This window comes from Ambystoma mexicanum, chromosome 11, assembly GCF_040938575.1.
Source record: "Ambystoma mexicanum isolate Mex_15411 chromosome 11, UKY_AmexF1_1, whole genome shotgun sequence".
Classification (NCBI taxonomy): domain Eukaryota; kingdom Metazoa; phylum Chordata; class Amphibia; order Caudata; family Ambystomatidae; genus Ambystoma; species Ambystoma mexicanum.
The window spans coordinates 492119573-492191661 of NC_090934.1; positions in this window are offsets into that span (position 1 = coordinate 492119573).

The window sequence follows — 72089 nt, forward strand, 5'->3', positions numbered from 1 at the left end:
TTGCTGCAACCTCCTGGGCCTTTGAATTGTCCGGTGAAGCCCTCCTGCTGTGCTGAGCTACGTTTACACCTCGACAGAGAAGCTCTGGATGGAACAACTTCTCCCCTTGGGTTAGTGGGTCCAACTGCTCTACTGCACCATCATCCCCGACTTGCTGTGCATCTCCATTACTGCGGTAGCCCAATGCCCAGGGTCGAGTGTCCATAGGCAAATGCAACGTCTTCTGCAGAATGACTCCAACTAGAAGCTCCAGGAGCTTCCTAAGGGCCCTCCAGAAGCAGGATTTCCAGATCCAGAGTCGCCTCACCAGAGTGCAGAACCGAGTGAGTGAAGGAAGTCCAACCGGTGTCCATTGTGAAACTGCGAAGTACCGCTGAACCTAAAAGAAACGTAGCTGCCGGAGATCTCCCGAGAACTGCCACAGGACATCTCCCTCTTGTCCCCATGATTGAGGCTCAGGGACCAGGGTCTGCATCTCTGTAGCAAGGCAGAATCCATCTGGACCACTCTTTTTCAAACTAGAGGTACTGTTTAGGTGTGGGTGCTTGCCTTATTGCCTTTAGCCATGCTTTTCTCATTTGGGAATTGCATTGGCTTACAGTTTTCAAGTTGATTTCAATTCCCTTCTCACAGGCTTAACAGCTTGTGGCCCTAAATGTGATTTTACTGTACTGTCAAAATTTGTGCAAGACTTTCTATCAAAGAAGTTCATCAGATTCATAGTCTATGTTCCAAATGACTTTGGCTGTCCTGGCTCCCTAAAGGCACTTCTAAATCCATTGACTTTGATTTGGTTTATCCCTCATAGGTGGTAGCTTGTTGTATACTGTTACGGCTGGGAAAGGCTTATCTAGACTTCATTGCAGAATTCAGTTGTCCCCACATATTCCGGAAACTGTTCTAACCTTTTTTACTTCCCTAACCTTTCCTTTCTGCAACTCTGAATCTGAAAAGTATGCTGTTGTGATATATAAATGAAAATACTATCCGGGTATTGGATGAAAGGTGTATAAAGCAAATGCAAAGATTATTCACTGGTTTCTTTGATTCTAAAAAGTAATTTCAAAGTGTATTTGTATTGTTATTGTTAAATGCTTATTTATAACTGACATTAAATAAGTAATTAACTATTTATAACTTACACCTTGAGTTTAAGTGTTGTATTTACAGATTCCAATTGTACAGCTCTACAGCTCACATATACACCTCTTGAGATGGCTGCTCAGTAACACTACCAATTTTTGTAGAATATACTGCACCAATACTTAGCAAACAATAGCACAACACAATACTGCATGCAAAGGATAAACCTCGTCTGTGCACTTGATTTTGGCAACTCATACCCGCAAGAACCAAACACTGTTCTTGTCTGCGCCAAACTAACTCATCACCTCTATGTACACAATGGGCACGCACAACCTCAAACAATGAACACAACTCACAATTGCACACAAGGCCACAACGTATGCACACACACAATTAACCCAGTAGAATGGTATAATACATATCAACTGTTCACTCATAGCAAACACAACACCTTTTTCACATTGAACATGACAAGGAACAAAGAATCATTCACATGGTGAGCACAGTATTTCTAACATGATCAACACACCTTGCCTCATATGATGAGTACAGCATCTCTGAAATGGTATCACAATACATTTCACACTATGAGCAGGGCTTGTCGCACATGCTGTGGATTGCATCTCTTGGACAGTGAATCCAACATCCCGCGCAGGATAAACAAAGATTTATTGTGTGAGGAACAAAACATCTCTCAGGCAATCATCATAGCATCTCTTACAAATTTAGCACAGCTTCTGCTAGGCTTTGAACACAGCATCTCTGATGAGATGAACAGGGCATCTCCCATACAATGAACATGTCATTCAGGTCATGATGAACAAGCCATTTCCACGCAAACAACAAAGTCTTAGAACAGTTTTTCTAAAGTTCACACAAGGGGCTTTATAAAACTATACCTTTGGCAATACAGAAACTCTGACTCTAACTATAAACCTGCACTACTTAATTTGGTAGCATGGACAGAGCAGTCAGCCTTATTTTAGAAGTTAGAGAGGGCTGTAGGAAGGTACAATGAACTTGTAGAGAACTTGTAGCATACATTTGGTCCAATGAAATGTGGACACACTGATGTATTGTCAAAATAGAAGTGTATTGTATATACACAGGCAAAGGTAGGCGCTATCATAAATCATAAACACAATATAAAAACAAACACAATACTTATGGTAAGTGTGGGGGCAAACTGCTAATGACCTCAGCCCAAGCAGGCCCACCACCTAAAGAACAAGTGCATGTTTTATACGTAAAGCATGTTTATTGTACAATTGTCTGTGGAGCAGTTAGATGATAGCGCGGGACCTGACTAAGCCAACTCTCAACGACCACATCAGCTGATACATTTTATACAATTTTGCAACAGTTAAAACACTCCATGATACTGTATTACAATCCACCCCCACATGTGATTCGACAAAAAACACTTTAAAGAAATCCCGTCTTTCTCCAATTCCTATGATCTCATTGGTAGCTGTCCTAAACACCATCTTCAGCTCGTGTAGAACACACCTCCTTTTAGGATTTGTATGTGGTGGTCATGACATAATCAACCAGTTAAACATTTGTACACAAACATAATTCATTACTAGCAATAAGTTCCCTAAGCCCTTTTAACCTTAAAATCTTAACTGCACATGGCTCGCACAAATGCTTTAAGTGATATGAAGAAGGCAGAGAAACCAGTTCTTCTTTGAACTAGTGATAACTATCTCATCCCCAGGTTCCCCATTGGAACATTCTAATCTAAATAACTGCCATTTCATCTCATAGAGCACATCTGAAAATACAATTGATACTCAATTACTTTAGCACCAAGCATTGACTTATCCCATGTTTTACTGCTTGTCAAATACACATAGCAAAAACCCTCTGTCAAGCTCCCTTGCATTCTGGTGATTACAACTGCTATCTGTGACACTTATCAGATCATAAAAACTATGGGAAGCTCCTTCAGCTGAGTTGACCAGCGCTAAGGTCGTAGGTACTTATTCACCCGCTGTCATGGCCATAGCCCCTGGCCCTGGTACTTGGGACCTCTGGGCTGCACCACAGTGTCCCTCAATGGTCTCGAGGGCCCAATCATGCCCCCCAAGACTCTCCTGGAGTCAGTTCTGGTGCCTTTGAAACGAGGCTCATATGGCAGAAGAAGGAGCTGGAGCTCTCAATGGAAATGGAACAGTATTGCTGCCCCCACATGGTTCAGTTCAGAACTGAACCATGCGGTCTAGCATCTAGGGTGTGGTCAAGCCTGAAGGCACCTGGGATACCTGAAGACTATTTAAGCCACGCCCGAGCTGCAGCACACACCTTGCGTTGCTCTGCACACGCAGTGTGACGTTCACCGTGATCTGTCCTCGGCTTTTGAAGCAGCACCTGCAAAAGAAAAGAAGAAGAGCACCATTAGCCATCCTTGCCTGCTTATAAATCCAGCTCCTGTCGAACGCTCCAGTGTCACCTCGGAAGCATGTCCTCACTTGAAAGCCGCAACTTGGAGGAGGAAAAAGAAAGACAATATTCGAAAGCATTTGCATCCCTCATTCAAGCATCATTCGGAAGCACGCTTACCTGAACGGAACTCGCTGTTGGTCTATCCCATGCCGGCCTCCATCAACCTGCAAGAGAAAGGCAAAGCGGTAGCTCTCATACTTATTTGATGGCTGTCCGGACAACATCTGCTCACCGCTCCGCATCCTCCCGGTCGCTCACCATCCAGAACATCACGGCAGCCTGCAAGAGAAGAATAACACAGGTTAGCAAACAGCAAAAGCGCACATAGCGCCACGCACCGCACATTCTCAACCAGCTCAACGTCTTCATCATCTCTTCTGCACCTAAGAGAGAAGGAGGAAATTGATAAGGGCAATTACAATTACGGACAAATTATTAAGCACAATAGACTTACCTGAAGAACTGATTCGCAGCAGGTCTGGACTCTCGGGCCCGCGTCAGTGAAGCAACTTGGCAACGAAGTGCCCCATCCATGATGCACCCCTGCACAGAACTGCAGGACGGAAAGCGCATCTTATCGAAATCCAAGGTGAGGAAAACTCTAAGGGGGTCTTTGGGGTTCACAAGGGAGGTGGGCCCAGAGAGGAAGAGATTGTGGGCTAAACCAGAACTCCTGTATTCCAGACTAGATCCTCGGCAGAACGAGAACCCGGGGGAGGTGAATCAGGTCGGGAGAAGTCCAACCAGGTCAGGTGGCATCCCTGTGGATACCAGGTGAGCGTTACACCCATTCTCTGCCCTATGAAACTCAGCAGAACCAGTTTCTGAAAGTCAACCCCTGACTGTTGTGTTTTAGTCTGTTTATAAATAGCCCACTGCATGTAGATTCATGAATTCCCTTTTATATTTTCTCAGTGTCCATGCATGTTTGATAAATGCCATCTTTCCTTTACAGTGGATTCTTGCATGATCAGTCCCATTTCTCGCATGCACATTTATACAAATTCCTCATTGCCTGCTTCTGGGCACTCCATAGTACATTACGTCTGAATCGCATTCATATTTTATTTTGCGCTTTTAGCATTTGTTTTTATATGCACGTACAAAGCTAATATGTATCAGTTCCAACAAAGAAGGAACACGAAAAGAAACATATCCCATCTATAATGAAATACACTCACAGGGGCATGGCCTGAGCCCATGGTGTAGGTTGTGCCTAGCTGCAGCTCCTTTCGAGATCCTGTTATCGATCCTGGTGCCCAGGAATAAACAGCGAGTCCCAAGGTACAGATTCACCCACACCCGGGTGAGGTGATCCCCAAAGCCCCCAAGTCATCCCCAACGAAAATAGCACCAGTATTGCTGAGATGCCAGCCTGGGAATGGATGCAGGGGGTAGACAAGATGGCAGGCGCTGCCTCGGCCCTGCTCTGACGAGGAGGAAACTGGAAACTGCAGCAGTGAGGTGTACCGTCCCAGGGCCGAAACGAGAAGACTGCACATCGGAGCCCGGAGTGAGGGACATCAAACACTGATTCGGGGACTCCCCAAGATAGACAGAAGAGTCTTGCCAGCCGAGATAGCAACCAAGGGACCCATGGTGTGGCATACCCAACAGTGGGTCTGAAGCAGCAGAGGCGGCGCACTATGCGGATTCAGCCCCCCGTGTCCGTACCTGGGAGAGAAGGACACAGAGCAACTCTCTGGCTCGTGCAGGATGGAGACTGCAGCCAGATATGAAATATGGACATCACGGACCACAAACAGTACGCAAAACCCGGTGAGGGTGGCAGGGCTGCTCGGGAGAGGGCCGGACAAAGCCCAGGGCTGCGAGACACCCTGCGGTGCATACACTGCTTAACCAGATAAGGGTCCCTGATCTTGGGACTCTTCACCGGAAGACTGGCAAACAGAAGTAAAACAGACCTGCTAGGGCCCCGGGCCAGACTCAAGCATAATTCAAGCGAATAAGAGGACAAGGGGAGGTGAGAACTCCCTCGTCTGGGTGGCGGGCTCCGGGGGGCAGATGTTGGGAGGCCCAGCCGAGACAGATATAACCACTGGTAGCATGAGGAAGAATTGAGTCACACTAGTTGCCCCTCTACCCCACCACGTGTCCAAGAAGCGCACCTTGGGGAGAAAGGGCCAGACAAAGTGGGCTCACAAGCACCCCAACCAACCTAGGGAGCATACCGAAAAACAGAGGTGCAGTCCTACCTAGAAATAAATGATCTAAGCCTACAAAGCAGATGGGCAATATGACGGCCCCCTGATGGGGGGAATATAAAACACATGACAGCAGACCTGACCGGTGTTGGCCCCCAGAGGATTAGAGGGAGTAGAAGGAGTACACATCCTGCAAAAACCACTTTGAACGCACAGTCGGGATTACAGACTATGAACTGTTGGAAGCTACCGTGAGTCACAAACAGACATCAGAATTGATGTGTGATGCGCCATGACCCCACTCACAGGGAAAGGCGATGGACAATTGGCCCAGGGACCACCCATAATTGTGGTCAAAGGAGGGAAGTGAGCTCAGAAATATATATCACTGACAGGCGCTGTAGCTTGTACGAGGGGGGAACACTACCTCTGCATACTTGAGATACAGACACTGGCCCTCATTACGACCCTTGCGGAAAGCGACTGACCGGAGCGCCACAGCGTAAATAGCGTTTCTGCCATTGCACGAAGGAGCAAAGTGCGGCCCATTCCGACCCATCGGGCACGAGCACCACGCCACGGCGGAAGTGCAAAGTCCGCGATGGCGGAAATGACCCCAAAACGGCCCACACCGCCGCCGTACGGCGCCCTAGGTGCAATACCGCCACCCCTCTTAGCGGTCACCGCAGTGTGCGCCTACCGGAAAGTACGGTGACCGGAAATATACGGAAACGGAAGTTAAAACATGGGCCCGGAACGGGAAACATCCCGGCGTACACCTATAAAACCACTAAAACCACACAACCACTAAAATCACTACCCTGAAACACACCCCAACCCGTCACCCACCCTAGCGAAACCAAGACAAATGGGAAAAGTAGCGAAGAAAGCGTGCGACCGCAAGCGGCAGGTCCACTTCTCCCGCGAGGAACTCACCGTGCTAACAGAGACCCTCCAGGAGAATGCTGCCGTCGTCTTCTCCACACAAATGACCAGAACGGCACTTGCAAACAAGAAGACCATATGGGCTCTGGTGGCACAGCGGGTAAGTGCGGTGGGGACCGCACCCCGCACCCCACAGCAATGCCGCAAGCGATGGGACGACCTGCGGATACGCGTCCGCAGCATACTCTCTGCCAACCGCAACATTGCCACAGCCACCGGGGGAGGTCCTGAATCACCCATCAAGTTGACCCCCTGGGAAGAAATCTGTGCCTCCACCATCGGAATGGAGAGCATAGAGGGAGTCGGAGGGATGGAGAAAGGAGTGCAGACATCCGAAGATTCAGGTAGGTGTACCAGATAAAACAATGCCAAATCCACACAGTCCATCCATGTGAAGTACCATGCGTCCACATAGTGCAACAGAAACACATGTCCAGGAGAACGGCCACACACATCGGCCTGATAGCGCACGTTAAAACACACAATAAATACATAAATAATTAAAAACCCCTAATACACGCACTACACGTGCAGCAGGCACACCCTAACTGCAGGCTGCCAAACAACTGCACCCTCACTCCACACACAAATCAAAGCACCTCCAAGGACCCGACCCAAATCACCCTCAGGTACCACCCCAGAGCATGTGATACAATGCCATTCCAATTCCCACAGACCCATCATTAACCCTCGCCCTCCTTTACTCCACCACAGGGTCCGATCCAAACGACGAGCTACAGGACACCCCTACCAGCACACCTGCAAAGAGGGCCAAGACCAACGGCCAGAGACCCTCCACCTCAGCTGCACGCATCAAGACACGGCAGCAGCACAAATCAGGTGGCAGCACAGAGGAGGGAACATCAACAGGCACCCCAGCAGCCAGCATGCCCACAACACCACCACCACAGGTCCCCCCAATGGATGCCACAGAAGGCACTGCCTCTGGTGGCAGCAGCACCATAGGTGACACCCCATTGATGGCAGCATGCTCCGACACAGAAAACGGGGATGTCGAAGTCAGATCCATCCATGACCTGTCCCAATCCCCCTGTCTGTCCCATCCCGTACAACATGAGGATACCACGCAGGGGCACCCACAAGACAACGACTGGCCATCCCCCCCAAGCCCTGTGGCAAGGCAACATGAGGACAACAGCCCCTCTGTGACACCCCCGCAAATGGCCATGGCCCAGCAGAGGCAACAGTCCCTCGACCAGTTAATCGTGCAACAGCAGCAAATGGCCACGCTCCTCAAGGACCATGCCGATGAATGTGGGGGCACTAAGGCAGACATAGAAACATCAACTGAGACACTTAGGGCAGAAATGGAGAGAGGCACAGAGACGCTGAGGGCACAAATGGAGAGTAGCACCGAGAGCCTGAGAGTCCAAATGGAGAGAAGCACCGAGAGCCTGAGGGGGGAACTGCATGCGACGTCCAAAGACGTATGTGCCAACTTGCCGCAGTGCGCCGTGTGCTCACTGAGCTCTCGCAAACCCTTAGGGACATGCATGGACGTGAGCAGGCAGACACATCATCCGTTGCAAGTTCCGTCCAGGGCAGCCCCCAACGTAGATCTGGAAGGAACCTGCGCTCCACAGGCAGGGGTGCCCCTGATACCCGCAGAGGGGGCTTGCAATAGCGACAGCCCACTGACAATGAGCATCTTTGGACACTGGGGTTCGTGGGGGAGGTAGGAGGGTGGAGGGGGTGTGTTGGGCTCACTTGGGTGGCGGGTCGATAGGGTGTTCAACATGACATCACATATGCCATAAAAAGTGCACGATCAACCAATGAGATGTGTGGACATTGATTTCTGTGTACTAGGCCATCATAGGCGTACAGTCCATATTGTGCATGTCCCAGACACGCACAGTGCCACGAGTCCCGTGTCCATGTATCAGCCACCAGGCGTGAGTGCTAGAAGCATACATCAATGAGATGCTGACGAATGTCACGGGCCTCCGGTGCCTCGCAGACTCCATGAGGTGCTGCCACATCCCCACCCTCATCATGACCATCATCATGTGCTTGCAGTTCTGCGTCAGGGGGCATGGGCACATTTCTACGTACGCACATGTTGTGGAGCATGACACATGCCATGACCATCTTTGCAACCTTCTCATGGCGGTACAGGAGTGCCCCGCCAGACCTGCTGAGGCAGCGGAAACGAGTCTTCAGTAGGCCGAATGCCTGTTCAATGACTACACGGGTACGTGAGTGGGCATGGTTGTAGTCCTCCTCATGCTGGTCCCGTGGGTTCCGGACTGGTGTGAGGAGCCATCTCTTCAGTGGATATCCAGCATCACCTGTATGTGGACGAGAAACGTATGATGTGGAATGCCATTGCTACGTACGCACACCCCCCCTTCCTGCCAGGTCATTGCCAAATCACATTCCCCACATAATCATGCATGTAATGAGACTCACCGAGTAGCCAGGATCTGTTCCCTGCGTGTCGCTCCATGTAGCGTGGTATTGTAGAGTTCCTCAAGACCATAGAATCATGGGTTGATCCAGGGAATCGGGCACAACAATGTGTAATGATCCTGTTGGAGTCACACACCATTTGTACATTCAGGGAATGAAATTGTTTTCTGTTGCGGTACTGGGCCTCCATGGCATGTGGGACGACCAATTCCACATGGGTGCAGTCGATGGCACCAATGCAACCCGGTATGCCGGCAAGTGCATGGAATCCCACTTTTGTGTTGGTAATTTCCTGCTCCGAGCGTGGTAGAGAGATGTAGTCGTCTGCGTGCTGCAGGAGGGCATCGAGCACTTGCAATAGTGTCCGTGAGAACAGTGGCTGAGAAATGCCATGCAACTGTCCGACTGTGTGCTGGTAGGTGCCTGTGGCCAGGAAGTGGAGTACAGACACCACCTTCAGTAGGGGTGGGATGGCGGTTGGGCTATCTATCATGCTGACAAGGTCAGCCTGTGTCATGTCCACAATGGCGGCTATGGTGTCCCGGTCCAGACGGTAGAGGGTGTGGATCTGCTCATCAGTGAGGTTGAACGGATGTGCTCGGAGGCGTGGGATTGCGGGCTGCCTGCGTGGTGGTAGTGGCTGTGCTGGCGGCCCTTGCTGGCCCTGCCTTGGCCTCCTCCTCCTCCTGCATCTCCTTCGTGCGGCCGGTAGCAGTTGGTGTTCGTCTTCTTCTTGGAGTTGGAGTAGTTGCAGTGCTATCAGGTCCCCCAGGGCCAACATCGCGAGTCCTGCCGGTAGCATTTCGGTGTGGTTGTGGGAGGAGACTGGCTGTGCAATTTATGTGTTTTCAGGCTGTATGGCCTCCACCTGTGGTGATTAATTCCACCTGTGCAAGCTGCTCTCCCCTTTGGCCGAGCACGTCCCGCGCACAACGCTGCAAATCTGGGAATGGCATCTTGCTAGTGCAATCATGTATTTGTACACGATGGCCGTGTAACATTGGTTGACATGTTCATTCTGCTGTGGTCCCATTGTTGCACATACTATCTGTGCAGTCGCGAACAGACTTGTGAAGGGTCAGTGGAACGTAGTACTCGAGTAACGGTGGGCCCTCATGCATCACTTTACCGAGTTGCAATGACGGGCGGGGCGTCCCATTTGTGGGTGAAGGCAGTTGCCATTTTCACACACAGCCGCACTCGATGGAATAATTAGTGATTTCAAACGGCCACAGATGCCTTTTCGGCGTGATGTTGCAAATGTGGAATTCCAAGGGCGGCGCTTTCGGTTTCCAGCTAGCGGCGAGGAGATGCCCACAGGTCTGACTGCAAATATAACGTTCTGTTGTTCAATGTCCTTGAGACAGGGCCCATGGCGAGGAAGCAATGATTGATATGAATAGTTTGGGATGCGCAATTGCTACGTGGGCGATGAGGCCGGCCGTTCCCACATACATGTTACTTCACAACACTGGAATTACGGGCTGGGGCACTGTGGATTTTGCAGGCTGCATAACGCACAGACTCAATGGATGTTTCTAATGTTATGTGAGTAATTATTCAGGCGTTTTGATTCCGGGATGAGGGAATGATGAATGGATGCATGGGCAGGTGATTTGATACAGAGTTTGCGATGTACAGGGCTTCTTGGGATCTATCCGCCTCCCCTACGCTATGTGATGCAGGGCTGCCATGGTGGGACCATCGTCTATCTGGCCTTGTTGAGCCCTCCCTGTCTCGACACGCCCTCAGACACTTGTGTCCATGCACATTAACATTCCCATCTGATGGATTCTGTTTTGACAGACGCATGCACAGGTACACTCGTTTGTGATGGTGTTTGCACCTCGATATAGATGGTTAGGAGTCGCAAGTGGTTTTGGGGTGGTGATGATCCTTTGGAGTGGGCTAGCATGCATATGGCTGTGGATTTCGTGTGATCATTGAAGTGAGTTGTTGGAATGTAGTTCTGATGGCCATTCTGTTCTTTTTCTTTTCTTTTGGTTGACAGGTATCTCCTCCCCTTTTGCCACTGCCATCTGTATGCCACTCCTGCAGATGGGTTTTACTCCCGACACCTGCTGCTTCGTGTTAATCAGTGGAGCAGCATTACGATCTTATGGGACGATCGCCAATGGCCCACATGCCCTTACGCAGTACTGGTGGCTCGGAGCAACATTTCGGCCTTTCAGCTGGACTAGTGCCTCCCCATTGGGACGGCCCTGCGGTTCTGTGCGCTTCCATGTTGCCTTTTCGTACGTGAATGTGGCTCTGTGTACCATGAGGGAACAGGACGACACACAAGTAGTGGCTGGTCATTTCTTGCGGATGCAGCCCACAATGGTGATTGGTGTTTAGGAGTTCATGGCCTGATGGCTGTATGGGCTTGGTGACTTTGATGTGCATTAAATTTCTATTCTGATTTGGCCCGTGTAGCGTTTTTCTTTGCAAGTGATGTGGCATATGCCTATTTGGGGGGCGATGTATTGTGAGGAGATCTGCATTGGGTTCCAGCTTCGGAGTTTAGTTGCGTGGTACTGTACTGGGCGCGTTTGCCTACTAAGCCCGTGAGGTCAGGGATGGGGGCTGCCAATATGACAGTTTGAATGTTGTCATGCTCAGGGGCGGGGGATTGGGTTTTGTGTAACAGATGCCGGTCAGCCAGGTGGACTGGTGGAATGATGTGATTCTCGGAATATGGCTGGTCACAGGTGCCTGTGTTTGCGTGCGTTTCTTGGTGGGGGACTGTGGTCATGTCCATTGGGATGGCTTCTGTATTCGTGCCATCTGTGCCCTGCAGCTCCCATTGGCCCCTCTTGTGTTTCTTTTGTTCGTTGCCATGCATGGGTGACTTGTACATTTCAATGGTTGCATTGTGGCTTCATTGCACCTACGGGGAGTTGTACTTTGTGGGCAGGGAGCGGTGTACAGGCACTCAGTGGGGCCGTTTACGGTTGATTCGCGATGCCGTACTTCTCACCATGGCGGAATGGTACATTACGCCATGCCTGATGGCGTTAGGTACATGTCCGCTAGGGTCGGAATTGGCGTACCGTTGCGCCATGGTGGTGTTTGCGGTTTCGCATGTCGCGCGCGCGCGTGCTTGGTGCAGTTAGCGTTGGCGTTCACTACGGTGTCGCTAATGGCTTCGTACTTTGCGGTGACGGGTCATAGTCGCACCGAGCGCTATTCGATGGCGGTATTGCATTTCCGCCATCGTTTTCCGATTTCCGCAAGGGTCGTAATGAGGGCCACTGTCTCATGTGAGCAATAGGCCCGCTGGGCACACAACTGAATGAGGCTCAAGTCCTAGCATCTAAGGCAAGTGGGTGCGCGGCGGCAGGGGTGGAGATCGGAAGTAGACTAAACAGATTGAAGTTCAGCTGCCTCCACACAGTGCGCTACGGCAAAACAGATTCAGTGCAGCAAGGTGACATGCAACTATGCGGCAAGACAGGCGCAACTTAACGGAAAGAGTGATGGTGATGGAAACGGAAATAAAGGAGACCAGCGTGACCACAAAAGACCTGGAAATGAGATTACAAGAATTGGAGCGGAGGAACACTGTCCAGGAATCGCACTCGGAAGAAGCAGAGGGCCGAGCCCAACTAAATAATATCAGACTGCTGGGAATTCGGGAGGGGATGGAGGGCCTGAATCCCACAGAATTTGTGGAAACTTTGTTGCTGCCGTAAATAGGTGCTGGCAAACTCACACAGGGATTTGCAGTGGAAAGGGCCCACAGGTCCTTACAGAAACGGCCTCCGCCGGGCTCACACTGTTGCCCAATAATCACGAAGATCCTAAACTTCTGGGACAGAGAGGTCATACTTAAGTATTCTAGAGAAGGTGGAGTAATACGGCGAGACAACATTACAATAGCTATATATCCAGACTACATAAAAACAATTCAAAGGGCCAGGAATTCTTTTGTACCGATCAAGGCTATATTCCAACAGCTCAGCATCAAATGCATGCTCATGTACCCGTCCCAGCTTAAAGTGATCTATAACTGCCGCCCAGTCTTCCTGGAGACTCCAGCGGCAGCCAGAATGTGGCTGAAGCACAACGACTTGGGCAAGGGAGAAGAGGCTGTCACGTGAGCGATATACTGAAAGGGCGGGTGGGAGAGGAGGGGAGGTAGGGACATGGTTATTGGGACATGTTGGCATTCAAAGTATGCTGGTGCAGATGGAATTGACACATTATTTGGTTAGGTCAATCTCGGACCACTCGCCACTACTGCTGACCTGGAGGATTCGGGGCCCTCGGCCCCCTATACCACTGTGGCGCATGCCCACAGATGCTCTAAAAGATCAGGCCTTCAATCAAGGCCTGCAAACCAAATTACAGGAATATATTGAGCGGAATGTGGGCAGCGTTGAGAAATAGAGTACGGTCTGGGAGGCAATGAAGGTGGTGGTGCGGGGGGAGGTTATCACTAGTGTTGGAGGCATCAGGAAAACACTGAGACTGGAGTTGGAAAGGTGGGAAGATGAAATAAAACAGAGGGAATCACGCACACAGGGGGCCCGCAAGGAGGAGCTTGAACTGGCAAAAATAAGGGGTAGCTGCCAAGACGCTTGGGGGAGGATGTCAAAATTTGACTACTCAGTTAAAACCACCAGAATGTATGTAGATGGTGGTAGACTGAGCAGGCTGCTGGTATAGCTTTGCAGGAGGAAACACCCGGGGCATCTGACCACAGAACTCAGGAATGAAACAGGCACTGTACACAAAATGCAGCAAGCGATCAATGACACTTTTGGGGAATTTTCTTCCCACCTGTACAGCCATGAACACCAGGTACCCCAGGAGGACATACTGGGCACACTGGAAGAAATTGGTCTGCCTAAGCTGGGCACAACACAGCGGGAGGCATTAGTGAAGGACATATCAGCTGAGCACATAACTGAAACGATCAGGTCTTTAAGACATATGAGTCTGTCCTGACCCTGGTGCTGCTTGAAGTGTTCAAGGAGGCCTACGAGGAGGGGGTGCTGCCAGGGACCATGAGGGAGACCTAGTGATCCCGATACCTAAAGCCGGGGAAGCCTACTGAGGAGTGTGACTTGTACCGCCCACTAGCAATGTTAAACTACAATGTTAAAATTCTAACCACTGTACTAGCCAAACTTTAAACAGGGTTATAGGGGGCCTGGTACACAGTCACCAGAATAGTTTTGTTCCAGGATGCAGCACTGCATTAAAGCTGCAACGACTACATTTCATGGCGCAGATGGCAGACTCCCAGGCGCAATACGTCATACTCTCCCTGGACGCTATAAAAGCATTTGATTCGATATATTGGTAATTGCTGGTGGCAATGCTGAAGGAATTCGGGTTTGGGGAACAATTTATCAAATGGGTGCAGATACTATACACGGCACCAGCAGCCAGGGTTAAATCTGGGAGGATGGTGTCATTGGTCTGGGACATACAGAGGGCCACCAGACAGTGGTGCCCGCTGTCCCCAATCTTGTATGTGCTGGGGCTGGAGCCGATAGCAATTTATCTCTGAAAACAATACCTATATGCGGGCATTTGGGTGGGAGGAGTAGGACACTTGATCTTGCCCTACGCAGACGATGTGCTACTGTATCTGTGGGATCCACACCTAAATGTCCCAGTGGTTTTAGACATACTTGACAACTATGCAAGAGTGTCTGGGATTAGTTCAGCAAAACAAAATCCTGCATATTCCCGATAGCAGGTTTGAGGTGGAAGGACATGAGAGATCTACCAAGGTGGGCCTCCAGTGGGAGCTGGAATCATTTAAGTACCTAGAGGTGAACATAAGACATACACCGGAACAAATGCATGAGAATAACACGGTAGCGGTGGTAAAAGGATTGAGGAAATCCATGAAATTCTGGTCCATGTTGCCACTATCCTAATCAGCACCTTGGTACACGCAAGAAATGAACCACAGCAAAAGAGTCATCAGCATCAGATAACACTGCTCCACGACTGAATCCGAACTGGTGCTCCAAAAAGGAACTCTGAGCAACCCACCATCAACTAATCAACACAGCCAAGGCCTCTCACTATCAGAATACCATAGCAAAAGCTAACAACAAAGGCAGAGCCCTCTTCTAAGCGGGTAAGCACTGCATGAACCCGCAACCCAATGCTCTCATACCACACTCCATTGAAAAATCCACTGCCATCAACACCTTCTTCATCAACACAATCAGCAAGATTCACCAGCACAAAAATGCCAACTCTGCATCCACAGACCCACCTCATGTCCCTCCTCGCAATATCTCCACACCCTGGACAACATTCACTCTCGGCAGAGGACCTGATAGAAACTCTGGCAAACATCAAAGCCGCATAGTATACAAATGACATTCTCCCAGCATCCATCGTCAAGGCCCTGCCCACAGAAATGTTGCTTCCCTACCTGGAGATCATCAACAGCTCCCTAACTCAAAGCACCTTCCCATCAACCCTAAAAACAGAACAAATCCTTCCTTTACTAAAGAAGCCCCTCCTGGATCCCGACAACCTAATTGACTATCGCCCCATCACCCATCTTCCCTTCCTAGGTAAGATCATTGAGAAAGCAGTAGCCGCGCAACTGTAGCAACACATCGACACCAATATTCTCCTTTAAACCAACCAATCCGGATTCAGACCTAGATACAACACAGAGACAGCAACCATATAGGTGGTTGACGATGCTCTAAACATCCTTGACGACGGCCATCCCTGCATCCTGGTTCTACCTGACCTCTCGGCTGCTTTTGACACAGTAGACCACCAGGTGCTTACAAAAACCCTACATCAGTGCATGGGGATGAGCAACATTGTCCTACGCTGGTTCAAGTCTTACCTCACCAACCGCAAGCAGTTCATTCAGATGGACTTCTCTAAACCGCCAATGCTACCTGTCTCCTGTGGAGTCCTGCAGGGTTCTACCCTCTCCCCAGTGATCTTCAATCTATACATGGAGCCGCGGGGAGCCCTCCTAGCCACACACAACATTCACATCCACCAATATACCGATGACACACAGCTATACCGCAAGATCGACTCCATCAAGTACTTCCATAGGCTCAAAACCTGCCTCTCGCGTATCCAGTCTTGGATGCCCAGTGCATACTTGAAGCTCAACCCCACAAGACCAAATTGCAACTCCTCACCAACAACACCACCCAGACATACAGACCTGGCCATCAACTGTTAACTCTGAAGGTGTCACACCCGAGCTTACCTCCTGCGTCAATTTCCTCGGGTTCCTCATCGACAAACACCGCTCCTTCAAGACACACATAGCTAAAACAGCTCATACAGCTTGGTATCAGCTCACCCTCCAGTGAAAAGGCAAACCATTCCTCCCTCTGGACAGCTTTAGATCCACAGTTCAGACATTGGTCCTATCCCAACTGGATGCAGGCAATGCACTCCTCGAAGGCCTCCATCATCCTCCCTTGTGCTCTGAGAAGTATCCTACACACAGCTGCACACCTCGTCAAGGGTCTAAATAGATACATCCACATCACCCTGGCCCTCATTGAACTTCACTGTCTGCCACTGCATGCACAAATCACCGTCAAGTCTTGCTGCACCATCTATAAGCAGCTGCCCTCAAGTCACCCAGCTACCTAGCGGAGAAACTCTGCATCTCTGGCAGACAGTGCACCACCAGAAGACATGACATATGCAGACTTGAAATCCGCCTCTGCAAAAAGGAAAGGACCAGAAAACAAGCCTTTTCTGCCTACACCCCAAGACTATGGATCCTCCTCCCCATCTGCATCAGACTCAACCACATGCTCCCACAATTCAGAAAATAACTCAAGACCCACCTCTTCATGGAGTCTCTCCTCCTCAACAACTAGGCAATCAAGACTCCCCTTGTGCCACCTGATAGACGCTGCCTTCACCTCTGCTCCCCGCCACCCGGTACAGCTGTACCCCTCCTCTGCCCCCCTCTGTATCCTACCTCTGGTGTATTTCTGTTCTTTTGTTACCAGTGAAAAGCACTCTGTTATGCATCGTAATGTTATACACCTTTGTAAAGCACTCCGTTATGTATCTGTATTGGTGAATATCACTGTAAAGTGCTCTGTTGCTTCTCGAAGCTAAGTCTGCACTCAACAAATACAATAATAATAATAATAATAATAATAATAATAATAATAATAATAGTATAATAATAATAATAATAATAATAATAATAATAATAATAATAATAATAATAATAATAATAATAATTGGTTGGATATGAAGCAGTGCACCTTAAGTAAATCAAAGTACTCCGATACACTGGTTGAAGGGATCCACAAGCTCCACCCCTCACATGTATTGTTGGGTTCCTTTTTCTCTCTTGAACCATCTCATACACCTGAGCTCCATATCTCACATCCATGCCAATAATGTATTAGCGTCTAAATCTAAAGTATTGTTTTCTCTACTTTAGCAAGTCATTTATCTGCTTGTCACGGCTTTACTTCTCTAGCCCTTTGGAAACCTTGTGAGAAACCTGAGGTTACGTTCACATCTACTCCCCTGGATTCTCTGTTCAGGTGGCCAGGGAAGGGCCATTGCTTTTGTATCCAGATCATGAGGGCAAAGAAGTGAGGGAGGACCACCTGAGTGGAGGGTCCTTGGGGATTGGAAAGAGGGTACCTGAGGATGAGACATGGTACCCCCTCCCCTTGCTGATAGTGACCTTTCCAACTCCTAAGAACTTGTGAAACTTTCTTACCCTGAATGTCTTGAACATGGGGAAGGGGGTTGTGGATGAGCTCCATTTTCATATTGAAATTGCTTTGAGCACTGTTAAATTGGCCAAATCCCAAAAACGCAATTAATTTTCAGAAGTGAGGGCAAGCATAGGATTTGACACAGACAATAGTTTACTTTTGACTGACAGACTTAGACGTCCCTTAGTTTTCATCTCATTAGGGAGCATTCCCACCATAGAGTTAGGGCAAGACATGTATTTTTCCATCCTATACATCAAAAATAAAGATTTTCCAAGTCTATCTATTTGTCGGGTCATCTATTGATATCATGCCTGTCCCTTATATGGTCTCAGGAGTGGAATGAATCTCAATCGAAAAAGGTTGGGGAACTGTGAAGTATGGGAAGTTGAGTGACAGAGCCTCAAACTCTACAGTAGCCACAACAGGGTCTGTGGGGTTCAATATCTGTGGGAGTAGAGAGGAGTCTATTCCTCCAGGGGAAAGAAGGGTGATATCTACAGAGTTAATTCTGATACCTCCTCCCAAAACATATATCTGACTTTCACCCCGGTTTGGGTTGGCATGTGGATTTGGGATAGATATTTTAGCTTGAGTAGTAGATCCAAAAGATAGAGGTGAGGGTAAAATATTAATGCAGGATTTTGGGGAAAAAACTTTGTTTACCATGGCCATAACAATACTCAAGGAATAATTGAGAGAGCCATGATTCTGAAAATAATGGAATAAACTGAAAATCATGAGCAGGAAAGTACGGGAGAGGCAGTCCTAATCGTCTCTCTACTCTCTAGAAATGATCAGGGAGGGTGCTAGAAAACAATGGGGCTTCCAGACTTAGCAATGGCACAACAACAAGACTTCCTCTTTGAAAAGATGTTTTCACAAGTAATTACAGAGAAAGAAGGATATGAGAGAGGCGAACTGCTCTTTCAGGTGAAGGTAGGGTTTCTATATTGGGGAAAACCTATTTCAGGAGACCAGATAAAATGTCAACTTGCGATTCCAGAAAGTTACAAAAAGGTCATGTTGGGAACAATTCGGTCTCATTTAACTTCCGACCAAACCATAGAAAACGTACATAATTTCTAAAAGAAAGTTTCTTTTGGATCAGGATGGAGGCTGACATCCAAACCATGGAACCAGATTGTGAAATATGTCTAGAAATCGACTTGTCTCTCCAATTGACAGATTCTTATATTGGAAGTACAGGTTTAAAATCAAATAGTCTCCATCCATCTATGGATAAGAAAGAACAGATTTCAAATCAAATGATTTCTCAGATAGGATTAACCTTTCATCCTTTAAATACAGATGCTATTGCTCCCATTAGTAAATGTGTGGAGGGCAATGGTTACCATCTTTTCTGTCCATACGATTGCCAAGTATTATGGAGAGATGAATTAGTATTTCCTTAGGTACACATGTTAACTGTCCCAGAGAGTTCTGTAATATGTTTTACCATTGAAAATCTCAAGATTAACAATACAACCTATATTTTCATGGGGCGAAGAGTTAAAGAGTATTCTATTGAATATTTCGGATGATCATGTTAAGATTATTTGAGGTCAACTGTTAGGAATCTTGAAGTATGAAATGTTTGGGACATCTCCTGATTCTTCCAAATCCGAAGAGGGGTTTTGGGAACCTGCTATGGAGAAAGGAGAAAGGGCAACCAGAGGATTTAATTCCTCTAAAATTAACCTTCAAGATGTTAACCCTGATAGTGTAATGGTAAAATCAGTTAACGACTTGGAAATAACGGAATGGTCCAAGGGTGAAGGAAAATGTTTTGGGCATGTAGGGGAAACCGATTACAGAACCTCTCAGTCATTCACTCCCCTGAAATTCAGTCCACCTAAGAAGATAACTAACCTTGTGTTATATACCAAGGGTTCTACTACATATAAGATTCCTGTTATCCTGGAGGAAAAATTACTCTGGGCAGAATTGGATACTGGGAGTAAAGAGAGTGCTATAAGACCTGAGGAACTTCCACAAAAACGGGGAAGGGAGGAAGTTTAGGATAATAGGTAGTCTGTATACATGTTCAGTCTAAAACCAATCCAATGACTGAAATCACTGTACCTATTTTTGGAAGAAGAATTAACCTAAAAGCCTTAGTGGTACACAATGTGGCCACTAAATTAGTCATAGGCAAGATGTTCAGGGTTTTGACAGATGGATCTCTCAGATTGCACAAATAACTTGTACAAATCTAATGGAACAGGTTTAACCTCCTCCTGGAATTAACTATTCTAACCCTGAAACACATGTTTCATCAGAGGAACATCCACTTGACAAAATGCAGGAATCTTTGGACTGCAAAGCTGGTGATTCCATGAGGATACCTCGAGGGAAGCAAAGATTACAGCAAAAGAAATCTTCCTCTTGGTCTCCTTGTGAAACACTTTAGTCCAACCAGCATTGGAGAAGGGTATGTGAGAAACCTGAGGATATGCTCACATCTACTCCCCAAGGATCCTCGGTTCAGCTAGCCAGGGAAGGACCATTGCAATTGGATCCCGATCCTGGTGGCGGACAATTGAGGGAGAACCCCCTGAATTTAGGGTGCTTGGGGATTGGAAAGTTGGTACCTGAGGGCGAGACATGGTATCCCCCCTTCCTGATAGTGACCTTTCCAACACCTCTCAGCCTTTATACGGTATATTCAAGCACACATTCCTCCTTTCCCTAAACACCATTCAAATACTGAGACAAAGAAGAGGAAATCAAGATGGATACAGATTCCCCATCAGGAACACCACTATGGTAGTGGGACAAGGAGGAGGCAGATCAAGGCACACCAACTTCCCCAATGGACTTGTCCCCCTTACGAGGCCAGGCAGTTGACTTCAATAATGCCCACCTGCAGCCTGTTAACTGTTCAGATGAAAATAAAAGAAACACACATGCTTGGCCAGGAGAACATGTTGGAGAACGAGTTGGAGCATGAGTTGGAATCCGAGTTGGGGAGTGAGCTGGAGGGTGTATCACAGCAGAACCAGGAACCAGGCCAAGGAGAACACGATGCTGAAATGGTGAGGTGCTGTCAGGTGAAGCCGACGGAAGCGTGGCAAAGAAGCTGTGTCCCCTGGGAGCCGGAGGTGTCTGCCGAAGGAAGCCGAATGGCGTACTTATCCCATGTTGTATGCTGCCCAGTCCATGCTCATTCCTCTGAGTAAGAATGCAAGCCCAGGTGGGTCTGAGGGGAACGTTGGGACACCTTGACCACAAACGCGAGGAACGTCAAGGAAGGAAAGCTGTAGGAGGATGTTAACCCCTTTGCAGGTAAAGAAAATACCATATTAATTGTATCGAGTGACAACGAGTGAAAGCACTCATTATTAAAAGTCTCCAACAGCCAATTAGACAAATTAGCAATGCGCAAAGGATACTGCTAACCAGTGGACAATGGTTAGAGCATTCTGGAAGGGAACAGTATCAAAGAGTGGTATAAGAATATACACATTCACAAGTCTCTGTCAAAGTAAAGAGCTGTAATGGCAGCATGGCTGAAAAGTGAACAAAATAGAAATCCTGAAAGAAACTCTTTGTCTGAAGTGGAGCTGGAAGAAAATTGAAGTAATCAATAAAGTGAAGTAAGAGCAAAAGAAGGTTACATGAAAATTCAAATAAGAGCAAAAGAAAGTTAAAAGAAAATTGAAGTAAGAGCAAAACTGTGAAACACTGATACTAAAAGAGACATTCGAGTGAACCAAGCGTTTTGAGAAGCATTGGGGTGGCCCCAGGCAGGAGGTCGAACCAGAAGGGTGAAAGAGTTCCTCTCCCAAAAAACTGTGAGTAAATTAGGAGTATAGTTGGGCAAATAGTTGCGCAACCTGTAATGGGTAGACCGTTAGGTCTGCAAACTGCCCCATGATGAGTGGAGGTCTAAGCATGAGACCAACTTGGTCCCGCATGGGGATGGGAGTCCCGCAAGCAATAAGTGAAGAGTGATATTTTCCAAAGGAAGTGTTGTATACTTTTGTGTTTGACAACAAAGTTAAGAAAAATTTGTTTGAGATAATGAAGTTGAAAGTCAGAAGAACTTGGTTTTGCATGTGGAAGAGAGGCCTACAAGAAATAAGTGAAGAGTGTTAATTTACGATGGAACTGTTGTGAATTATATTTTTGTGTTTGAAAACAAAGTAACCTTGAAAATTGGCACTTTGAAGGATAACCAGGAGGGTCTAAGCTCAAGACAAGGGAGCCTGAGAGACCCTGTGAAGACGTGAATCTAAATAAAGAAAGGTACTGTGAATTTTGCCAAGTGAATCCGAAGAACTTGTGGAACTTTCTTACCCTGAGTGTCTTGAACTTGGGTAAAGGAGCTGCAGAAGAGCTCCATTTTCAAACTGACTTTGCATTGAACACTGTTATGTTGGCCAAATCCCACACACCCTATTTCTTTGTAAGTGTGAGGGCAAGCATAGGTTTTGACATAGACCGTAGTTTACTTTGGACTGACAGACTTACACTTCCCTTAGTTTTCTTTTCATTAGGGGTCATTCCCACTCTAGAGTTAGGTCAAGATAGGTATTTATCCACCCTGACCTCCAAACATAAAGGTTTTCCAAATCTATTATTTGCCTGTGTAATCTCTTGATACCATGTCTGTCTCACAATAGGCAGTGCTTCATGTGAGAGGGTGTTTGCCAGGCCTGAGCCCTGACACTTATTTTTGATACCCGGCACTTATTGTCTCAGACTCACTTTAATTATGAAGTGGTAATAGTGCATCCATCAAACACAATGAGCAGGTGAGAGATGTAGATTAACCCCATATATGTCGACTCTGTGGGGAGCAGCTATGGGTGGTTGCAGCAGTGGCGCAGAACTCCCCATCCACAGTGTCACAGGAGTTTTAGAAAATATTTGGGCCCTAGCACTGATTTTCTCTTTACAAATTAAACACTAACCATAGGTAATATAAGCTCAACTATTGGTTCAGGGCTGCTTGCTACACCTCTCCAAATGTGTCTCCTTCTTTGTTTTAATGTTGAGAGGCTGTAACACCCTTGAAACAGATGAGAAGTCGTCATAGGAAGCACAGCTTATTTCTCTAATACTGCAGACTGTTGCTGCTCACGAAGAAATTATAAGCAAATAGATCACTACAGAATAACCAAGAATCTTCTTTTGCTGCTTTATCAGGTTATATAATACGCTTTAAAAAACTCTTATTTATGAAAAATGCACCCAATCATAATAGTCTTATTTCATATGATGTTCTTTCTTGTCAATTTCTGTCAAGGCCATTCTGATCCCAAAATGTGTCTTCTCTCCAAGCTTAACAATTTGCTTTACATATCTGCATCTGTTGGATTCATTAACATTTCAAAACAATTGCATTTAATTTATACTTATCTCACCTTTCCCACACATGGTTTGTGAGGATTTGTTCAGCCCTTCATTTGGAGCATTTAACTATTTCACACTTAGGAATCTCTTGCAATGGATAGCTCGTTCTCGCTTTGGAAGCTTTGCTTTTGGTTGTGAATTTGATACTGTTTTCTGTACAATTTTCCCAATAAATGAATGTATCATTTCTAAATCCCATAATCTCCATAAGGTTTGTTTTGTTTCAAATTGTCAAAATAGGTTTTCAATACCTCTTCATGTTTTCAGGCCACCTTCTCAGCATCTTTCAGTAATCTCAAACTCTTAACACTCACATTCCTCTCAATGTTCCCACCACTGTTTGTAGTAAAACCCATCTCTATGTTCTCAAAACCTCTCATTTTTCTCAGCATCTTTGATGGATTTCATTCTGACATCTTAGCATCTTTCAATATTCTCAAACTCTTCAGGATCACATGCCTTTCGGCGTGCCCACTACCTCTTTTGATTAAGTTCCTTTCCAGTTTCTTTGGACCTTTCATCATTCTCAACACTTCTTATTTTTCTCATGCCACCATCTCAACACATTTTAGTATTCTGAGCCCTTTATCATTCTCATGCCATCTTCTAAGCACTTTTCAGTATTCTCAACCTCTTCATGTTCACCTACCTCCCCGGGTTCTCAGCCCATCTTCTGATCATTGTGCTTCTTACGCACTTCCTATGCACTTTGAGACCACTACGATGGTGACCCGGTGCAGTATAAAAGAAAAACAATAATACTAACAATTATTTTATCGTGCTTGAGTGACTTATGTTGAATAAAACAAATATTTCTGGATACAGGTCTACATCTCCTCCCATGGGTCATCCACATCCTGGGGATGGATAGTGTCAGGTGTCTCGACCCACGTTCAAGTTATTATGCTGCAACATTTGGTGCTGTGGGCTTAGAAAATCCAAGATGGCTGAAAAGCCCAGAATCCAGGAAAGCCGCGCAGTTTTTGCGCACACCAAAATGGTCGCCTGACCTGCCACCCACCAGTGCGAGCGTGAGGGGCCAGAAGCACCATGGGCGAAATCAGTGCAAAGGACTATGGTGCTGTTCAAAATCTGTTTTAATTAATGTCAAAAGTCACTAAAATTATGGGCACAAAACCACCGGACAAAAAATCCAACTTCTGGTTGGGTGTTCTATATTACTCTACTGCAGAATCCACATAAATACAATGTTAGCAAGGATCATATGCTATCAAGTAAAATCCCCTTTTTGAAATGTATTAATTCAAGACAGCTCCCAAAAATGGGTGCAGTACCGGCGCTTGACACTAACCGGCGCTAGCAATCTAAACTCTGACAGGAGACCGGTATTTCAGGAGCTGGAAGGAACCTGAGTTAGCTGGAAACTTCGAAGCCTTGCTGGTCAATGGGAAGCCTTCACACCTCAGAACTCCTCACAAGAAGTTCAAGAGGCCTCTGTCCATGGGGAGCCTAGACACCTGCTCTTAGCAGCAACAGCACAGGAGATCACATGGTCATGTTAATCAGATGCAGAGTGGCACCCCGGTCTGCAGACCACAGTCAACACAATAGACTCGTTCTACTGAATAGGATATGCTGATTTGAGGTGTAATTGTCAACAGTTGCTCTGGGGGAAGGAAAGACATTTGACCTCTGAGTCAAGCCAAGTTCACGGGGGCGGGGACAAGCAAATGGGTATACTGAAGGAGAGGCAAATGTATGTTTTATTAAATTGCTTATAAAATATGGTATTAAGCTGACAGAAATGTACAATTTGGGGATTCTTAATATGAGAAATGGACCCACAATTTGAGACTAAGCTCAACGTTGTGGGATGTTCTGAGGCTAAACCCCGGGATTTATCAATATTGCAGACACAAGGTTTATGCTAGAAAAATGAAAACTTACTGTAATATGCGTAGAGAGGGGGTGTACCTCCGTGGAAGATTTGATGAAAAAACAACATGACAAAACCCACTAAAAGTGCAAAATGTTGTTGTTTCTGAACCCAAGCTCGCAGGAACATGAGGCTTGAACAGAGACCGGTCTTAGTTCATCGGTGATGTGTACATGTATTATGAACCACTTGTATATTTGGGAAACATGTTTGATTATGAAAAATTGGGTTCTAAGTAAAAGCAAAGGGGTGTTTCTTCAATAGATTGTAAAAGGGTAGCATCACTCTGACTCACAACTCAGTTATCCAGTTAAAGGACAGAAAACCCTCTAGCCTATCAGGACCCTTAGAGGGTTGGGCATAGAAAGTCAGCCTTCCCACCCATTTTCAAAAGACATAAAAAGAGCCACTGAGACCAAGGTAGAGGGACTGCTCTTTCCACTTTTTTGCGAAGCACTTTGCCGGACCAGACAATATCCAGAAGGACCATATCCAGGACTTAGACTCCAGATAGATTCCAGAACTTTGAAGCAGAAGGCCTACTGAAAGCTAAAAGTATTCTCAGCTGGCCTTACAATTTTGCAAACTGATTTACCCCAGAATTCCAAGGGGCACATCAGAATAAAACAGCCGGGCTGTGCTGTTTTATTCTAGCCAAGAACTCTCTGCCAGAACCAGACCGCTGTGCAGTGTCAAGAACTTTTGCCAGAACCAGAGAACCAGACCCAGAAAGCAGAGCTGTATCCAGAACCGCAGACCAGACCCAGACCAGACCGCGGTGCAGTGCTGATAGCAGACCCAGACCAGATCGCTGTGAGCAGAACCAGTGCCAGAGACCGTCCCGGGCGAGTGAAGTCTAAACCTTTTGACCAGATCTTGACGGCCTAGTTCAAATTTATAGTGTAAGTATCCAGCCAGAGCTGTGCAAAACCAATCTCTTAGTTTAAAATAATCAAATTCAAACCATTTCAACCTATTTAGAACTGCATAGAACTGCATAGAAATCGTGTGTCCATTCTGTGATTTCAAACCTGTGAAAGTGTAATTTGTCATTTGAATCTTACTTTATTCTGAGAATCTACTTCCACTAAATTGTCTGTATCTTTTTTCCGAAATCACGATCGACGCACTCGGAAAAAGTGCCGCGAATTGCAATTTGACTCAATTTCTCCACCTGTCAAAAATAGCTGTCCTTTTGCTTGCAACTGTTGAAATTAGTTTTCAATCTGATAATTATTCCTTAATAATTGCTGGTGTTGACCTGAACTAATTCAAAGTAGCTGCCACCTTCCCTGAATCTCCTATAGCGAATTAAAATCATTTTTAGCATATTTTTCACTTCATTGCAAATAACATTTAAAAGTATTTTTGACTGTTTTAAAGCATACCGGTTGCTCTAAGCTTGCTAGGGGGGGAACTGGAATTTGTATTGCATTTGATTGTATTCCTGAAAACTGTGTGCTCCCCTTCCATCTCGTTATATTGCATAGGGGGGTAGTGAATTGTCAAAAGAAAAAGTGATCATATGATATCCCATATTAGTTTATTTCTGTGCTGCATTCTTTCCATCATTGCTTTTCCTTGAAAACATAAAAGTATTCTCTGCTACCTTATTCTTTCTATACTAACTCATCACAGATTGAAAAGAGTGTGCAATTGTAACATTACCCATTGTTGATCAACATTATATTCATGTGTGCTATCAATTATTAATTTATTCATAAAAGTGTGATATATATATATATTGTTTAAATTTTCTAATAAATCTTTTAATTTGCAAAACAAACCTACTTCTTTACTCAGTGAGGTTAGGGGGATTCAAAGAGAGGGGCGTTATACAAGGGTTTATCATCCAGATCTATGAACTTGTCATAAAAATATATAAATAAGGGCTTCCCTTGGGCATCCCAGACTAGGCATTGACTTAGTTGGAGTGCTGAATTGAAGTCACTTAACAGAGTGGGGGCTCGAGCCGGGACGTCTGGATTAGACCTACCACTTGTGCAGCTTAATACAGTGTGCTAACTGACAGGATACATAAATCCTGTTGGATCACCACGCTGTGTTACACTGTAAAAGCCCCCCTCAAATGAAGGACGCTCTAAGGAGACGGTCTGTTTTGCAAAATAAAATACTAACTTCTGTAAGTCAGGAAGGAAATCAATTTCCAGAATGACGACCTTGGTAGATATCAAAATAGCCAGAGAACATAAGCTATTTGTGAGAGGCGAATAGACGGAACAAGACCAGATGGTGTGGTTGCAGGCAATCGCACCCCAGATCACTGCAACAAGGTCAGACATATGGAGAGATCAGGGTCCATTACATGTGGCCCTGAGTGAACTATATATGGCCCCTAAAGCGAAAGATGAGCACAACAAGATTGTCAGGATAGCGGCATATTTATATTTATATATGGGAGCCATACAGGACAAATGTGCTGAAGGCCAAGATCTGGCAAATAGGCAACAGATGGCATTAGAGAAGGCCCAATTTGACCTGGTCTCTTCTGAGAAGAGGCTGCACAGGAGCCAGGAGTCAGAAAATGAGAGTAGACAGTATCTCATTAAAATCAAAGAGGATATGGGTATCCTGCAACAGGAAAAGTCTGACCAGGATACCAGATCTCTGGCCTTGCAGGAGGAGTACCAAGAAGGTTTGGACTCCTACTGCAGAGCCAGAAAAAGCTGGAGCAACAACTGGACTTCAATAGGGTATGTTCTGAGCAGGTAGTCACCCTGCAAATCCACCTAGATAGGGAGAAGGCAGAGAGCAACAAACTGATTCTGAAAGACCTGGACACCCAGACTGAATTTGAGGAGGAGCACCAGAAAGCTGGTGCCCTTCAAAGGCAGAGGGACGACCTGGCGGCACAGAGGCAGGCTCTTAGTCAGGAAAGGGACACCTTAGGCCAGGAAGTCTGCCACTTAAAAAGAAAAATGGAACAAAATCACCTGGCCCTCCAGGGACTGGGTGACCTCCAAAAAGAGCATCAAAACTTGTTGGAGCACACCAGGAGGGTGGAAGATGCTCTGGCAAGAAAGGAGCAGGCCAGTAGGGATGGGACTCAGAAGGTAACCCTCCTGCAGAAAAGACTGGCCCAGTATTCCAGGACAAACTAGGAAGCACAGAGAGAGAATGAGGCTCTCTGTCAGCACAATTATAGGCTCCAGCAACAGGTTGCCATGCAGGAGAGACTGATAGAGTCTAGTAAGGCTTTGGTTGAGGAACTGAAAGCACAGGCTCTTGCACTGCAAAAGGGAGCAGGGGCTGATAGAGATGAGGTTCGCTGGGAAAGGGAAACACCTGAGCATAACCTCAGGAGCCCTAGTACCAGAGGCCTTCACCTCTCCCAGTCCCTGGACTCTGCCACCCCATGCGCCAGGTGCGTATGAGCCCAGGGCCACGGGGATGGCAGATTACTATCCTGCCAAAAGTATGGGGCTCATAGGCCAGTACCACCCAGGAATGGGTGGGCGGGCATCCGGGTGTGGGCACCTAAGTACAGTGCAATTTAGTGGGGAACCCCAGGAGAGTAGGCCCACTAAGGGCATCATGAAAACCTCTGCCCAGTTAGGTCAGTGGGGGGGGGTACCCATCAAAACCTGGCAGCAAGGAGGGATCTGAAGACTCCTCTGAGCATCACAGGACACAGGAGATCAGGTCCCCACATTCTGCCAGCCATTCCCAGTCTCGCAGAATCCAGGAAAACCTGGAAGATCAGACGGGCACCTCTGGGAGCAGTGCTTCTGAGACAGAGGATGAATGGACCAGGGTTACCTGAACAAAAAAGGCCAATAAGGCAAAAAAGGGCCTTGCTTAAGGACCCCTTAAAACAGATTAAGGCAATAAGGAGTGTCATCACCCCGTATCACAAGAACGCCAAGTATTCTGCTTGGGAACACTTGGAGCTTTATGAGCAAATGATGGAGACTTTCCATTTGAAGGACAGCAGTAGCTGCATCCAGTATGTAAAATGGACATTCTCCCCAGAATACTCCAGTTTCTTTCTTTGCGGGGCTGGAGGACCAAAACCATTCAAGATGGTCCACATATAGGGCGACCATCTTGAAACATTTTTCTGTTCACTGGAATCCCCAAGAGGCTCGCAAGGCAGCCTACAATTTGCAATGTGGGAAGGATCAGGCCCCACAAGAATTTGTGCAGGAATTGAAGCGTGCCTTTGCGCAGACTACCAAAAGGGTGCGCACGGACAGTAAAGAATTTGTTAACACTTTTTTCCATGCCTTGCCCAAATACATCATGATGCCAGCTAGTGAGAGATTTTCATGAGAAAAGGTCACTAGACTGGGTCATTGAACAGACCACCCGAATCTATGAGGTGCAGAAGCCGATAGAAAATAAAAATAACACCCAGACAAGTCCCAAACCGACCAGCACCCCTGCTGCTGCCAAGGTGGCAGAGGTAAAGGTTGCCCCCATTTTAGATTTGGAGATGGGGGGGGCCTAAAAACCTGCCTGCACTGAATAATTCTCAGCCCAGAAGGCCCTCGGGCCAGTCACAGACAGGGAGTCAAGGAGGTAGTCCCACAAATGGGATCCCTCATTCCCCTGATTATGTAAGTCCCTGTTACAAAGGAAACCGACCCATCCTGGGTTATGTATGGACTCCTCCGGCCCAAAGGGGGGGATCCAGCCAAGCACCTAACCCAGGGAACTCCCCTCCTAACTTCCCACAGGAGGGCAAAAATTCACCAAACCCTAGGCAGAACTTTTTTCCCAGGTATCCACCCAATTTCCAACCCCAAAATCATCCATCCTTCTTTCCCCAATTCCCTGAGCCCAGACAACCTAATCCGGGAGAGTGGAGGCCAAGGGTGAAGGGGTACCCAAATATTCCCAACCCGGGGTATTACCTGAGAAGGGATAGTTACCCTTCCCCGGATCAGCCCAGGGGAGAAAGCAGAACCCCGTATCAGCCTGAGCGGGTTTCACAGTTAGAGCGCCTGGTTCAAAATATGGCACGGGATCTGGGTCACATGCTGAGGGCTCAACAGAACTCCCAGATGAGCATGCCAGCACAGAATGCCCCAAACTCTGGGCCTGGTGCTCCAGAACAATGACAGGGCAGCACTCCGATAACCCACCGGTTCCCAGGGAGGAGGCACGAGGGGAAGGGGGGAGTAAAGCCTTGGAGGAAGCTTCCTTCCCCACATGTAAACAGCCCCTGGAAACTCAGGAACCGGAAACAAAATCTCCTACCCCTGAAAGTCTGCCACCCAAGGAGCAGAGAGGAGGTAGGAGAAACAAAGTACCCAAACAGACCCAGTTTGTGGAGGAGGTACAGATCTTCCAATTTGAGGGAGAGGGATCCCCAGAGGATCCTGGGAAAAGGATCTTCTCCTTCAGAGATGGGGGAACTCCTCCCAAAGAAAAATGGGTCCCAAGGGATCCAAATCCAGACTGGGTAGATGTGGGGACTGAGCAAGTGCCGCCCATCATCTCATCCAAGAACCAACAGCATCAAAATCCCCTGGTTCAAACCCATTCTGGTGACTGCCTCAAAAAGGGGGGTGCGGCCCAGAACCGGAACACCAGGGGAACCCACAGCAGCTCTGATTTCCAGTGGCCAACCTTTTCTTGCCGATTCCCATGACTCTCCACAGAATTCTGCCCAGATCTCTTCTCTCGCAATGTCTAAAACTAAAAAATTAGCCCACCAGTTGTCCAAAAATGTGCATTATCTGAGCCCCCTTGAGGAGAAGGAGGGAAGATACTATGCCCCGGTTCAAGTACAGGGGCAGGGTACACTTTTGGCACTGGTGGACACTGGATCCCAAGCTACCCTTTTGTCCAAAAGGGCCTTTGATGAACTAAATGCAGGAAGGGGGGAGAATTACCGTATTCCTCTCACCTCTCTTCCTGGACAACTTCAGAACTTTGACGGGAAGGAAATTCCCATCGAGCGGACTGCAGATTTAGACATCAAAATTGGGCAACACAAGGTGAAACACCCGGTTATAGTAGTGACTCCAGAGGGCACCCCTTGTTTACTAGGGAATGACCTCCTGAGAAGGTTGTCGCCCCTAATAGATTGTGTAAACAAGGTCCTCTGGACCCAGACTAGCCGACCAGTAAAATTAAAACAGAGTGTCAACCATGTTAGTTTAAACGGCACATGCCACATGGTTGAACAAAAATCTGACCAAGTAGAATTTCACTTCCAGAACAACCAAATTCCAGACCTGACAGTAATAGCAGTAGGACAACAGACTGGTGACGGGGGGTCCTCTCTATTTCTGAAAATCCAGTTTAAGGTGGTATCCCACACTGGAAGGAAACACTCTGAAATCAGACATTCCCACTCCAATAGTCCAGAATGATGTGAAATCAGCTCAGAGCCTGGCTGATATTCAGCAAATTGGAGAGCAGTTGTTCATCCCTGTTCAGTTACATGATGGGAAGGACTCTGTTCTCGCCCGAGTGTGTGTGAACAACGGTAAGAGCTTCATCAGCGAAGCCATGTTCCGCCAACTCCCAAAAGATCCAGCCATTTCCACATTCAAACTGATAGACAAATGAGAAATGGACCTGGAAGCTCCCAACTCCAAACATCTCCTGCCAAGCAGGTGTATGCTCAAAATCTCCATTGGCAACAAGAGTATAGTCCATAATTGTTGGGTCGTGCGAGACGTCACTGCCGCCTTTTACTTAGGCAGTGATATTCTCAATCGCTTTGCCATTAGTTTGGATCTAATAAACTTCAAAGCTTGGCCCCGATTAGCGGATAATCCCATGGGCTTTGATGATCCAGAAAAAGCATTTAGGTCAGCTCATTTGCTATCTTATGCAGTTGAAATTCAGATTATAGAGGAAGTCACCATCCCAGAAAGGACCCGACAATTCTCCCTGGAAGTGAAAGTTAAAAGAGGACAAAAATTGAAAAACCCTGATGCTTATATTCATCCAAATGCTTCTCTCCAACAGCAAGGGTTGGGGGTAAACCCAACACCATTAGTCAACATAGAACATGACACCATTCCAATAGAGGTGGATTACAGCGACTTAAAGAGACTTAAAGAGTATTACTCTAGCCGCAGGCACCATTATTGGAATGGCGGTTTCTGACCGACATTTTTCCATTGATTTAGGAAATGAACTGTTAGGGCCAATCCGCAAGGACTGTTTTGACAGTGACAGTGATGACAATACAACACCAGACAGGGTCTTTACCCGGCATGGGGGGAACTTCCTGGTGTACAATTCCTGCCCTTATGGTAAGGAAGATGTGACTTGTGACTTCAGGAGGGATGAGGTGATTTTCCAGGTTCATGAGGGCTACCGTTCCCACCTGAAGCCTCCAGTCCAAATCAGCACTCTGACCAGGGACTTCTCCACCCAGCTGGAGGTGGCCGCTGAGATAGCGAAACCAGAAGTCTTTCCAGGCTTCAGGCAGATGGTGGAAGAGAGAGCAAACCTAGCTGATGCCTGTGTGACTCTGGAGCAGAAGCAAAAGTTGAAACAAGTTTTCTTGGATTTCCAAGATCTCTTTGCGCTGGACTCATATGACTGTGGTCACACCGACATCCACACAACAACAATTCCCATGGACCTTGGAATGACTCCAGTGTTTGTGAAGCAATATCGCTTGCCTCTCGCATCCATGGAGTCCCTTACTGAAATAATTAAGAACCTTGAGACCCTGGGGATAATCCGTCCAGTCCACAGCACCTTCAATAATCTGGTGCTGGGAATATTGAAGCCAAACAGCCAGTGGAGACTCTGCGCTGACCTTAGGGAGCTCAACAAATGGGTCCATACTTCCCGATGGCCTCTTCCCTACATTGACCAAGGGCTGGCCCAGATGCAGGGGTCACAGGTATTCACTGCAATAGACCTTACCAATGGATACTGGACTGTGCCTGTCAGTAGGGAGGACCAATACAAACTGGCTTTTACCCTTGTGGGCCAGCAGTACACTTGGACCCAGACTCCCTTCGGATACCTCAACTCCGGCAATGAATTCAACATTTTCCTACATAAGGCCATGCCCGACCTGGGTGCGAGGGGTAACCTGGCTTATGTAGATGATGTCCTCATCAAAAGTTCATCTATGGAGAAACACATAGCGGAGATCCATTATGTTCTGACACAACTGAGGGCCGCCGGAGCAAAACTTTCCTTTCAGAAAGCACAGTGGTGTAGAACCCGTGTCAATTTCTTGGAGCATGAGATTACTCCTCAGGGTCTCTGTCCCCAGGAAAAGAAAGTGGAAACACTCCAGAAACTGAAAGACCCCACAACTTGGACTGACTAATTAGAGCAGAAAGTTCATTGAGGTCTACGCAGAGATCACCAGACCCCTGATTCTTCTCCTGGAGGGGGGGGTCAAGTGGGAATGGGGTCCAGAACAATCCGAGGCAGTAAGACAGCTCAAAAGAAGCCTCTCACAAGCGCCTTGCCTAGCTTACCCCATCAGAAACAAGGAGTTTTTCTTGGAGACAGGGTTCTCTAATACATGCTTGACTGCAGTATTATATCAAAAGCATGACAAGGTCAATAAAGTAATCTCCTATGCGAGCATAACTTTATCCTCTGTGGAGGAAAAATTCAACGATTGTGAGAAGGCACTTCTGGCAACAGTGTGGGCATTGAAGAATTACCACCCGTTTATCCAGGGGGAACACATCATAGTGGAGACCCCACACCAGCCTCTGCAATATCTCCAAAGTGACAGAATCCGGGCCGGAAATGTGAGTAATTCCCGAATTACTTCCTGGATTCTGTCAATGCAAGGCTTTCCTGTGGAGGTCAGATATGGCCAAAACAAGAAGAGTCCCCTCGTGCAAGGTCTGGCTGACTTGCATGATTCTGCCAGAGAAAACTGTCTCGAGGACGATAGTCTAAAAATGAAGGACAACATGGAGGCATACCTTAATTCCCCCCACAAAGTCTTTGAAGAAGACAAGTGTGAGGGAATGCCCACAGTCTATGTGGATGGATGCTCTTACCATGTTGACAACAACGGGGAAAAAGAACTGGTGGCCGGCGTAGGGAATGCATGGATGAAGGAGTCCCCGGAACCCTCCGCTGGGTACAAAATTGGTCCCCGAAGTAGTCAGGTGGCAGAGTTGATGGCTGTGCATCAAGCCATCCTCACTGCTGCCCAACATCAACTCCACAAACTGGTCATAATCACAGATTCAGACTATGTACGAAACGGGTTCGTGGAGCACCTGGTTAATTGGAAAACCAGAGGTATGTTATGTGCTAATTACAAACCCTTGAATCATGGGAAGTTAATCCAAAATATTGATGATCTGGTCACCTCGAATGGGATGACCATCTACTGGGTCATTCCAAAGTAAGGGGACCAGACAAAACTGGAAATGACTTAGCTGATCAGCTGACCAAAACCAGGGCCATCCAAGGGGATCTAATAGAGATTGAGTCCCTGTTGGGGGAAATCCAGGTCACTGCTACCACTAGGTCCCAGACAAATGCTCACAATGATCTTTCAACTGCACAATGGAGTAAGGAGACCCCAGATGCTGATTTGATTACGGCTCAGAAGGGGGATCCAATAATTGGTAAGTTTTACCAACATATTGAGGACCCTGAGAACTTTCCCCTGATGGATACAGATTACATTGGAAAAGAGGACATTAGAGTGTTGATGAAACGTCCAAAAATGTTCCGGATCCAAGACGGTTTGTTGGTAAGGAAATCCCAAGCTGGCCATGATCAGTAGATTGTTCCTACCTTATTTCGAAGCCTGATGTTAAGTCACGCCCATGATGCGGCCACCGCCCGTCATAGAGTGTTTCATACAACACTTGAGATCTTAAGCGAGGTTGCATACTGGGCACACATGGGGCAGGACCTCGACCAATACTTGACGGTGTGTCTTGTGTGTGCACAATTTCAGCCAACATCCCTCACACACCGTGCGCCTCTCCAAAAGAAGGGGATGACACTGCCATGGTCAGATTTCCAAGTCGACTTCATAGGCCGCGTGATTCGCTCCTCTAGGGGAAATAAGTACATGTTGACGGTGACATGCTTATTTACTAAATGGGTGGAATGTCTCCCGGCCCCAAACTGCAAGGCAGAAACAGCAGCTGCCCTGATGATCAACCACATCTTTTCGTGTTTTGGTCTACCCCAAAGGATTGAGTCAGACAGTGGTGGCCATTTTACCAGCAAAGTAATGACTAAGATGTGGGAGATACTGGGGATTAAAAGGAAGCTACATATTTCTTAACGGGCAGCCTCTTCTGGTGCAGTAGAACGGGCAGATTCTGGGCCAATTTGGGATATTCGATTACCTCTTGTCCTAATGACCATCAGATCTACCCCTTCATCTGCAACTAAAATGTGACCGTTTGAGCTGATGACTGGACGCAGGATGTTGCTTCGCCAGAATTTTCTTTACAGGACCCAAGAGACAACATTGATCAATGCCTCCACAACTCACGAGTATGTTGAAAATCTAAGGAAACACCTTCAACATGCTTTTGTCTATGCTCAGCAAAACCTAGAAAGATCAGCCGATAGCATGAAGTCTCATTATGATTTGAAGACTACTAGGAAAGAATACAATGTGGGAGACCGTGTCTATCTATACAATTTCCAAAGGAACCAGGCCAAACAGTGGAAATTTCTGCCTACATGGAAGGGACCTTTTGAAATTGTAGACAAGATCTCACTGGTCGCCTACAAGATCCGCATCCCCAAAGGCAGTTTGGCAGAAGGGGAAGACAAGTGGGTCAATATAAATCAGCTAAAGTGTTGCCATCCCAGGCACACTCTGCAGCAACTGGAGGAGTCCTCTGCAATCCCAGAGGGGGCCGCTCTAGAGTAATACAAGTCCAACCCTAAAATATTCCACATATAGCCTATAAAATTCTATGATTCTTGAATGCAAATGTCTCCTGATAAAAAAAAATGTATATGTTCGCCCGATTCAGTAATAGTGGTGGGGAAATGTCTACGAATATGTTTCTGCCGCTTTGCTTTATCATCCTAGGAAAGATAAACCATGGAGACTGACCAAGGAGGACAACCCGGGGACCGGGAGCAAAGTTCCGAGCGGCCCAAGGTACCGCCCAAAACTCCCATTAGGACCGGCGAGGAGAACCGACCGATCCACCCTGAGGGAGGAAAAGATGCTGAACTGTGCCATCTGCGGAATCAGAAGAAGATGATGCGGACATCCCAGCGCGTGGATCAAAACACCCTTTGCACCAGACTCCCCCTCGACTCGAAATAAAAGTGCAGTCATGCGGGGGGGCTTGTCAGGTGTATCGACCCACGTTCAAGTTATTATGCTGCAACATTTGGTGCTGTGGGCTTAGAAAATCCAAGATGGCTGAAAAGCCCACATTTGCACCAGAATCCAGGAAAACCACACAGTTTGTGCGCACACCAAAATGGTCGCCTGACCTGCTACCCACCAGTGCGAGTGTGAGGGGCCAGAAGTGCCATGGGCGAAATCAGTGCAAAGGAATATGGTGCTGTTCAAAATCTGTTTTAATTAATGTAAAAAATCGCTCAAATCATGGGCACAAAACCACCGGACAAAAAATCCAACTTCTGGTTGGGTGTTCTACATTACTCTACTGCAGAATTCACATTAATACAATGTTAGCAAGGATCATATGCTATCAAGTAAAATCCCCTTTTTGAAATGTATTAATTCAAGACAGCTCCCAAAAATGGGTGCAGTACCAGCGCTTGACACTAACTGGCGCTAGCGATCTAAACTCTGACAGGAGACCGGTATTTCAGGAGCTGAGAAGGAACCTGAGTTAGCTGGAAACTTCAAAGCCTTGCTGGTCAATGGGAAGCCTTCACACCTCAGAACTCCTCACAAGAAGTCAGTCTGATTCAATTAAAAGTTCAAGAGGCCTCTGTCCATGGGGAGCCTAGACACCTGCTCTTAGCAGCAACAGCACAGGAGATCACATGGTCGTGTTAATCAGATGCAGAGTGGCACCCTGGTCTGCTGACCTCAGTCAACACAATAGACTCTACTGAATAGGATATGCTGATTTGAGGTGTAATTATCAACAGTTGCTCTGGGGGAAGGAAAGACATTTGATCTCTGAGTAAAGCCAAGTTCCCGGGTGCGGGGACAAGCAACTGGGTGTACTGGAGGAGAGGCAAATGTATGTTTTATTAAATTGCTTATAAAATATGGTATTAAACTGACAGAAACATACAACTTGGGGATTCTTAATATGAGAAATGGACCCACAATTTGAGACTAAGCTCAACGTTGTGGGATGTTCTGAGGCTAAACCCGGGATTTATCAATATTGCAGACACAGGGTGTATGCTAGAAAAATGAAAACTTACTGTAATATGCGTAGAGAGGGGGTGTACCTCCGTGGAAGATTTGATGAAAAACCAACATGGCAAAACCCACTAAAAGCGCAAAATGTTGTCATTTCTGAACCCAAGCTCGCAGGAACATGAGGCTTGAACAGAGATCGGTCTTAATTCATCAGTGATGTGTACATGTATTATGAACCACTTGTATATTTGGGAAAAATGTTTGATTATGAAAAATTGGGTTCTAAGTAAAAGCAAAGGGGCGTTTCTTCAATAGATTGTAAAAGGGTAGCATCACTCTGACTCACAACTCAGTTATCCAGGTAAAGGACCAAAAATCCTCTAGCCTATCAGGACCCTTAGAGGGTTGGGCATAGAAAGTCAGCCTTCACACCCATTTTCAAAAGACATAAAAAGAGCCACTAAGACCCAGGTAGAGGACTGCTCTTTTCACTTTCTTGCGAAGCACTTTGCTGGACCAGACAATATCCAGAAGGACCATATCCAGAACTTAGACTCCAGATAGATTCCAGAACTTTTAAGCAGAAGGCCTGCTGCAAGCTAAAAGTATTCTCAGCTGGCCTTACAATTTTGCAAACTGATTTACCCCAGACTTCCAAAGGGCACATCAGAATAAAACAGCTGGGCTGTGCTGTTTGATTCTAGCCAAGAACTCTGTGCCAGAACCAGACCGCTGTGCAGTGTCAAGAACTTTTGCCAGAACCAGAGAACCAGACCCAGAAAGCAGAGCTGTATCCAGAACCGCAGACCAGACCCAGACCAGACCGCGGTGCAGTGCCGATAGCAGACCCAGACCAGATCTCTGTGAGCAGAACCAGTGCCAAAGACCGTCCGGGGCGAGTGAAGTCTAAACCTGTTGACCAGATCTTGACGGCCTAGTTCAAATTTATAGTGTGAGTATCCAGCCAGAGCTGTGCAAAACAAATCTCTTAGTTTAAAATAATCACATTCAAACCATTTCAACCTATGTAGAACTGCATAGAAATTGTGTGTCCATTCTGTGAAGTCAAACCTGTGAAAGTGTCATTTGTCATTTGAATCTTACTTTATTTCTGAGAATCTACCTCCACTAAATTGTCCATATCTTTTGAACCGCACGTCCTAGGAACAAGATTTAACTTTAATTCTAAAGCTAAGAACATAAGCTTTCCAACAAGCTCAACTTTCCTTATCGTTTTTCCGTAATCGTGCTTTACGCACTTGGAAAAAGTGCCGCGAATTGCAATTTGGCTCAGTTTTACCAGACGTTAAAAATAGCTGTCTTTTGCTTGCAGCTGCTGAACTCCGTTTTCAACCTGATAATCATTCATGAATCACTGATAGTGTTGACCTGAACCAATCATAAGTAGCTATCACCTACCCTGAATATCCTATAGGGAATTAAAATCAGTTTTAGCATATTTTTCACTTCATTGCAAATCACATTTAAAAGTATTTTTGACTGTTTTAAAGCATACCGGTTGCTCTAAGCTTGCTAGGGGGGAACTGGAATTTGTATTGCATTTGATTGTATTCCTGAAAACTGTGCTCATCTTCCATCTCCTTATATTGCATAGGGGGGGGGGGTGAATTGTCAAAAGAAAAAGTGATCATATTATCTCTTGTTGAAACCATATCAGTTTATTTCTGTGCTGCATTCTTTCCATCATTGCTTTTCCTTGAAACCATAACAGTATTCTCTGCTACCTTATCCTTTCTATACTAACTCCTCACTGATTGAAAAGAGTGTGCAATTGTAACATTACCCATTGTTGATCAACATTATATTCATAAGTGTGCTATCAATTATTAATTTATTCATAAAAGTGTGATATATATATATATTGTTTCATTTTTCAAATACATCTTTTAATTTGCAAAACAAACCTACTTCTTGGCTCAGTGAGGTCAGGGGGGTTCAAAGAGAGGGGCGTTATACAAGGGTTTATCATCCAGATCTATGAACTTGTCATAGAAATATATAAATAAGGGCTTCCCTTGGGCATCCCAGACTAGGCATTGACTTAGTTGGAGTGCTGAATTGAAGTCACTTAACAATAGGTCTTCTGTCTTTCTTTCCCATAAGGATTTTCAGATTTGAAATTCACTCAGCACCGACAGACAGGAAGTCTCATACACAGCCATTGCCATCTTGGGTTGGCTTTTACACTCTGGTGTAACATTGGCATCCAATTTACGGCTCCTGGGCACAGCAGGTGCTGAGGTAAATGATCCGGTCCATCACTTCACCACTGATTCTATCATTGCTTGGGATATCCTGTGGTCCATTTAGTCACATCTCCTCCAAAAAAAATACATGTCTCAGAGACATGTATGTACCCCTTTTTAAGAGGGCCCTCTATACTTGTATCAGAGACAGAACAATCCATCAAACATGTCCAAAGTTTAATCATTCACATAAATGGATCCGCTGTTTCTTCCTAGACAAATCCTAATATATTTCATCTGGCTAAATACTTGTCTGTACATTTGTCGATGTCCCGTCATCTTCTCTATGAACACTTTTCCCTTTTCATTCCAACACCTACATGTGGCAACCACCTCACACAATAAGCCATTGCGCGCACACTTTTTTGATATATGCTATTGAAACTCTGATCCATCTATCTATTGTGAAAGGACTAAAGTGTTAATCTGACCAATATACCCTCTCTTAATGTTTAGCCCACATTCACTGATGCATGCAAGAGGGATGCCTGTGGCTCATTGGATCCAGGAATGAGAATTGCTTCACCAGTCAATTCCCACATCTATAGATACCCTTCACCTGCACGCCCCATGTAAGGCCAAGGGCTGAACCCAAAGATCAAGTCTCACGTTAATCTTCAACTCATCCCTTTCCTTTTTCTCTCAATTAATATTATCACAATAGGTGCTCCTTTCTAGCTCATGCACATAGGCACAATCAAATGTGTTGTTCTCTGTGCACCTGTGAATGAAAACCACTTAGAAAGACCCGCTCCAAAAAGTGGACTACTGTAAAACCATATCTAGATGCTCCATAGAATACTATGAAACTAATAACAATTGGCACAAAACAGGGTGGAACATTAATATTAGAGCAAACCAAAGTCTGAAAATATGCCCAGCGATCAATTGTTGGCACCCGGCCATACAGAGAATCCCATATGAAATTCTTGACATGGTAAACAATGACCCTGTTGTTCACTAGCTTTCAAACAGCGACTTAGGTAATTCATGAAGATGCCCCGAAACAGCAACTTATATTCTGCCAATATTAAAAAAAACGAAACGCAGGTATAAACGGCACTGAGTAAGAAGTAGCCTTCAAAAAAACAGGCAAAAACTCACAGCACACTGCCCAACCTAAACCCAAGCTAGGATCCCATAACATTCTGCTGCTCGTTTTGAGAAAAGCTCAATACATTCATCCTCTGGCTAGCTCTTTGATATAGCTGAAAAAGTGAACACGTATAGCACCCTAGAGGACAGTACCCAAGGAATACAATGTGCAAACGCACCTAACTGTGAAGGGCATCCATGTGTTGTGAATAATATTATATGAATACAGTTAAATTAAGTTAGGCATAGCACATACAATATACAGAACAGGGCTCCCATTGCCAACTGAAGAGTGTTGCAAGTGGAGTGGTGTGCACCTGAGAAGTCCTGTGCTCTTTCACCCCCAATCCTGCTTTTCTGGAGCATTATGAGGTTCCAATTTATAGATTGTTTTTCTCCTGAATTCAAGGAAACAAGATTAACCCACGATGGTGTGCAATGGGTCTAATCTTTATCACCCTTTCAGACTGAGCGTGGCATGTTTCTTTGCCAGAGGCCTTGCAACGTGGAAGCTCCCTGGACAGATAATTTCCACAGAGCTGCCGGGTGTTTTGGTGTTTCGGCCACCAGAGGGATTTCTCTTTTGTTGCCTTGTTGTTAACCAGTCCTCTTGGTTGGGAGGCTGTTGGGGCCTGACGTGATAATCATTGCCGCTGAAGAGGCTTTCAGGCACTGCATGTACTGAAAGCCATTTCCAAGTCTAGCCATTATGGATCAAAAACAGGGCAAATTGTTTGGAGAAAACGCTCATAATTTCAAGGGAAATATGTATCTGAGAAAAAGATTAAGGACAGCAAATACAGAATTGGTTTGCCAATTGTATAGCCCTGTGTGCCACACCAGGCTTTGTAAATGTGGAACTAGGCATATGTGACAACCAGTGTAGGGTTGGGTGAGCAAGGCTAATAATTCTCTCCGTGTAGCATTAAGAGGACCACACCTTAAATAATGACACGCCGGGCTGTGGTTTTAAATAACATCCTGATACCAATCGGCACTTTACACAGAGCCCCTTGAAACCACTGATCAGGGTCTCGGATGATGGCACCAGACGGGGGCCTGCAAACCCTTTTTTGCCTTTATGATCTATGCCATCACAAACCAATGAGTAATTACCGGACACAGACAACTTCCCAATTGGATTGGTTGCATATTAGTCCACCATGATGGCACTCCCCACCCCTGATGCATGGCGCAGAATGGTTTTACAGACGAGAAGGCCACCCACACATTTGGCGCTTTGTGTCACAGGGTCAAACTGGTGCTACTGAAAATTCGCCGCTCTGGATTCCTCACTGCACAAATCCTACTGTGCAAATTCCCCAATGCACATCTCCTACTCTGCAAATTCCACACGGATCATGATGTGCATTTAATATACTGTATATCGCTCAATCCTAGAAAACAAACTGAGTGGCTGGCACTATTTAATCAGCAGGTACTACTCGAAAAGCAACACAAACAAAGGGCTCCGTGTAGCACCCCTGATGGTAACTCCAACGTGGGGTTCAAGGGTAACTACCCGCAGGCGAGTTGGCGTGTTACCAACAATCAAAATAAATATAATGTTACTGTATGCACTATATCTACAGTTTCTAGTCTGCTGAGTGCGCGCACGTCCGGCGTAAATAGCCTTTACCAAGGACAAACACAAACGTAACATATTATGTTTGTGCCTGTGCTAGTTCCTTAAACAAATTGATGGCATAACAAATCTGTAGAATATCAACAAAATAAAATGAATAGGAGCAAACGTGTGTCTTTTTTTAAATTAATGTCTTTAATCCGTTTGGAAATCACACATCTATAATAATGACATCTGAACTGTATGTAGTGCTTCATGTTGGATTCCTCGACCTCCAAGAAGTGCAATCAACGGTAATACTGAATTAAATGGTACCCTATGATGTCTGGCCATAAAAACTTGATATTTTATACAACCTTTAAAAAAATATATTGAACCTGAGCAGCTCCTAATATATTTGCCCATCAGTATAGTCGTTGATAACTGTATCCATATTCACTGGTAGAATGCCCTTCTGCATTCACAAGCTAAAATGACCCCAGACCATATCAGATTGCTCATAGAAAAATCAAAAATGTGCAACTTTGCTTTCTGCCCTGACTTTGGGATATATTTCCCAATACGCTACTGCTGGAGGTTAGTGGGGCTGGCTGCTGTGCAGTGAGCATTTACAAGAATGGTGTCCAAGACCACTATATATGGCTTGTATTGTACATCTATTGTACAATTGGGAAATAACAAATCTCAGACCTTTTCCCCGCCTATGCCTGGGGTCCTGGGGTGTGGGAATTGATGAGGGGAGGAGGGTGTGTGTAGCAAACCTGGCGAGCCGTCTTCCGACACAATACTCATCACAGGATTCCAGAGTTGGAGTTGGGTCTGTTCAGTAGGCAGCTCACTTATGGACTATAAGATCCGACCGTGAAACTCAATGCCAACGATGCAAGGAACACAGAGGGCTTCATGAATCCCAAATAGGCGTGCCTGTTTGATAATGATTCACTTACAACATAGTCTCCATGACACTCAGATAGTAGTCCCCCCTAATTGTGTTTAGAAGAGGTACTCACGTTCGAACCCCTATCTTTTAGAACGGGTACCGTCCCATTTTATTTTGTGGAACTTTCATCTCGCCAAATTAGTTCTACATCTGCCTCATAATGTAATTCACATTTGTGGTTCATTAGAGTTTATTTTCGCGTTTTAACGTTTATTGAGCTTTACTCGACACAACGGTTTTCACCAAACAGAATATATAACAGCACAATTTAATTATATAGGTACACCACAAACACATTACTATAAATTACATCTCAAAACCTTACATTCATCACAATGTAAATAACAAAATGAATTAATATGATACATCAATAACTTAAAATAAACTAAAAGAACACTGCAATCATTGGTGTTGAGCAAACGGCTAGTCAGTTCCTTCGAGTCCATGATCTATAAATATAGGTTGCCACAAAGAATATAGCATTTAAATCATCTGACATAGTAGTAGTGCATCCACATCTCTATATACAGGGACCTTCTTAAACAACGGGTTCAAATACATTGCCCTCAAAACCTTGGATGAATCACTGAATAATGTTGGGTGGAACTCCCAGATGTGCAAGAGCGATGCTGGAAGTCCGCGGACTTGCAGAGCCCAACTCCCTCCCCCAGTATACACGGAGGGGGCAGTCAACGGCAAGTTCAAACTGCGGTTTATTGCAAATATAACCAACAGGGATCGATACCAGAGTACAGAAAATTTTCGAGCACAGCTCAATGTCTCTGGGCGCGCAAGCCAGTTTTACTCCAAAATCACGTCATCACACCTTTCTCCAAAAACCTATGGGTTTGCTATACGTGGTTCTATTACCTATATGGCTACTTATAGATGTTATTGTACTGGTTCTCGCATGTCAGATGGCTTGCTTGTTCCATCCCCCATTCACTATCTATTACATTGTTGCAGGGTAGTGGGCTTACCATTGGTTCTTGTCTGTTGCACTCCACCCCTGGAATACAAAACTCTGATTGGTTAGAGCTGATACCCCCAGGCCTGGGACTTGAACAAGTTCTCAGCTCGTGGTGTACCGTCTTTATTGTACCTTGTGCACACCATGTTTTGCCTATGAGAATGTGCTCAGTACGGTGCAACAAGTGTTGCAGCCTGCATCTGGATATGCTGGGATCGGGTCCCCTTTCCTACCACGGAAGTCTGTTCATTGTCCTCTTCAGCTCTACCACATGTTTAGAGACAACAAAATCGAGCTCTGCATCTCCTAATTATGATGATTTATTCAATTTCTCTACAGCTGGTCCCTTTGTTATCTGGGGATTGGAATGTGTCTTTATATCTCTGACCTTGGCTTTGGGCCTTGTCTCACGCATCTTGCTCTCTGTGCAGCCTGAAACAGCATTATCTCCTGCTCAGTGGTTTGAGGCCTGCTGTAATTTTCCTAAACCTTATAATGTGGTTTCTACATTGTCCATGTTGTGCTACGCTCCCTATGGGTTTGCTATACGTGGTTCAATCACGTTGCGTATATACTCCTGTTGTCCACATGACTATTGACTTTAAGCATCAACAAGCTTGCTCAGGATCTCTTGTGCCATGCGGTTCTGCATTACTGCATTTGGCTAATGACAATATAATAAAAACAACAACAGTATGTATTTGTATCTGTCCTCTAACTATAGAACTGTGGACTCATGTTCTTCATGTATTCGAGCGTGTGTTTCTGTGGTGCAATGCGGACTGCACATGTGCTTCACGTCTAACGCTGCTATGTCGTGGTGTCACTAGTGATGTAAGAATCATGGTTTCTTGGTGCTCAGTCGAGGCTGTCCGTACAGGCATCTGACTCTTCTCCCACACATGGATAGTTTTGTACCGCGCTTGGTCTGCATGGCTGACTGAGAGGGTACCTTTTTGTGTACTCGTCAATCATTGGTGCATTTGGGATTTGTCCAAAATAGAATGGGTGGTTACAGGCTTTTCTGTCCTTCCGTTTTGTTATGGACTTGATGGGGTGCATGGGAGGTATTGGGACCCCGACTCCCTCTTCAATAACATAAAATGTGCAGTAGTTTCTGCAGCATTACCACACAGTGGGCACATATCAGAGTTGGAGCCCTTCCAATTGCTTGTGAATTTTGCAACCTTGAGAGAATAAGTCCTAGAGTCAATAAATTAAGTGATTGTGCATAGGCTAGGTATGCAAAATCAAGATTATTCTCTAATCTAAGATCATTTTTCAGAGCTAGGTTATGCACCCCAACTTTCAAACATAAGCAAAAGATTTCTAACTGTTCCTGTATGACTCGCTCAGCTGAGAATTTGACCTCCCGTTTGCTACTTCTTGTTTGGATAGAGCCATAAGTACCGAAAAATGTACCGGGAACATGTCAGCACCCAACCTCGGGGAGTCAAACCTCCCCACAGATCATGTGTTGGATAATTCAGTGATGACTTAATTAATGTGCAGCCACTAAAAAAGTGCAGCAAGGACGCAGCCGTTCTGCATGCCCCTGTCTACCCTAAACACGTGAGTGACATCTCCAGCGAGTCCCAACCACACACCGCAGTGTAATCTGGCTAAAGGTGGGACATAAAAGTCAATAGGCATCCAGGCAACCCCCTCCTAGCCAAGGCATGCCAGAGCTGTGCTTGCGGTACACAGTCAAACACAGTCTTTAGGTATACAAAGGTTGCCCACAACCTCATTTGATATCCAGATGAGGGTTAAACTAAGGCATTGGTCTACAGTACTGATCCCCTGCTGGAATCCCACCTGAGATGGTTGTTGAGATAATTTACCCAAGCCTGCAGATGGATAAGGATTGCTTTTCCAACGTTTTTTCCAAAGGCATCTAGTAATGATTTTGGTCTATAGTTGCCAGACATTTCTCTTCCGCCCTTTTGTGAACTGACACAATCTCAGATTTTCGCCAAGAATCCAGAAGCCTATTAAGTTTAATCACTGCTGAGAATACCCTCCACAAAATGGGTGCCCAGATATAGGGCTTGTGTTTCAATAGGTCTATAGCCACCCTATCTGGGGCTCTTTGGCCCTTGTAGCTAATGATTTCTTCTTTAAAACCATTTAGGGTAACTGTTAGCCCCCCTCTTTCTGACCATCCATAGGCCTCGGCTGCAACCCCTTCCTGATTGCTACTCTCATGTCTTCAATGGCTTCATACAGGCTTCGAAAGTGACTAAGCCAATTTTATGGGGCGATGCTACAAGTAAGTGTTTTTCTGCTAGTTCTTTTTTATCCAACACCAAGGACCAGAAAGCCTTTGCAGCTCCCTCTCTCTGAAGTTGTAAGTGACTTCAATCCAGCACTCCAACTAAGTCAATGCTTGGGATGGGATGCCCAATGGAAGCCCTTATTTCTATCTTTTTATGTCAAAGTTCTTTAAATATGGATGATGAACCCTTATATAACACCCCTCTCTTTGAATCTCCCTGACCTCACTGAGCCAAGAAGTAGGTTTGTTTTGCAAATTAAAAGGTTTATTTGAAGAATTGAACAATATATATATATATTACACTTTTATGAATAGAATAATATCTGAATAGCACACTTATGGATATGAACAATGATCAGCAATGGGTAATATTACAATATCAACAATCTCTTTAATCACTTAGGAGGAGGAATAGGAAGGATAAGGTAGCAGAGAATACTTTATATGGTTCAAGGAAAGGCAATGGTAGGAAAGAATGCAACACAGAAATAAACTTGATATAATTTCAATCAAAAGATAATATGATCACTTTTTCCCCTGTGACTACTCACTCCCCCCACTATGCAATATGAAGAGATGGAAATGAAGGCACACAGGTTTCAGGAATACAATCAATAATGCAGTTCAATCCCAGTTCCCCCAGCAAGCTTAGAGAAAATAGGTATGGTTTTAAAACAGTCAAAAATACTTTTGAATGTGATTGCAATGAAAGGGAAAATATGCTAAAATGATTTTAATTCACTAAAGGAGATTCAGGATGAGTAGAGTTACTTTGGATTGGTTCAGGTCAACACTAGCAATGATTCATGGATGAGTATCAGATTGAAAACGAATTTCAGCAGTTGGAAACAAGAAACTGCTTTTTTGACGTGTGGTGAAATGGAGCTAAATTGCAATTTGCAGCAACTTTTCTATAAGGAATTGGTATGTTTTGGATGGTTGGAAAGCTTAGGGTCTCAGCTTTAAAATGACAGTTAAATTTCGGTTCAAAAGTTACAGAGGTTTTAATCATGGTAGATTTTTCAGAAACAAAGTCAAGATTCAAAATGACAGATTGCGCTTTACGGATTAGGAATCAATATGGATTTATACTAAGGGCTATGAAACTACAGGATAACCAACGGGACAACCACCAGAGACATGGCGCCTTCCACTCTGATTGTTGTGCGTCAAGACACTTGAAAAAATATCAGCGCATTGATGATTATCGCTACAATGTATCAAGAATTATGTGGATGAGAGGAGAATTTAGGATAGACAAAAGAGGTTCTGTAGTGCAATTTCGGACAGGTTAAAGTGTATGGAATAGGATTACTTTAAATTAAGAGGATTGGTTATGTAAAGTTCTAGACTAGATACCCCCTCCTATGGCTTTGGAATGGAGTGGGCCCCATCAAAGATCTGGGCAAGGGTTTGGCTGGGGTTCTCTCGCCACCGGACAGGTCTCAGTTCTGCTCTCAGCACTGCACTGCGGTCTGCGCGGTCTCTTGGAATGGATCTGACAGGTTCTGGATACAGCTCTGCTTTCTGGGTCTGGATCTTGGTTGTAGCACAGAGTTCTTGGCTAGAATAGAAAAACAGCACAGCCCGGCTGTTGAATGTGAGAGCCCCTTGGAAGTTTGGGGGTCAGAATCAAGTTGCTAGGTTATGCAGGCCTGCTGAGAAGGGTTCAGCTTTTGGGTTAGGCCTCTCTGCTTCAAAGTTCTAGAGTTGGTTCTAGAGTTTGGTTCTGGATCTATGTCTGGAGCTCTGTCTGGATCTTCTTGCAGGGTGCTTCACCAAGAAATCAGTTGAGTAGTGGAAAAGTGAGTGTGTCCTGCTGTCCTCAGCAGTCACTATTTATGTATTTCCAAAGTGGGTGGGGAGGCTGATTCTACAATGCCCAACCCTCTAAGTATCTGATAGGTTAGAGGATTTCCTGTCTCCTGATTGGAGAAAGGATCAGCGTGTCATCCTGTGTCATCCTTATGGCGTAGGAGAAAACCCTCCCCTTTGTCTCTGTACAGAGTATCTTATTTTTCATAAAACACATATTTACAATATACACAACTTGTTAATACTACATAAATCACATGACAGATTAACTAAGGTAAATGTCTGTTCAACTCTCATCTTCCTAAGAGCTTTGGTTCAGAAATGACCACTTTTTGCGCCTTTGGCGGGTTTCTCAATATTATTTCTGCACCAATTTTTAGACATGCATGCACACCCTACCTGAGCACAATTCTGTAATTTTTCCAGTTCCTGGCATAAACACAGTAGCTACGATATGAATAATTCTTGGGTTTGGTCTCAGAACATCGCACGAAGTCCAGCTTAGTCTTCAACTGTGAGCGAATTTTTCATTTTAACAATCTCAAAGTTTCACATTTTTGTCAGCTCGGTACAATATTTTATAAGCATTTTTCTAAAACATACATTTGCTGTGCTTTCTGAATCCACGCAATGGTTTGTCTCTGCCTCCGAGGCCTGGGCTGACTCAGAGGTCACAAGTCTCTCCTTCCTGCTAGCAGTTTGTTGTCAGTCACACCCGAATTAGCATTTTCTATTCAGCTAAAGGATTCCTTTGTCTGCACTGAGAGCAACAGGCCAGGGTGCCACTCCCAGTTCCTTTCGACACCAGCCTATCAATCTCTCAGCCAAGGGCACGGGGAAGTCTCCTTTGTCCAGGAGAAGGTGTGGAATTAATTTCAACACAGTGTGGGAAACTTTAACTCTTAACCCAATGTCTAAAAATTGTCTTTTCTTATAATATAATTCTCATTTTAAACACCTACATCAAACATTTTCTTACTTCAAACCTATGCAGAATATAGTTTTAAATTGTGTCCACCTCTTAGGCTTCTGATAGCAAGTCACTCTTTAGCATAGTTTGGGCTCAATGTACAACTTTACACAAAATGGTTTTAAAACGCCGGCTTCTGGTAGAGGTGAGTAACAGTATTACACCCATTTTTGACAGGTTTCTTCCAGCAAGCAATCCTCAAAAGTGGACTTTGTTCAGATATAGATACACTTCTGTGGACCTTATATTTATGTAGATTCTTGCGTGAGAATGATGTTGACCACCCAACAAGGAGGTTGGATCTTTTTGGATGGTTTGTGAGCCATGATTTCTACACATTTGACACCAAATAAAAACAGATTTTTGAAACCAGCTTTGTTTCTTTTGCAATGATTGATTGATTGATTGATTGAGCAGCCAAATGATGGGTTTTGGCATAAGTCTCCTGTGTTACCACTCACATAGGCAAAAGTAGATGGTGGCCTATTTTTCAGGTTTTCACTGCGCACTTTCTGGTGATTTCTGGTGAGCATGCTTTCCGGCGGCCATTATGATGTTTCTTATGCCAGCAATGCACAGTGATGTTGCAGGGCTTGGATTAGTTGGTTAAGACATCCCACAATGTTCCCATTTTGAATTATAATAATCCTCCTTTTTTCCTTAACTATTGACTTGTATCTGGCTCTACAGTGATGTAGGTCAATCTTGTTAACAAGCTCCTCAACTGCCAAGCATAGCATACGCTTCATTTTAGCTGTCCTACAGTCACCACTGAACCACCCATACCTTCTCAATGTCACTCTCTTAATCTCAGGTGCTGGTCAAGTAATCAAGGGGAATAAACCAGAAACCAAACTATCATATTCTGCCAAACATTCATGGTAACAAATGTTCTCAATGTTCTCTAACACTGATTCATAGATGGCATGTTTGGGCCCACTAAATACTAAATTATCCCACTTAATAACACTACCAGCATGGCCTGTTACTCTAATCAGTGATGGCTGAGTAGGGCACTCAAAAAGCACATCGCGCAATCTAATCATTACTGTAAGGAGCGTATGGCCACTATCCCTTCTATCAAGGATAGCAAAACAATCAACCAGCCCCCATCACTGGCTATTAGTAGGATTTAGTCAATACTAGAAGAGCCTTTGTGATTAAAGCCTTTGTGTGGCCGATCCTTTCAAAACTGACCATTGCTGTCACGACCATAGCCCCTGGCCTTGAAACTCGGGGTGTCTGGCCCTCACCACAGTGTTCCTGCACGGCCCCAAGGGCCCAATCATGCCCCTCTCTGCTGTCCTGGAGCCAGTTCTGGCGCCTTTGGCGCTAGGCTCATGTGGCAGGTGGGGTTTCCATTGGGGAATGGACCAACATGGCTGCCTCCACAAGGTTCGGCGTGGAACTGCACCATGCAGTCTAGCACCTAGGGCGTGGTCTGCCATGGAGGCACCTGGGATACCTGCTGACTATTTAAGCCATGCCCGAGCTGAGGCACGCACTTCACGTTGTTCTGCACTCGCAGCGTGACATTCACCAAGACCTGCTCGCAACATCCTTGGCCTGCATCTACAAGGGGAGAAGAAGAAGAACACCATTATTCCTCCTTACCTGTTCAGCAACCAGCTTCTCAATCACTCCGGAGCCTTCTCAGGAGCTCGTCCTCAGCCGCAACCAACATCCTAGGGAAGAGAAAAAAAGAAGAGGACAATTACTAAGCGTTTGTCTTCCGATTCCATCACCTTACAGACTCACACTTAGTTACCAAGGCTCTCCTGGAATTCGACAACAGTCCGGACATCTTCCATGCTTCATCCCGTTTCCATCTGGCTGCATTTCTTCCAGGACCTGCTCGGCGACCTGCAAGGAAGAATAGCACAGGTTAGCCCGATTCAAAAGACGCTCATAGCGTCGCACTTCGCGCATTCCTTACCTTCTCGAGCACCGCCCTCTCCATCAGCTCGACATCTTCATCATCCCTTCTGCATCTACGAGAGAAGGAGAAGGTTACCAGGGCAACTACTAATACAGACACATACTCTTTAAGAACTAAAGACTTACCTCAAAAGCCGAGTCGCAGCAGGACTGGACTCCCGGGCCCACGCCAGTGAAGTAACTTGGCCGTAAGGTGCCCAGCCACAACGTGCCCCTGCACAGAACAGCAGGACAGAGAGCACACCTTATTGAAATACAAGGTGAGGAAGGCTCTAAGGGGATCGATAGGAAGGCACTTGGGAGGCGGGCCCTGAGAGAAGGTGATTGTGGCTAAAACTGAACTCCTGTCTTCCAGAATAGACACAGGGCAGTGCAAGTCCCCGGGGGAGGTGAATCCAACTCAGAAGCGATCCAGCCGAGTCGGGTGGCATCCCTGTGGATACAAGGTGAGCGTTACAGAACGCAAAGCCCAAACATTATAATCCACCCGGGCGCCCAGTATGGAAATCTCGGAAACCGACCAGTTGCTCAGTTGTTGGGGCAGTTACATGGAGAGGTACATTCAGCCTGACAAAAAACCAACACCTTGCGGAGAGAACTAATTGTGGCCAAGGAGCGAACTGACGACCTCAGCAGACAACTCCTTCAATCACAGGCCGGACAAGCCCCGTTGCCTGGAATTAGCCCATCAATGTCAACCCCCACGAGTAATCCGGTGCACATCAACCTACCCGGGGCAGTACCACTAGCTCCACCGGAGCATTTCTCGGGGGATCCTCGAAGATACCGACCTTTATGAATCAGTGTTGCCTCCACTTTTTTGTGCAGACCTGGGGAGTTTCCCAATGACTAGTCGCAAGTGGCCTTCGTTTTGTCCTACTTGAGTGGTAGTGCAGCAGACTGGTTGGTGCTGTTCATTAGCCGGGATGATCCGCTGCTACACGATTTTGGGAGCTTTCAACAGGAGCTAGAAAAACTCTTCGATAGGCTGGTGGTTGAAGCAGGATGGCCAGAGGACAAAAGAACCACCTTGTTCCACCGGGGCTTGCAAGGGGAGTTAAAGGATGTACTGGCTGAAGTAGTGGACCCACCTGGACTGTGCCGAGTTCATTAACCTGGTAGTACAACTAGACCATCGGTTGCAAGATCGGAGAACAGATCGAAGTAACCTCGATGCATGCCCCATGTTCGTGCGCCCCAAAGATCATGCTCAGCGAGGAACAGAAAGTTCTGTAGAACCAATGCAACCAAGAGGAGTTATACCCCCTTTAACCAAAGCAGAATGGGACAAGAGGAGAGAACAGCAGTTATGCCTGTACTGCAGATAGGCAGACCATTTCCTCAAGGAGTGTCCAGTAAAACCACCAAGAAGAACCGTAGGAGCCACAGAAAAGGAGACAATAAGTGAGGAGTCAGAAAACTACCAAGCCCGGCAATTGTAGGGCTCCAATTGTCGAACGAAGAAATCCAATTACAGACCTCCCAGTATGCTTTACCCGTGATCCTGATCACCCATCAACAGCCATCAAAGATGCATTCATTAGAAGCTTACATTGATAGCGGAGCAATGGAGAATTACATGGACCAGGATCTTGCAGCAAAGATGGGGCTCCCGCTCTGCTCTAAGCCCACCACAGAGACCGCTACCACTGTAGATGGCACCGAAATCGCCTCCAGTCCCGTGTCCGAATGTACCACTGAACTCACCCTCTTATGTCAAGATGGTGTGGGATGTTTTTACTCATGCATCCAAGCCCTACAATAAAACTGTGCAGTACTGGCATGGAAAAAATCATGATGGCCAGAACTCCCTAGAGAGTGCACAGGGAAAACATGAAGAATAGGCTGCCACCCATTTTTGCCTATGTTGTGAGCACAGGAGGGCACTGCCTAACCACCATTGGACTACACACACAGTAGCCTGAAACCATTGGGAATGGCAATGCTGATTGCCAAAAGCAACTCAGAACTGTGGGGGATTCATTTTCTTAATCCCAAAAATGGTTGCATTACCAGTACTCACCACTATCAGAAAGCCGGCGTTTTAAAACCACCAGATTTTTGTGTAAAACTGAACAAAGGAAACAAAACCAGACCAAGGAAAGACTTGCTAAGAGGTGGATACAATGTAAAACTATATTCTGAAATGACTTGAAGGAAGTAATTATTTAATGTATAGGTAAAAATTGTCAGTTTGATTTGAATGTAGAAAACTGGGAACAAAAAGTGACATTTAGCTGAAACCTGGCTTAATGAACCTGGATTCTGCCTGACAACTACCACCGAGAGGAGAAACCTGTTCAGCCACTCTTCCCAGGCCTAGCTGCATCCTGCTGCCCCTTGCCAAAAGGAGTTGTCACCTCTCTGATTAGATTACGGGTGGAGCAGCTGGGGACTACAGGGAGTTGAACAAAGGCCTGTCCTGGACTCAGGCAAATGTTATATTGGGGGGCCGTAAAGTGGCTTCCTCTAAGGGGAAACTCGGAGGGGCAGTGCCTCTGCTAGCAGCTGAGCTTGGGGGAAGTGGATAAACCAGTTATTTCACCCTGTGATGGGGAAGCCACACCCCTTTTTGACCAGGGCATAATTTTAAAAAGATAGATAACTCATAGTGCGGACTTGTCAGAATTATATAAGTAATATCATTATGTTTGTGATTTTTCTGTGAACATTTTGAGAGGTGTTAGGACCCTGTGGTGTATTCTGGGGGGTTGCTAGCGGAAAATAGGGTCTCACTCCAAATGTCTGCATGTTAAAAATCTGACACTTCATCAATTAATGTCCATACTCCTTGCGCACATGTGTGTAATTTTGGGTAAAAGTCCGATATTGCAAAACCAGTTAAAAAGCACAAAATGTTGTCATTTTTTAATGCAAGCCCCCAGGAAGATCAGAGGCGGACAAGCATGGACCATAAGATATATATAATGTGCACATGTAATTTCAACAAATTGGATATCTGGGAAGGATGTATTTGAATCAAATATAGATTTGTGGGCAAACTGGCCAGGGGAGGATCCTCTGACCCATAAACAGACTTCATCATGCTGACAATCCATTTCCTTCCCCCAATCATGGGAGAGGGGAGAATTGGGCCAATGACAAGTAGAGAGGGGCAGGCTTAGCTAGGCCCAGGCACACACCCATTTTCAAAACACATAAAAAGAGACTGCTGGGACAGGTAGAGACATTCAATTCCATTTGCTGCGGAGCATGCTGACCGACGACTTCACATCCAGAGATCCAGACTTCAAATCCATCAATCTCCAAAGACCAGAACTTTACTTCAGAACTTAAAGCAAGGGCCTAAACCCACAAACAGAGAACTCTTCTCAGCAGGCCTCAGCATCCTTAAAATCATTTGCAACTATTCCACAGCCAGGCGAGCTGTTTGAATTCTTTTGCCAAGAACAATTGCCAGACACCAGACCAGAGATCCAGAGTGACCCAGACCACTGTGAGCAGAACCAGAGAGCTGACCCAGATCACTGTGAAGTGCCGAGACCAGAACCGGAGTCCAGTCCAAAACCTGACCAGATCCGTGGCGAGGCCTATTTCAAATTTATATTGTGAGTACCTAGCAGAACTGTGCAGAACCAATCTCTTAGTTTAAATAATCTAATCCAAACTATTTTAACCTAAGTAGAACTGCCTCCTAGAAATCGTGTCATCTGTCATTTTTAAAGCTGCACAACTGTCACCTGTCAATTCTGCAGCTGCAAGCTGTCACCTGTCATTTTGAGTTTTACTTTAAATCCGAAAAACGACCTTTACAAAATCGTTCATATCTCTGGAACCGTTTGTCCTAGGAACTTGGTTTAACTTTCCTCTGAAAGCTTAGAATTTCAGCTTTCCACCAAACGGCCCTAATCACGATTCACGCACTCGCAAATTTTGCCGCGATTTGCGATTTGGCCTAATTTCTTTACCTGTAAAAAGATAGCAGCTTTTTGCTTTCCTTTGCTAAAAATTTGTTTGCCTCTTAATAACCATCCCTGAATCATTGCTAAAGTGAGCCTGAGCTCATCCCAAGTATCTCTCACTCACCCTGAACCTCCTAAAGGGAATTAAAAGCATTTTCAGCATATTTCTCACTTCATTGCCACCACATTCAAAGCACTTGGGCCTGTGTTTTAAAACTCATACCTGTTTTCTCTAAGCTTGCTGGGGTGGGAATTGAATTTCATATTGTCTTTGATTGCATTCCTGAGAACTGTCTGCTCCTCTTTCCATCTCCTTCCATTTCTTACATTGCATAGGGGAGGGGGGTGAATTGCCAGAGAAAAAGTGATTATCTTATCTTTTGCTAAAATCATATCAAGTATTTCTGTACTGCATTTTAATCCTCATTGCTTTTCCCTTGAAATCATAAAAGTATTTTTGCTACTTTATCCATCCTATACTAACTCCTCATTGATTATAAAGAAGTGTGCTAGTGTCTGATTACCCATTGTTGATTAACATTATATTTATAAGGGCGATATTGATTATTAATTTATTATAAAAGCGTGGTATCTATATTTTGTTTTATTTCTCAAATAAACCTTTTAAACTTGCAAAACAGAACTACTTCTTGGCTCAGTGGGGTCAGGGGGATTCTAAGAGAGGGGTGTTATATAGGGGTAGTCATCCAGAACTCATGAACTGGACATAAAGATATATCAATAAGGGTTTCCATTCAGTATCCCAGACTAGGCATTGACTTAGCTGTAGTGTTGAATTGAATCCTCTTACAATGGTCATCGAGAATCCATCACTTTTGACCTCATCGCAGTTCCGATTAATCCTAGATGACGTGGCTGATTGCACATAACCCACGGATCAACTGGCGAGCCCGAGAGTTGGTCTTCTCCCATGACTGCACACATACCTGCTATCCCAAAGTAAGGAAGGGTAAACATGCCGGCTCATCCATTCAGGAAGGTGCGATAAGTGTCTTAGGTGTGGTTGCTACCTTACCAACTCAATACCAGGACTTTCAAGATGTGTTCCAAAAAGAACAATCAAATACTTTGCTGCCCCAAAGGCCTTATGATTGCCAGATCGATCTGATACCTGGTTCCTGAATTCCTTGTGGCAATATCTACGCACTCACTGAACCCGAGAAGCATATCTGAAACAATATCTGCCCAACGGTTTCATCCGTCCCTCAAAGTCATCAGCAGCGTCTCCCTTATTCTTCGTGCCGAAGAAGGAAGGAGAATTGAGGACCTGCATCGACTACCGCGCATTGAACCAAGTCACCATCAAGAATTGCTACCCCCTACCCCTGATCCTGGAATTGCTAGACCAAGTCAAAGATGCCCAGATCTACACGAAGTTGGATCTTAGAGGGGCCTACCATCTCGTGAGCATTAAAAAGGGGTGGGGGGGAAACGGCGTTCCGTACCAAATATGGCTTATATGAATATCAAGTGATGCTGTTCAGCCCGCGCAATGCCCCGGCCGCCTTCCAATATTTCATGAATGACGTTCTGAGAGAGCTGATTGACGTCTGCGCCTTAGTCTACATAGACGACATCCTGGTATATTCGGCCTCAGAGCAAGATCATGTTAAGCATGTACGGTCCGTCCTTAACAAGCTCCGTCAGCATCATCTCTACGCCAAGCTTGAGAAATGCTCATTCCACATTACAGAAGTAGAGTTCCTGGGTTTTATCCTCACTCCAAAAGGAATACGAATGGATATGCACAAGGTCGATGCCGTTCTCAATTGGCCAGCCCCAAGTTCATTCAAGGGAGTCCAGAGAATGCTGGGTTTTGCAAACTTTTACCGCTGATTCATCCCAGGGTTCTCGCAAAAAGTACACCCAATCACCTTGCTGTTAAGGAAGTGCAACAAAACATTCCAATGGACAGAAGAGGCCAAAAAAGGCTTTCAAGAACTCAAGGCGAAATTCACAACCACTCCAATCCTACGACATCCGCGCCCAGACCTTCCGTATTTGGTGGACACAGATGCTTCCAGTATGGCGATGGGTGCTGTACTATCACAAAGGGACCCTCCCACCAGCCAGTTACATCCTGTGGCCTTCTGGTCACGTAAATTATCACCACCTGAGATAAGTGAGATAAGTAATCCTTGCACATACCAGAGATTTCATTACCTAGTATGGTGTGCAGTCAAAATGTCGAATCAATAATTTCGAATGCATTAAATTTGAAGAAAAAAAATGTCAAAATAAAATGTAGAATATTTATTTTTTTATTTGATATGTTTTTTGGGGGGTTTAGATAGTAAAATAAGGGTTATTTAAAAAGAAAACAGGGGGGTGGGGGGAACCCCCCATAAAAAAAAATAAAAAAAAAATCAACATTTTGTTTTCGACATCGATTCGAAAATAATGCATTCGAAATTATTGATTTCGAAAATATCACTATAAACCCCTAATACTTCAACTTGATCAACTAGGTTGGTAACAATTTCCCATAATTTCCCTAATTCGGCCATTAAATCCTTCTGTATAATGCCCACGTTTCACTTACCTCACCACTATGCAGACCCACAGGCATCGCAGGTGGGAGATCACACTGGGTACTTTGGTTCCTCTGGGTTAAGTTAAGTTGGAGCCTCTGCATCCTTGTCCCCTCTAACGTGGTTGCTTGTTTGTCCAATGGTCCATGCATAGATTTCAGAAGTCCTGCTAAGTTTATTCGATTTCACCACCAATGACGTCCGCCCACCCCTAGGTCCTCCATTAACAGGGAGAACCTGTTAGAGTGGGAATATCCAAGGCGATTTCAATGGTTTGACTAATTATTTGCTGAAAAAGGAAGATGTAACAGGGCTTTGTTAGTTCCCCTGCCTCCCACATGTGTATAGGTGTAGATAATCCTTCCTGTGAGGTATTCAATGTAACTTGATCAGTACCCGTTGTAATTACCCCTTTATAATATTATAAGCATTGGAGCCTCTCGATCTTGAATTAGATACTGGAATCTTGCAATTCTTATCCTCTATGTATCCCTGCCTTTCTCCACAATTAATTTGTTGATGTATCCTTGATAGCATTTCTCTTCCCTACACAGCAGTGGCCTACATTCCCAATGCTTCCAATTGAGGCACTTTCTAATCCGGCTTTCTCTATAATACTTGATATGCCAATCTCCCAATCAAGAACCACGCAGTTAGACTTTATCCCCTAAGTGGGTTCCCCATCAAATTCATGCAACAGTCCCTTGATCTACGAAATAAGAACATGAACCTCTTTTATGGGCTCAGAGAGCGTATAAACCCTTTTAGGGTCAACCTCTGGTGAGGTAGCAGTACTGGCTTTTCGTTTCAACGCTTCCCAACACAACCGATACAACAGCAAAACTATTAGGAAATCAGTCAAAAGGACAATGAAAAAACAATGCGAAACAGATTACGAGCTGGAAGAGCAGTTAGATGAATATTAAATAGCACACTAGTCACTGGTCAGAACTTTTGACACGATCATTTGAAAATCTGTTAAAAAAATATTGGTAAATGACAAGTAACAAATGATTATACAAATCTATTAAAAAAGAATATCAGCAATAAAAATCACCATCGTGGACATTCAATGTTAGAAAAAGGCACAGATTGGTGGACTATCGACTCCTAAGGGTGCATCCATAGTCCAAATCCCGCTCCCTATTGAACCGTAAACAAAGGGCTGGATCCAGAAGTCTGTTAAACAAATTAGGACGTTCATCATAAAATGTGATTGAGATCATAAGAAAATATTTTTTGTAGATTATACTATGCTGGGAAGATAACCTTACATCCTAATAAACTGCAATATAATCATATAATTCAATCTGTTGGTGCAAGTGGCAGTCCCTAAAGGAAAGCACCCGCTGCCCAGCTGTCAGCAATAGCGAAAAGCCAAATATTACCTCACATCAGTCTGTAACAGTTCTCTGGCAAAGGCACTTCCACACAGGGGGAGCAAAGGGAATGGCGGGCAGACAAGCTGACCACCAGATGTCAAATGGCGGCCGCCGCCCCCAAGTGGGGGTCTCCCACCCAGCCACCCATAGAAACAAACAAGGCCTGACAATAGGCACCGATTTGCGGGGGGCAGCGGCACAAGGATGCATGCACATCATAAAGGGGTGAGGAGTGGGCAGGGGGAGCTGGACCAAGAGAGGTGGGGGCTATATAGAGCCTCCAAACCCCCAGGTGCACCCTCTTGGTCCTGCTCCCTCTCACAGTACAGTGGAAATGCCTGCATCAAGTGTTCGGTAATTATGATGTGTGTCGGTGCCCATGTTCTGAATGCTTTGCTCAAATTTAATTTATTGACTGGCCGCTTTGCCAAGGGGAGTTTCATTGCAAATTTGTTGTGAATTAAAATAGAGTGGGAAACAACTTCTAAGAGGCCATTTGTTAAGGTTCGCTTGCTAAGTCAAAAAATTAAGTGGAAAAATAAATGGAGCGGGTTTGAATTTTAAAAATGCAACAGGGCCGATTTCAAGTGTTGTTAGTTTTTCGATGGGTGGAACACCTTAATGGGAGTTAGTGAGAATGTAGTCTGCTTGAGATCTTCCAGGGAAGAGGGGTGTGGGGTTTCAGTAAGGGTCATTAAATTAGTTAGGAGAGTGAGTCGAGTAATGGTAATTACCTTGGAGTTTCGTCAAACAAGAGAGTGTTCTGTTGTGCCGACATTGTGCAGCGAGTTTACGCGCTGCCCCGCCTAGCAATGCACCACGTCCGTGGTTGGTCTTGACACGTCCGTGGTTGGTCTTGAATGTGGGTAGGGTGGGTTGGTCTCAGCATGGGAAGATACGAGTGCGTGGCAGGTAAAAGTTGTTGGCAGAAGTTTGGGGAGGAATTCAGGGCCTCGGATAGCCGTTGCGATGTGTGTGGCCTGGTAACGATATGCTATGGAGCCCTGTGAAGCTGCACAGTCGCGGTGGTTTGTGGTGGTATGTTACACAATGGTTGGTCGTGCGACACAGGTTTTGTTTTGATATAGCGGCGAGTGATATTTAAGGGATATACCATGATTTAAAAAATGATCTAAGTTCTAAATTGTGTTCTCTTAAAAAATTGAGCTGGGAAAGCTCATGTTGTTAGTACACATTGCGGAGTCTGAGATTCTGATTTTGTTGCTCAGAGTTGGTTCGTCCCATAAGTGAATTGTAGTAAACCATCCACCATTCTGAAAATATGATCAACATTGAATCGAGTACTTGCAAAGTTATTAACACTATTTTGCATTGTGAAAAGCAGAAGGGAACGACGAACACAAGTACCGTTCCGAACTAAAATTGATATGTTTAAGGCTCAGTTACAACTTATTGTGAACAATATGGCACGCATGTGTGGCATGGTTATCCTCTAGGGGTAAGGTCACCACGACCATGCACGGCCACCGCGCGGCACTGTATTGGCCCATATCGTGATGTGTGTGGAGGAAGGACTCCGTTCGAGCAGAGGAATCGGAGCTCACTGGGTCTCTGGAGGTAATCATTGGGAGGAAATAGGGGGCAATACCTTTGTTGAATCGGTTGGTATCACTGTACAGCTGCTCGGGGCTGGGGGGGGGGGGCGTTAGCTACCTGGGTTTTTCGTTGCATCAGTGGGTGGGTGCAGTTGTCCCTCCAGCATTATACGTGTTGTGCCGTTTAAACGCTGACGAGTTCCGTAGTTAGTCATGCAGGAAGGTTATGGCTTGGTTCGGTCGCCGCGGGCCAGATGCAACCTTGCTTGTTGGAAGGGTTAACACGGGAGGCCGGTAATGAGTTTGAACCCGGCAATGGGACGAGGGGGCATAGTGAGTAACCAGGGTAGCATGTATGAGGTGATTGTGTTTGCCAAGAGCACAGATAACGAGATGGTCCCCCGCCAAGGAAGGGAAATTGTATGATATTGCTAAGCGGCATACTTTGTAAGTTTGTTTGTAAATTGTTCCTCAAGTAGGCCACGCAGAGGAAGGGGTGTGTGCGTGTGGCCACCACAGTAAATCTATTGAGGGTCCGCATCGCCATACTATGGCTAGAAGGTGGTGCTGTCTGGCGCAACCCATTGAGGGGACCAGGGAACCAAAGATACCAGAATGCATGGGGCACAAATGCTTGGTTGGGAATCACTAACTAATCGCAGAGCAGTGGTGTCTGTGCCATGTGTCTCTGCAAATTGTAGATCGCTTGGGAATGGTATGCAGTTGTTGTATAGGGGTGACTTTAAGGTGTTCTTTAAATTGTGTGCAGCATAGAGGCACTGGTGTTTGAGGAGCGTTGTTGCAGAATTTGAACTGCAGGTGGCCCCCGTGCTGAGTTGGTTTTAATAGTTGTATGGGGGCGGGAAGTGGGGGAAGATCAGCATGCGGTCACATTTACCGATTATATACACACAACACACTTTGTGTGAAGCCTGCAGCATGTTGTTTCAGGAATTTAGTTGTAATTTGAATGATAGGCGGTACCCGTTTGGTGTTGGTAACTTCAATGTGTCGCATCGGACGATGCTACGTTGTCTTAGAGCGTTATTTAGGTCACAGGGACAAGGATGCAGCGAAAAGTAAAGGTTTTAAATCTGCCACTCTAATTTGTATGCTGCATACGTGCATGTTTATTTTTATGTGCGCAAATGGTACACTGAATCCTGCGGCACTCGTGCAGTGCTGCGTTTAAAAATGTTATTTTGACACAATTGAAATGTACGCCGTTTCCGTGCTGCACTGTCCCACAAGTGTATTCGGTTTTGCTGGGGTTCCAAGCGAGCAGGCGCAGCTGAGGTTGTGCATGCGTTGTGGGCTGTTTAAAGGAAAACGTTTTACCGCTTTCAAAATAATCATATTTAGGAGCATGTATAAAGTTGGGCTGAACAGGAGCAGCAATGGCACACCTGACTGAATAATATGCATTACCAAAGCCTGAACGAATGGGACAAAATAATAATAATGTCATTTTTCTTGCAAAAGGGATTGCCCTCCGACCATTTTGGTTATTGCGGCACACGAAGTCGGGCGGCAGCGAACAGTCCAAATTAGATTCCCCAAAGTGGGCCGCGGCTAGGCACTGATAGGTGATGAGACAGGGGGCATCTAGGGCTTGTGGGACTTCAGGGTGTGGGCTTAAAGCTTTACTAAACCATTCAAAGGCAGGTTTAGTGTATAAAACATTAAATTAGACCAGGTGTAATAGTGATTTGACAATGTCAAGCAAATACACAACGCTGCTTATTAACAGCCTTTTTAAGGAGCAGGGTTGACGCGCCATGCCACAAGTACCATCGTGCTGCAGCACAAAGGGTCCAGGGTTGGATGTGGCTGTGGGATGGTGACTGGCAGGCCCGTTTCTTGGCCCGGGCGAGGTGAGCAGCTGCCCGGGGCGCAATTGCCCTGGGGGCGCAATTGCCCCGATCCCTGCCCCTGGATGGAGGGGTTCACATGTCTGGGTTTGTGGCGGCGATTGCCGAGGGCAGAGAGTTTGTCAGCGCCGTAGCAGGTGCTGGCGCTGCCTCTTCTGACTGTAATGTCACGTAGTACGTATGTACTACGTGACATTACGGAAGTCAGAGCAGGCTCCCAGCCCACCCCCTCCCTTGACTTTCGGGCCACTTGGTTTGGGGGCGGGCTGGGGTGGGGGCATAAAAAGGCGTCTTTCCTGATGGCTGCCCACCTTTGCTGTTGGCTGTATCCTGTGCTCGAGATGGCAGAAACATTTCTTTGCAGCTCAGATTTGTTTGTGTGCACGGTGCACCGCTTCATCAAAAAGAAGGTAGGTGCCATGTTTATTTTATTATGCTTAGTTCTTCTAAGCCCTTGACCCCTTTGTTTGTGTTTTCCCTGTCGGAGCCGTACTATGCATGATTGCTCTCGTGTCCGTGTACTGAGTGTGTGTTTGTGTCAGCGTGAAAGTATCAGAGTGTGTGTTTTCACTGGTCCCCTTTTCCACTGTGTGTCCCCACTGTGTCCCTGTGTCCCAATGTTTGCCCCCACTGTGTCCCAATGTGTGCCCCCACTGGTCCTCTGCCCCATTGGTCCCCTTTTCACACTGTGTGCCTTCACTGGTGCCTGTGTCCCAATGTGTGCCCCCACTGGTCCCTGTGTCCTAATGTGTGCCCCCATTGGTCCCCATGTCCCAATGTGTGCCCCCACTGGTCCCTGTGTCCCAATGTGTTCCCCCACTACTTCCCGTGTCCCAATGGGTGCCCCCACTGATCCTTGTGTCCCAGCGTGTGCCCCCACTGGTCTCCTGCCCCGACTGGTCCCCGTGTCCCACTATTGTGACTCTTGGTCTTACAAATCTTCTCAGAGGATAGAACATGGTAGGCATATCCAGCTGTCCAATTGTAGAGGTTAGTTCTACAAAGTTATTGAATCATGATGTAATAAAACCGATTTCATTTGTTTAGCAGTGTTATATTGAGTTTGGGTATGGCGGGCGGTGGAAGTGGCGCGCGGTGGGAGTGGGGCACGGGAGGGCGCATTCCTAGTGTTTTGCCCTGGGCACCAAATGGGCTAGAGACTGCCCTGGTGACTGGTGACTAGAGGGGGTGCGGTTTGCGGGTTGCCATTAGTGAGAGTGGGTGTGGAATGTTGTGGGATGCTTCTTCAAATGTCTATGTGGCTCTATGCGGAGCAGTGACTGTGCGAGACCTGTAGTCACCCACGTGGCTGTCCATAGTTTGTTTGTTTATTTTATTTATATAGGGCTCCGGACCTGGGAGTAAAAGGGCGCTTAGTACAAGTTACAAGGCACAGTACATGGTAATTGACAGTGATACTTTAGCAACAGTTATATACAGAATCTACAGGAGTGGAGGTGAATACATCCAATAAGGACATAAATGAGGCGTGTACAATATATACACATTGTAGCTCGGTCTAGCTTAAAGGTTGACTTTTTGTCAGTAGCCATCTAATGGCAAGTTTCCTGAACAACTGGAAGGATTTGGATGACTTGATATTCAGTGGCAGGGCTTTCCAGAGTTGGGAGGCGAGGACAGTGAAGCTCGAGCCTCCGGCTCTTTTAGAGATAAATCTGAGCACTGTGAGACATAGGGTGTTGGAGGATCTAGTGGTTCTGATGGAGGGTTTCATGGTGAATTTGTTGGTAAGGTAGGGGGGGGCTAGTTGGTTGAGAGCTTTGTAGGTGAGGCAGAGGGTGGGCAGAGGATGCACATTTCTTGCGAGCACAATTTAGTAGCAAGGTATGTCTTTATAACGGTGATTGCTTTCAAGGCTTGTGGATGTGTTGTTATTAAATTTGCTATTCATTTCTTGTTATGACCTGTGCGGTCGCCTTGCCATCAGGTACAACCGCTAACTGGTTGGGTGCCGCTTTTGTTCTTTGACATGGGGGGACAGATTAGATGCGTGCACCATGCTTTTGGTCCGGTTACTTTCTTGGCATTTGAAAGGGGGTTAAATATAAGGGTGGGGATTAAGGGTGAGGTACGGGGAGAGAAGGCTATGGATGCAGGAAGAGGGCAAGTGAGAATAAGAGAGATGTGAAAGGGAACGGGTAAGGAGACCACGGGCTGCAGAACAAAGTACAATTGGCGTGGATGGGACGGCAGGGGAGGAAATGGGGATTGCAGAGATGCCCCCTGCATTTGAGACGGGCAAGGAGGACAGACAGAAAGAAATATTTTCCCACAGCACTGAAGCCAGGACAGGGAAAATGGTTCTACTTGAAAAAACTTCATAGATCTGTTCATTTTACTGCCCTGGCATGGACTGGTTTATAGGCGATGCTTCGGTCGTGCAGCACATTCCTAGCAGCATGAAACTTGCAGTGCAGACGTTGGCACTTGCGATAGCTCAGTACGAGTACCTTTTAGGTGGAAGTTGGCATTGTGATGTCAGGGGGATAGGGAATGCGGTCATGTGATGTGCAACGTTGGAACTGTGTGAGACACGCTAATAGATTTGTTGGCATTTTCTATTATATTGACCAATTCACCAGTTTTGTAGTATGAGGCGGTTTACGTGCGACATATGTAATCAAGTCATGAAATGCGCAGTGTGGCATGGTTATCCAAGTGGATACGAGTTGGTTATTATTAGGGATGGTTGTCAGAATGGTTTCCAGCTTACAGATCTGTGAAAGTTAATTTGTATCAAATGCATTTGGTGTGTTCCAACGCACCGCTTAAACTATTGTAATCTGCGCCCCCTGCACTTGCATGATCTCAATGTCACGTGGCCTAAAGATCGTTGTTTATGTCCTCCCCCTTCGTGACTCATCGCACCTCGAAACACTTGTGTATGGATGGAAAACAAATATATCAGACTTGCTATAAAGGGGCGTGGCACAGAAAAGAAAAAAAGGGGAGGAAAAAAATAGAAAACATAGTAATAAAAATTGATGTGGAAGGGACAAAAGAGTGACTTTTGCAATTTCATTCAGCAATACAATGGCAGTAGACCCCCACCAGTTATACAGTGACTCCCAATACAAATCACATAATCAGCAAACTGCGCAATATACCTTTTTCGGAATAGTGTAATACCTATCCCAGGCACTTAGTTTAAGAAAAGCAAACCACTGGGCTCCCGAGAGTGGGGGGGGGGGCACTAATATGGGGGATGCTAGTAATGTGCGAAGTGAATCGAGGCCAATAAGGGGTGAAGTGAAGTTCTTTGGCTGCTCAATAAATAGGTATCTATGTCTTCTGCAAAAAACTATGCTCAAATCAGATATCCCCATGCCTTGCTCATGCTAAACACAAGTCAAGGAAAGCAAATCTGTGGGTCTTGGGAGTGGGGGGGACGATTAATGTTGCGAAGTGAATTAATGTGTCATGACCTATACTAATTTATTTTATCTTTTGTTTTCAAGGTGGCAACATATGTGGGGGCAACAAAAGGAAATGGGGGACTCACAGCTTCCAAGACAGCTGTTCCTGGCACATATTTGCAAATGTACTTGCGCCTAGCTATCAATACCTTAGTTTAAGTGGGTGGGGTGTTAACTTGGCCATGCATCTGGGGCTCTCAGTGTTTACATATGGGAAACATAGGAGTCCTTAACACAGCGTTAGGACATAGAGGTGCCTCTGGTTTTGGTGGCGGAGTATGTGCAAGGCAAGCAAGGACAGGTCATGAACAATGGGATGCCCTTTGGTTTACATAGGGCACTGGGGCCACATGTGAGAAGCCCCCAAAGGTGCTGGAAATTACAATGGAGAGTAAATTAGGAGGGGGAGGGACTCCCACATTGCCACCTCCCCGGGTAGGAGGGGTGTCCTCGGTGCAAGCCACATCCGGCTGGGGAAACTGAAACAAGATGGGGGGACAGCCAAGCCCAGTCTCTTCGTTTAGCCCCCGCCTGATGTCCCACACGCCCTCACCTAACAGTGGACAGCGAATACAGGTAGGGGCATTTCTCAGTGCCCAGGTTTGTGGGTAAGTCATGAGTCATAAGGTCTCTGTGGGTCTAACAAGCAGGTTATCCTTGGGTTGAGGTGAGGAATTCTTTGCTTTAAGAAGGTTTCAAGGGGGCATATGTCAGCTGCGATGGGAGGAAGCGGGCCTCGGCCTACAATAGATTAGGTAATGTGCAAAAACTCGGTGGATGCAAGAGAGAGACTTAGGAACTTGTCTGGAAACCCAGGAGGACTCTTGCGGGGATCATTAAGGGAAGGCTGGACAGGAATTTGTCTTCAAATTGCGATACATGACTGGTCATGTCTGGAGGGCCCCTCTAAATGTCATTAAATGTAGGGTTAAGTGTGAATGTAGGGCGTGTAGGCAGAAAGATAGGCAACTCCCTTCCCCCCTGGGCAAGCCATGACCTGGTGTCAGGGGCGAACTCTCTGCCGCCGGTAACCAGCAGAGAGTCATGGCAGCGTCAAACAGGTCTATCCCTTAGAAAAGCACTGATAGATCTCACAGGAGACCAATAGTTTAGAAGTAACGGTACCCAGGAGTGCTGGACTCAGGGGAGGCCCCGGGTAAGGGGAGATGTTATAAGGCTCAGCAGTCCTTCCAACCCCAAATGAGGGGGGTGGGGAAGGAAGAGGAGAATGGAAACTGGGAAAAAGGGAAGGGAAGTCGCGGGGGAACAAGAAGAAGTTGTTACAGTTAGGTTTCGGTAAAGAAATAGTAAGGGTATGGATAAGGAGGATGGGGTAAGGAAAGAGTGGATAACAAAAGGAAAATGGGGAAGAGGAAGTACCAGGAGAAAGGTAAGAGTGGGGGACTGAAAGGGCTCAGAGGGGTAAAGGTTGGCAGGGCTGGATGGAATTAGGCAGTTGGGGAAATAACCTTCTGGGGGACGATGGCTAGAACCAGGGTGGGCAGGCAACTTGTGAAATAGAACTGAATATGGAAGGAAGGGGCAGTGAAAAGGGAAGATAATGGATGGGGGAGCAATGGGGAGGAGGCAGAGACTTGGGCACGCAGGGTTAGTAGTCGGGTGGGGTAGGGGCCTGGGTGTGGGGTGGAAGAAGGTTAGGGTTTGGAATCATAATGGAAGTAAGATCAACGAAGACGGGTAGGATGGGAAATCATGAAATGGGGATTAGAATAATAATGTACTAGACTGAATAAGGGAATGGAAAACAGAAGTGAAGGAAAAATAGTGAACACTAAGCTCTAGAATTAGAATGGTGACGGGTAGAACAAGGGAATAGAAATGAATGAATGAAAATAGGAATTGAATAAAGAAATGAAGAAAAAGTCTACTGGGAAATGTGTACGGTGAAAAAAGGCACTGAAAAAAGTGTACTGGGAAATGTGTACTGTAAAAAAGGCACTGTATAAAGTGTACTGGGAAATGTATACTGTGAAAAGTGTACGGTAAAAAGTTATAAAAGAAATGGCCATGGGTAGAGTGGGAAATGTGTATGGAGGGAGGTTTTCACCCGGCAAGGTACGCGGGGCACTGATGGTGGGGGTTCTTAAGAAGCCACATCCAGCATAGAATAATCCTGTGGTCTGGTGGAGAAACGGATCTTCTGTAAAATAACTGCTGGTTTTATGCAATAGAGCTTCTGCGGCATAGTGACTTCCACCTTGAAAGCTGGTCTTGCCTCTTTATTCCAGGGAACCTCCTGTAGGTCTGGTGGGTGAGAGAGGCTAGGGGGTATGAATGTGGTGAGGGTGCCAGCATCCAGGGAGGCGCAGCTGTGGGATGTCCCCGCTATGGCGGGCAGACATGCTGACCACCCGGCGGCAAATTGCAGCCGCCAACCTTAGTGGAGGGCTCTCACCCAGCCACCCATGGAAGCAAACAAGGGCTGACAATAGGCCCCGATTTGTGGGGGGAGCGGCACAAGGATTCATGTACATCAAAAAAGGGGCGACGAGGGGGTAGGGAGAGCTGGACCAAGAGAGGTGCCGGGTATATAAAGCTTCCAAACCTCCAGATGCGCCCTCTTGGTCCTGCTCCTTTTCACAGTACAGTGGAAATCCCACGCACCCGTCCCACTGCAGATAGGTTCTTTAATGTCGAAATAATTGTTTGTGCATTTCTGTTTCAGAAACGCCCAGCGGAGTTACATCGTGATCCCTTAGAAAAGCACTGACAGATCTCATTGGGGACTGCGTAGCCAATAGCTTAGAAGCAACAGCACCCAGGAGTACTAGACTCAGGGTAGGCCCTGGGTAAGGGGGAGGGTTTGGGGGGCTCAGAAGTCCTTCCAACCCCAAATGCGGGGTGGGGGGATGTTCAAGTGAAGGGAGAATGGAAACGGGGGGAAAAGTGAAGGGAAGGGAAGTTATGGGGGAACGAGAAGAAGGTGTTACAGTTAGGTTTGGGTAAAGAAAGAAAGTAAGGGTATGGACAAGGAGGGTGGGGTAAGGAAGGATTGGATAACAAAAGGAAAATGAGGAAGAGGAAGTAGCAGGGGAAAGGGAAGAGTGGGGGACTCGGAGGGCTCGGGGGGGTAAAGATTGGCAGGGCTGGATGGAATTAGGCGGTTGGGGAAATAACTTGCTGGGGGACAATGGCTAGAACCAAGGAGGGGTGGGCAGGCAACTTGTGAAATAGAACTGAATATGGAAGGAAGGGGCAGCAAAATGGTAAGATAATGGATGGGGTGGAAGCACTGGGGGAGGAGGCAGAGACTTGGGCACGGAGGGGGGTGGTAGTCAGGTGGGAAACGGCCCTGAGTGTGGGGGGGAAGAAGGGTAGGGTTTGGAATTATAACGGAAGTAAGATCAACGAAGACGGGTAAGATGGGAAATCATGAACTGGCAATAAGAATAGTAACGTACTGGACTGAATAAGGGAATGGAAATCAGAAGTGAAGGAAAAAGTAGTGAACACTAAGCTCTAGAATTAGAATGGTGACGGGTAGAACAAGGGAATAGAAATTAATAAATCGCGGTACAAAAAATTAGGAACTGAATAAAGAAATGAAGAAAAAGTGTACTGGGAAATGTGTACGGTGAAAAAAGGCACTGAAAAAAGTGTACTGGGAAATTTGTACTGTGAAAAGAGTACTGTAAAAAGTAAACAAAGAAATTACCATGGGTAGAGGGGGAAATGTGTATGGAGGGATGGTATCATCCGGCAGGGTCCGCATGACACTGACGGTGGCGGGGGGGGGGGTTCTTAAGAAGCCACACACAGCCTAGAATAATCCTGCGGTGTGCCTGAGAAGCAGATCACCTGTAAGATAACTCATGGCTTTATGCAATAAAGCTTGCTGCGGCATAGTGACTTCCACCTTGAAAACTGGTATTGCCTATTCATTCCAGGGAACCTCCTGGATGTCTAAGGGGGTGGTGGGGTAGGGGGTAAGAATGTAGTGAGGGTGCCAGCATCCAGGGAGGAGCAGCTGTGGGATATCCCCGCTATTGGTGCAATCACTGGGCATGCTTGCCATTTGCTACAACTTCAATCGGTCCCTTGGCAAGCCTGTCCATTAGTCAGCAGCAGAGAAAAGAAAAAAGGTGTCCTATGGCTGATATGCGCGAACACCTTGCAGCACACAAACACCTGTGCGCTGTCACCCGTGGGCTTCACCACTGCGGGGGGACTGCAGGGATATTTAAAGGCTTGTGGGTGGGACTTCCAAATGCTGGCTCGCTGCTCGTGGACACCTGACCCTGCAGAGTGCAAACGCCCGAGCCCTGTTCCCCACAGGCTGCAACACTGCTGGTGACTGCAAGGATATTTAAATGTTTGTGGGCGGGCTTCCAAATGCTGGCTTGCTGCTCCTGGACACCTGAACCCTGTGGCACGCAAACACCCACACCCTTGTCCCCCACAGGCTTAACCACTGTGGGATAGTTACATACTGGTGGGCAGAGCTTCCAATCGACGGCTCGCTGCTCCTGGACACCTGAACCCTGCAGGGTGCAAACACCAATGCCCTTGTCCCCCATGGGCTTCACCACTGTGGGGACTGCAGGAAGTTTTAAATGCTCATGAACAGGGCTTCCAAACACTGCACCTGGACACCTGAACTCTGCTGGGCGTAAACACTGGCACCCTTGTTTCCCGCAGGCTTCACCATTGCGGGGGATTGCAGGAATATTTAAATGCTGATGGGCGGGGGTCCAAACCCCAGCTCTGTGCTCCTGGACATCTAAATCCTGCAGTGTGCAAACACCTGTGCCCTTATCACCCACAGGCTTCACCACTGTGGGGGACTGCATGGATATTTAAATGTTGGAGGGTGGGGCTTCCAAACACCGGCTCACTGCTCCTGGACACCTGAACCATGTGGTGCACAAACACCCATGCGTGTGTCCCCAGTGGGTTATTGGTTACTCTTCTTCTTTCATCGATATTGTCCCATAATTTCTGCATGCGGGCAGCCCACTGCCCTATGTTGTTTTGCTATTTCACCATGGCTTGTCTTTGTTTGTGCATGTTGTAGGTTATTGTACTGCCACATGATGCATGGCTGCCTCGAGTACTCACTAAGATCCTACTAGGGAGTTTTGCTAAAGACCACATATGGTCCACCACTTTGGCTTAGATTTCCCACAGCCCCTAAGAAAGCAAAATGGAAGGCATTGCCAAAACCTTTTCAACAAAGAAATAGTAGGACACAAATCATTAAAAAAGCTTTTTGAGATTTTGAAAATTCTCAAAAGCTCTAAAGCCCTAACCACTCCTACTTGCCCCACAGACCCGGACTGCAAAGACGTCCTGCAGGCCTTTGCAAATAAACTCAGGGGTTGCCCGCGACAGAATTGAAAAAGAATTAGCTACTAGCTCGCATCCCCAAAGCCAGGACTCACATACAGTAGGAGATACAGAAGGACAAATAAAATTCTCATTTAAACATATCACCAATTTCTAGATGGATAGAATCCCAACATCCATGCAGCCCACCTCCGGTCAAGAAAACATAATTCCTGCGAAACTAGTTTTGGACAATAAAAGTATCTTTACACCTTTTCTTACCAGAATTGTGAATTCCTCATTTTACCATAGCTCAGTACAAGAAATCATTAAAGTTGCCACCATCACCCATCTGCTGAAGGTCTATGGTCTGGATCCCAAAGATGCAAAAAATCTAAGGCCAATCACAAACTCAAACTTCCTGCTATAAATTCTGGACAACATAGTTACCATACCAATTGCAGGCATACCTGGAATTATCTGCCACTTTTCACTGCAATCTGGTTTCAGAGCTGATCATAGGCCAGAGACCACCTTGATCGACTTAAAAATCAGTAAACTCAAGATGGTGGACCATGAGAAAACAGGCATCCTGGTCCTCCTCGACTTGTCCATGGCTTTTGGATTGTTGGACCATGACCAGTTGATCCACACTCTATTTGAGCTGAGAAACTTTGCCCCACATTTCACAAGCTGGATTTAATCCTTTCTTTCCAAAACACAATCCTCAGTACGCTGGGATAACGCCTCTTCTAAATAAGAAGCCTAGAGTGGGCTTTACCAGTATATAGCAGCACGGTTTGGAACTCATTGCCAAGCACCCTACGCCTGGACACTAATGTGAAGACCTTCCACTCAATCCTAAAAACCTGATTCTTCACTTATCTTGTCACATGAGTAGAATTGAACTTTTACT